The 72,089-nt window shown below is 37.6% G+C and overlaps 3 long non-coding RNA genes and 1 other non-coding gene across 6 annotated transcripts; 2 read left to right on the top strand and 2 right to left on the bottom strand.

Moving 5' to 3' along the window:
• Positions 1-15,090: 15,090 nt before the first annotated feature.
• On the bottom strand, positions 15,091-15,176 carry LOC148209179 (small nucleolar RNA snoR114). Its single transcript, XR_015787505.1, has one exon. It is a non-coding gene; the product is annotated as a small nucleolar RNA snoR114 (small nucleolar RNA).
• Positions 15,177-15,871: 695 nt separating this feature from the next.
• Positions 15,872-18,104, top strand: LOC148209178 (uncharacterized). Its single transcript, XR_015787359.1, has 2 exons — positions 15,872-16,659; positions 17,873-18,104. It is a non-coding gene; the product is annotated as an uncharacterized LOC148209178 (long non-coding RNA).
• Positions 18,105-25,804: 7,700 nt separating this feature from the next.
• Positions 25,805-29,874, bottom strand: LOC111023040 (uncharacterized). 2 transcript variants are annotated; one of them, XR_015793390.1, is made up of 4 exons: positions 29,596-29,874; positions 27,496-27,868; positions 26,473-26,775; positions 25,805-26,380 (listed from the first exon to the last, which is right to left on the bottom strand). It is a non-coding gene; the product is annotated as an uncharacterized LOC111023040 (long non-coding RNA). The 2 variants fall into 2 exon arrangements; XR_002603062.2 differs by having other exon boundaries at positions 27,804-27,868.
• Positions 29,875-50,540: 20,666 nt separating this feature from the next.
• On the top strand, positions 50,541-55,081 carry LOC111023030 (uncharacterized). 2 transcript variants are annotated; one of them, XR_002603059.2, is made up of 5 exons: positions 50,541-50,746; positions 51,203-51,614; positions 51,702-51,742; positions 54,598-54,687; positions 54,796-55,081. It is a non-coding gene; the product is annotated as an uncharacterized LOC111023030 (long non-coding RNA). The 2 variants fall into 2 exon arrangements; XR_002603058.2 differs by having other exon boundaries at positions 51,203-51,626.
• The last annotated feature ends 17,008 nt before the right edge of the window (positions 55,082-72,089 follow it).

Below are 72,089 nucleotides of genomic sequence, written 5' to 3'. Positions count from 1 at the left end.
TGACCATTTTTACCCAAGGCCCCGATGACTTCACCATCTATCGGCCCTTGACCATTTTTACCCAAGGCCCCAATAGTATTCCTTCCAACAGACTCCTCGTATCGACCCTTGACCATTTTTACCCGAGGCCTCGATACTCAATTAGTGACGTATCAGCCCCCGACCATTTATACCCGAGGCCCTGACACTCACCCATTCACTTTCTCCAAGAATCCAACTCTCACCAGAATCTTACTATATACTTTCTTAAGCCATGACCCATGCGTCTTTCAGCTCACAAACACAATTCAGCATGCTTCCACAACATAAACAACATTCTAATGATGAAATGATAAACCAATCATGCTTTCACAATATAATCTTTCTTAACAACAGCTCCACAATGAGTTTTGTCACAACAAAGCATAACCAAACAAATTTTAAACAATTAGAGCCCAGCCCAGTTCACCCAAAACACTTAATATCCAACATCAATATTCAATAAGCGTTGCTAGATATAATAAACACACGAAACACGCCGAACAATTCATGCATATTCAGACAACAAACATCCCCACAGCAATTCTCAACAGTTTAGCAAAGCAGAATTTTACACCATTATCACTGGCAAATATTCAACAACACTCCAAGTATACAGATTACCACAACCGAGAGCTACCTAACACATCAGCGTATCAAAAATAATATCGAACATCACAAAAACAGCACATTAGAGGCCATCTGACACACATTAACGCACGCACACGCCCCTTGTCTACTTACTTTGTTATGTCTCAAAACTCTCACAAGAGTCTTACTTGCTACTATGCCATGCCTCATGCATCAATAATCTCATAACAGTCTAATATGCGATACACCAAAATGATCATATGTAACAACTAATCAATTTAAAATAGTCCAACATGATCCAACAGCTCCAACAGGCATCGTTCACAGAAGAGGCATAACCAACAACTTAACCAAAACATAACCGATAGATACCCAGCATACATCAAACGCAACTGATTTCTCATAAATCTTCAATATGCTTTCGAAACAACAGATTATAGTACCAGTATACAATTTTCATCATGAAAACCAATTAAAACATAACAACAATTGAAACATAGTCATCCAAGATTACTTGGTTACAACTTATTCACACAACTACATAATTTTCCCGAGATATATCAACAGTTTTATCAACAATGACGTTTACTAAATTATAACAACGATAAGCAATCATGCAAATATCGCACATGGGCACACGAGCAAACAACCATATCATATCAGCACACAATAACCAATCCCTCCAGTAAGAAACTACTTACTCAAGTGCCCTGACACGTTATTAAGCTTGCCGAAGGATTTCCTACACCATAGGCAACCAGAATTAAGTTAGAAACTAACTAAAAATCACTTTAATTAAATCAAAATCCAATAAAAGTGAGTTGTTACCTACAAACTCACACTACAACAACTTGGGTTAGGAGTGGGTTAACGCCGAGGAAGTTCGAGCTCCCAAATCCGAGTTCAAAAGGCCTTATGCTGGCTGGTTCGATGCCGATAAGTGATGGATAACTATGATTTGGGTCCGAATAGGAGTGGGTAACGTCGAATCAATGCCGGAAGGGGTGGGTAACACTAACCAAGCTCCGTTTGGGTATGGGTCAACATCGAACGTCACTGGAAGGCCGGAAAACGTCACCAAATTCGCTGGGCTTCGTGAATTCGGACTGTTCGGGGCTGTCGAGGCCAGAGAACGAACCAAAACTCCTCTGTCTGTCGTGCACCGCCGTGGATAGTCGCTGGAACACCGTACCAATGTCGGATCTGAGCTCGGGCCACCGAAATTCACGAGGCACACCACTGAACCGCCACTACTGCTAAAGGATCGCTGCACCGCCGCCGTACGTCGTGCCCTCGTCGGCGTTGGTCTGGGTTCTCGCCGGAGGAGGTGGTGGCCGACGAGGATGAAACCATAGGGGGCGGCTGGGGTTGAAGAAGAAGGAGAAATCGGGGGGGGGGGGGGGGGGGGGGGGCTGGCGGCTGCAACAAGGAAGGGGAGGGAGGAAGAAGAAGAGGAAGAAGAACAAGATGGGGCTAGAGTTATTTTGTTTTAATTCCCTTTCTTTAACTTGTTTTAAAACCTAAAAGCCCAAACCCTTATTCTTGAAAGTGGCCCAACTAAATAAAACAATGACCCAAAACAATAAGCCCAATAATTATAGTTTAAAAATCAAATAAAACCGACAACTCAAAATAAAATAGTTAACTTTAAACTCTAAAACCCAAGAATAATAATTCAAAGAAAAGTAGAATTTAGGAAGGGAAATCCTAAAACCCCTGAATTTAAGATTTAACTAAAAATCTCCTACACAGGTCGAGAATTTAAATTATCTTAATCCAGTGAAATTAAACTTAATTCTAATTTAGCCAAAAATTAGAATTTCAAAGTTAGAAAATCTAAGAATTAAAGTTATCAACTTAGGGAAAAATCCAAAGACACTATTTATCTCTTAAAATAAACGTGTCAGAGAACGCGGGGCGTTACATGACCCCTCAGAGCATGCTTGTTTGATTGGTCATCAACTCGTGGAGTGTTTCTGACCTCGAGCATAGTGATTATTCTGTCTGCTCAAGGTAACGACTGCAAAGGTAATTGCTCTAACTCTTACCCTTTTTTGTTGAACCATATCTATGATTGGATTCAAGTGGCTTGTGGCTCGAGTAGCTCAATACGCTTGGGTTGTTGCGTATCAGATGCTGCAAGCTTGTACCAGACGAAGATTGCTTATTTTTTGTTCCCCGATGGCTCGTGGCGCTGGCCTTGAGGGTTAGCTGAACTTCGGGAGCTGGTCTCTGAGGTTGCATATGTTCCAAGATCGAGACGCTTGTTTTAATCCATAAATGGATCGTTTAAGCTTGCAAACCTCTTGCTCTTGACCTTGAAGTCCATTTGCCAAATTTCATAGTCATAAAACGTGGCAATGGACAAGAGTATTCTTATAGACTTTAGCATGACAACTGAGGAGAAAGTTTCCTCATAGTCCACCCCTTCCCTTTGGGTGTAACCCTTTGCCACAAGTCTAGCCTTAAAGGTTTGTACCTTTCTTCGGCATCTCGTCTTCTCTTATAGATCAATTTACAACCTATAGGTTTTACCTGGTCGGGTTGATCTACAAGGTCCCAGACGGAATTGAGGTACATAGATTCCATTTCCAGGTCCATGGCTATTTGTCCTTATCAACATCTTCCATTGCCTTTTTGTAGGTTAATGGATCTTCAATGTCATCATTAGGTATGACGACCTGGATTTCTGTTAAACCTACGTAACAGAACCTAAGATCATCTATCACAAGTATGGTGTTAAGGTTCGTTTTCCATTGTGTGTAATTTTTGCCGTTAAGTTTTTCGGCTACAAGCAGAGCAATGATAGAAGTAGACATGCTGAAATACAAAAAATCTATATTATATTATTACACTACCCATTAAAACCAATCAATTTTAGCAAAAAGTAATAATGCACCTATTAATCAAGATTATTTTTGCAATGATGCTTCAGTTATTTAGAGCAATAGCTACCGTGGGATAGTCATCTACTCCTTCACTAAATTGAGACAGTCTCAACTAAATATTACACCAAATTAACTCTTATTCCTATAACAGTCAGTCATCGTTTGTTTGGTCAAGAAGTTATTAACTAACTTAACAACTTCCCGTAAGTGTGACCTGCCATTTTCAGACCCAGAGGTCCGCCCCAATAAGCCCACCATAAGGAAGAACAATATTGGTGCAAAGCCTAAGAGACCTTATCCATTTCTGGAGTTTGCCTTTATTTTGATTTCATACAACAGACCCTTTGTAGGGGTGGTCGCTCCAGGGTGACACACAGGCCGTGTATAAAATCTCATATTGCAAACCAATGGAGGAGACTGTAGAATGTGTGGTCACACGTCCTTCTCCCACTTACTATAAATACTTTCTTCATTCACCTTTATATTGAACCATGCAAACACCTTCCATAGGAAGGCTGCACCTAAGGCGACACGATACCGAGCATGGAACTCACGGTGTGAACTTATACAGAGAACGTGAAGCAAAGGATATACATTTATATACCTCATATATTTTATATACTTGGTATATTTTATATATACCTCATCCTCCCACTTAGTATTTTAAAACTATGGTTTATTACTTAGGTAAAATCTGACTAAATGAAATTATCTAAGTTTATTAATTTGCTAAATATAACTTTTATATTGGAGTTATTTAACACTAATATTTTACTTCATTAAACACTTTAACGAACTAACTACATTATTGCATGCTATAAAATATTGACTAATTCAACTCCCAGGTCAATTCCCAAGTAGAAGTGTTCCCTTATGGTCAGCTTAAGTACCTCACCCTTAAACAGAACCTTCCTTAGACAAAGTTCCCTAATTGTCAATATTTTACATTAGTCTTTTCTTTTGTCATTTTAAACCTATTTAAAACCAAAACAAAAGACTAATTCTAATCAAATTAGAAACTTATCATAAGGTCTAATCAATTTTAAACCCATTTAAAACCAATTACATAAGAACCCTGTGTTTGCATGCAAATATTTATTATAGGTTTTAATTTCTATTAACCAATCTTATAACCCTTATAAAATAAAGAAATTAACCTATAATCATGCCTCTATGACATTCATAAATATAACACTTATATTTACTAAAGTAATCTTATGCTCAATGCATTTCAATTTTCATTTAATTAACATAATATACTTATATTAATTATCCATGAAAATTCAAATCATGTTATCATACATTACAGCAATTATACATATATGATGCATAATAATGCTTAACCTACGGTGGGATTTTAAATTATATGACATACTCTTATGCAACATATATTTAATTAAACATACATTCATAATGCATAATAATTAAATACCAAAATAGACCGGCTTTTGGCATCTTATAACAAATGAAACAAAAAAACATTATTTTTCTCGCCACCTAGGCGCCCAAACCCAATGCTTAGGCACCCATACCCACTTCCTAACCGCTGCCCCTCTGCAGCAGACTCTTCCTCGGATTTTTGTAGCAAATGGGAGGCGTGACAGGCGCCTAGGCGCTACACGTGTTCTTTGCTCTTTGGTTTTCTGCAACTTCGACAATGCCTTGACGCTGCTGTCTCGAGCCTAGGCGCTATCCTCTCAGGTTGCACAGGATGCTCGGTTTTGCTTTAATTTTCTGGTACTCTTTCACAGCAACTTCTTGCCACGAACGACTCGAAATTACATACTCGATTTACAGAATTAAATGCCAAAAACTGAAAACATCTATCTCGCAAACCAGAGAAAAATACCCACCATACTTTCCCTTGTAATTCAAAACAAGATCGAAAGCAGAACCTAGCTCTGATATCAATTGAAGGGGTCAAACTCGCAGCAGAAGCGTGTGAACGCTTATGCTTCGATTTTGTTTTTGAAATACGACAAAGAAAAGACATAAGCATTATGAAAGTGAAGTAGAGAAACATACCTTTGAAGACACTTCTTCAAAAAACGACGATGTCAAAACCGTACTCTACCAAAAGGTCTTCCCCATTATTCTCTTGGTAAGGATCAGTTTGTGGGAATCGACTTTTGAAAATGAGGGAAGTTTGGATTTGAGAGAGAGAGCTAACTTTAGAGTGAGTTGTGGTTTTTCAACAAAAAAACACAAAAAACCATCAACCATCCCAAAATGCAATTCAATGCATTTGTAGAGATGGGGAGGAGTGAGGAAGAAGTAACGTCCCCACTCACACACTTCCCACTCTCTTGCAAGATGCAATTGCAAGGAAGTAGGTTATTTAATTAAGTTAAATCAAAATATAATTTGATTAACTTAATTAAATAATAATGAATTAATTAATCAAATTAATTAATTAACTTTAATTGAATATCACATCGTTAATTAATACTTTATTTTATTTAGTTTTAGATGAAATAAGCTTTATTAATGAAAAAAGATACCATTATGGCTTACATGGAAAGAAACACCCTTGTTAAAGGTATTTAAAAGCCAACTAGGAAAATTATCTTTCCAGACACCATTCACATCATTGTAACAAGCCTTTTTTGCTAAGATGTCAGCCAGACAGTTCTGCTTTCTACTTATATGATCAAAAAACACCTCGTCAAACTTACCCTTCAAAACCAGAATGTCCTCTAACCAAGAAGCAACCTCAGATCTCACTGAAATATCTCCTTGGACCAGATGAACTGCCACCAAACAATCAGAAAAAATTGCAAGATTTTGCAAACCCCCAACTTCTACCATCAATAATGCTTCACGGATAGCCTCGATTTCAGCGATGACTGGAAAGAACCCCTTTCGATAGGCTTAGCCACCGCACAACACAGAGTTCCCAAACCCATCGATACTGTAATCCTAAAGCTCATCCTCTACATGGCCGGATCACAAGCCGCATCTACATGGCAAAGAAGCCAAACTGAAGGAATCGAGACAGATCTATCCATCACCAAGTCCTTGAATCTCTTAGCATAGTCCACACGCCGGGAAGAAAACTTTTGATATGATTCGACGTAAGTGAGAATCCAGCCGCACCTTTCTGAAGTCTCACAAACAGTATTTCCTCCAATGCCTCTATTCCTATCATTCCAAAGAGCCCAGCACACCATCACTGCCAAGGCCACTGTAGACGGGCTAAGATCTGCCATCAAACGCTCCCAGATAGATGGTAGAAGGATCGAGGATGTTTCGAATGAAAGAATCTCCAGAATGCATAGCGCCCAAAGATCCCGAGCACAACTGCAGTCAAACAAGGCATGCTCCACTGTCTCCTTCTCCTCGTAGCACCTAGGACACTGATTCTCAATCTCCATTCCCCTGGAAACCAAATTTGATATGCTGGGGAGGGTATTATGGAGGGCTTTCCAAATAAACAGCTTGACTTTAGGAGGCACCTCAAGCTGCCACAAACCTTCCACATCCTCTTCGTATTCTCTTGGTTAGAGGAAGATGCGCACAATTTAAGCTAAATAAAAGCTTATAGCCACTTTTAACATTATAGATTCCCCTTTTATCGTAATGCCACATCTAATAGTCCATTGAACCCAGAACACCTAATAGAATTTGCCGAATTAGACCCACATCTTCCGGGCATAAAGAAGCTCCCAATTTCTGGATATCCCAGCTTCTATCTGGCTTAATAAATTTGGCCACCAGACAGCCATCCCCATGAGGGAACCCCACCAAAGTTTTGATAGTCGACTCATGGGGCAGTCAATAGTCCTCAGACAATCCATTTCTGACCCTTCAGCGCAAACCTTTTAACAACAACTCTCTGCACCAAAGGAAGCTTTTCCAGAAATAGGATGGTGATTTCCCCATCTCGGCATCCAGACAGCTCGAACCCATACAATATTTAACCTTTAGAACCTTTGAAACACACAAGTGAGGCATTGTAATGCAACGCCAAACTTGTTTAAAGTTGCCATCCAAATTGATTTGTCAATGAAAGAATGATTCGAACTATTAGTTTATTAACAACCGGACTGAACGTTTCGTCATAATAAATCCCTTTGGCTTTGTAACGAGCAACACTATCATCCGGGTGTCGTTTAATTTGGTACACCCATATACGACCAATTGCATTTTTTCCTTGAGGTAAAGTAGTTAAGCACTATATATGTTGATTTAAAAGTGTATAAAATTCCTCACTCATTGCCTGTTTCCAAACTGAAAGTTTGGAAGCTTGTGTAAAGGAGGTTGGTTCATCTTGGCAAGAGGTAACATTTGCTAAGTACAATTTCTTCTTGAATATGTCAGATTTACTTATTATTTGCATAGGATGAAGATTATATGAAGGAGGGGCAGTATTACGATTGTTCATATTAAGATTATGGGACATAGGAACTTGGGGAGGAATATCACCAGGAATAGAAATATAATCATGAGTAGCAGTGGAGTTAGCAGTAGAGATAGGGACGCAAGGATCAGTAGATGCATGACTAGGAATGGCAGTAGTATTAGATTGAGTTGCTAGAGTATCAGTAGAAGAAGAAGGCATAAGGTATGCAATGTCATTAGAATAGTGTGAATGAAGTGTTGTGTTAGCTGGTGAAAGATCAAATTGTGAGGATGCCTAAGAATGAGAAATAATTGAAACAAGAGGCATAGAAACAAAAGATGGAAAATGGGAAGAAGGTGCAGATGAAACTGTGGATTGTTGAATAGCAAACGGAAATAGTGTTTCATCAAAAAGGACATAACGAGAAGTATATGATAGCACACTTTGTGAGCTACATTTCATGAGATTTATATTGAAATTATTTGTTATTTTTCGTTTCTTCATGACAAATTTAAGCACATAAGATATATTTTGCAGGAATAAAGTATCGGGAGGAAATGAGACTTATTTGGGTCAAAATGAGAGAAAAATCGAAATCAAACTGACCAAGATGAAATAACAACAATATTTGAAGCCAAAAACCCCAAAAGATAGCGCCACGGTGCTAGCCTAGAGCACTGCGGCGCTCTGAAATTTAAATTTCGTGTTTTGTGAATAGTGTAGCGCCATAGCCCTATGTGTAGCACGATTGACACGCGGAACATAGTTTCTTCTCCTTTCCTTTGGTTTTTCTAGTTTTTTTATGGACTTCTCATTGTGATTTTATTGTATTCCATTGAATATGAGAAGCTAAACATCTTATCTTAAGGATTGATGTAGCCATTGAACTTTATGCATTGATTGTTTAGTTTTCTTGATTGAATGTTTATGAATGTTCTACTTATGCTTCTCTATGCTTAATGCCTTGAATCTACTGGCCATAGATTGATTGATTTTAGACTTGAAATCTTACGCTCGAGAGAGGTGGTTTAGAGTTAGAACTAGGATGCATAACTAAAGGGGTTTTAAGATCGGGAGATTTATAAGTTCTTTAGAGATCGTTAAAGGACTTGTTCAATAAAGCCTTTACTTGTTATAGAAACTAGATAGGGATATTAGTTTCATAATTGGTAAGGAGAATTAGCTTGCGCTCGGGAGAGGTAGTTGAGATTTGAGAGTTCTTGGCCTATAGAACTAATAATTCGTTCAATCTTGATTAATTAAGTAATTGGTTCATAGATTCAATAGGTGAAATCAATTCCCTAGGACCTTTCTCCCCATTGTTTTTATCTTTGTTATTGCATGTTTATTTCCTTTGATTATATTCTCCAATTTGATTTTGATTCTCTAAATAAAATTGAGCGATTGTATCTGTGGTACTTGAGTGATCTAAAGACCCAATCCAGATGACGATATCGGTATTTGACTTACCACTTTATTAAAGTTTGATCCGTACACTTACGGTAAGCAATTTCTACTACAGTATAGAGACGTCAATTGCTCATGTTGTAACAAAAGTAACCCTTATAATCTATATGATAACTAAGAAAAACACATTGTGTATATTTGGGTTCAAGCTTGTGAGAGTTATAAAGCTTTAACTAAGGATCGCAAGAGCACCCAAAAGTTTTGAGGAAAGTATAGTTAGGGGGCTTATGGAATAGAGATTCAAAAGGAGATTTGTTTTTAAGATTGGGAGAAGGAAGATGATTGATAATGTAAACAATAGTAGCAAATGCGAAGGGCCAAAATTTTGTTGTAAGAGATGCATGAGACATAAGGGTTAAGGCCATTTCAACAAGATGTATGTGTTGTTCAACAATGCCATTCTGTTGAAGGGTGTAGGCACATGATTTCTATTGAAATATACCACTAGACTGAAGAAAAGATCCAAGGGAGTGATTAATGAACTCGCCATCACCATCAGTTCGAAGAACTTTTTGATACGGGTGCTAAGTAAATTGTCAACAAGACATTTGAAAGGCTTAAAAACAGAGAATGCAACAGATTTAAGAGTCATATGATATAACCATGTATATTTAGAATAGTCATCGACAAATGAAACATAGTAATTAAAGCCATTAATCGAAGTTTTAGGGGCAGAACTGCAAACATCAGCATAAATCAATTCTAAAGGATACATTGAACAAGAAAAAGAAACAAGGCAAGGTAATGTGTTCATCTTGCAACATATGCAATGTTTACAAAGACATGAATTTGGTTTACAAGCAGTCAAATGTAAAGAGCAAATAATAGAATTTAGAATGGAGTTGTTAGGATAACCAAACCGATTATGACAGATTATGTGAGACACTTTTATTCCAACATGAGCAACAGTAGATAGAGGACCCGAGGAAAAAGAACTTGAGCTGGAAGATGGAATGTGATATAGACGATTGATGTTAGGACCTTGGAAAAGTATTGTGCTCGACGATTTATCCTGAATTACATCATAATTGAACACAACAATACAATTGTTATCATGACATAGCTGGTTGACAGGAATAGGTAATGCCTGAGGCAAGTGACTCAAAGTATGCCATCGCTCTTCTCTCTTGACCTGAGACTGGGACCTGAGACTCGGTTGGGGGAGTTCCGTGAGCGAGGAGAAGAGTCGGTAGCTGTTAAAAAGAAGAAATGAGGAACAGACGGTAGTGTTTTGCTAACGCCTCGAATCAAGCTTTTGTTGCGACATGCTATGTTTTCTCCCCCATTGCTAGTAGGTTGATGGGTCGCACGCTGCAAGCTACCTTTCTTTTCTACGCTACGATCTTTCTTCTCTTATGAAATTCAGAGTTTGATCGAGGGTGCTTCTCCCTAATATGAGATAAATTGGCTCCTCCTAAGGGGAGTACTTGGCAGTAGGTGGTGGGTTTTGGGGATGGTCTGACTCGGCTCCCTAGACCGTAGCAACCAAGACTTCCCCGTGCCTCTCCTCCTTCCCCCCTAAATTGATTAGAAAAGAAAAAAGCGATGCTTCCATTGGGGATAGCATTACTATACTTTTTCTATTCATTGCAGGTTGGTTATTCGTCAACACGGGTTTAGCTTACGATGTATTTTGAAGCCCTTTCGTCCGACAAAGAAATGATCTCCGCACTTCATCATGGGATGAGGGGCAACTAGAATCCCTACGCTCCTTCTTCTCCTCCCGAGTCACTTCCTCTTGGCCCATAGCAGTACCTTGACCAACCCCAGGTCCAATAGAAACAAGCCCGACAGCCGCCATCTAGGGTGCAGCACTCCACCGCTTTGCCTAGCAACACGACGCTTGTATTGCTCTCCCACAATCCCGTTTTCACGGTTTAGGCTGCTCCACTTCCAACACCAACATTTTCATCGCCAGAATACTCAGAAGGAGTAGCTATTTGATTTAAATCAGCGGTGACATGGGCATTGCAACTGAATCCACAAGCCAAGGAGAGTTTGGAGTAGCAAAATTTGTGTAATTGTGTGTGGCAACCATAACAGCTAACTGTGCTGGTGGATGACGACCTTGGAAGCTATAATTCATGTGGTTATAGCAGTCAATGGCAGTATGTCCAACTTTAAGACAAAATTACAAACCACACGCTAGAAAAAAAGCCATTTGAAAACGTCTTTCCACCACTAAATCCAAGAGGCAGAGGCAATAATCCACGACCACGACCACGACCAAGGTTAGCATAATAGGAGTTGAAGGGAGAAGATCTACCTCGATGAAAAGATTTGTTCTTGCCAAAATAGCTACAACCTCGTCCCTGTTCGATTTGGTGCTCTTAGCTCGTGTATTTGTAATTTATGAACAAATTATTTATTCAATAAAGAGTTATCTTATTATTTCTCTGCATTACTCGTATTCCAATAAACTAAGATCCAAGCTTATTTAATGTAACTGGAACAGTATATATTTGATATACAGTAGATACTTAATATACAATATATATATTTGATATACATTATAAATTTAATATACAATGTACATATTTGATATACAGTATATATTCGATATACAAGTGGATAATGTTCCAGTAATAACCTAAATGGTTTATAGTACACGGATAAGGTCGGGTACCTTATCCTAGTAACACTAGAGATACAGCTCGCTTTGTAACAGTTACAAACGACTTTATCCCGGTCGTTCATGTAGTGACATGCGAGCGGGGGTATCCTATACAATAAGTTTGTATAAGACCAGACTGCGAAATCATTAATTAATAGTTGTAACACCGTTAACTATTTAGGTTAATATTTCAGATGATGATCATGACTCGATCCTAATCCTGAGTGAGTTACGAACTCCTGTCTACGAGGGTTCGTTCTTTGATTTGTATGGGTGAGAGTGGCCCGAGTTGCTGGCTAAACATTCCTACCATTTTGGGGACGGAACTAAGTAGGGAGCTGGGAACATAACTACACGAGATGAAATTCACTCCTTCCGAACTTTAGAGAAGTAAATGAGTGTTCCCTTACATGCTGACTCTAGGACTTGAACAAGAGGCCCCACCCTTTTACTAGCCCGAGATGGATTTCGGTTATTGGTCGGACCTTAGGTCGTTCATTTGAGGAGCAGTGGTATTTAAGGAGCAAGATATAACTTAGGGGTAAAATCCCTTAGTTTATGCCTAATTAGACTTTCCAAAAATAAAAATTACCAAATCCCCAAAATCCTCCATTATTGCAAATTTTCGAAAAAATCATCCTCATTTCGTCGTTTCTTCTTCCTTTCTCGTTTGCTCTCCTTCCACAAACACCATTATTTTCGTTCGTTCGAGCTTCTTCTTCGTCGTCGGAGCAAACCATTATAGCTTATTCTTCGTTTCCGGTCGCTTGTCGACTGTTCGAGCACTCCGTTTATCCCGAGGTTTGTTTAGTCGTTGATCGAAAGGCCATAGCAAATTTATTGTAAATCAGTGTGTCATCGAATTTGTTCGTTTGTCGCTGGTTGTCAACAGATCTTTGTAAAGAATGCTGCCATCTACAAAGGGAACCACACTGCCACTAGGTCGCCAGATTTGAGTGGTGCGAAATTTAGGTGTGAATTCTTCTATATATGCGGATATAATATATATCTACAACTAAGTACATTTTTGGTAGTTATAGGAACTCAATAGTCAGATATATTTTATATTTATCATATAGGTTTATCTTGTAATTGTATTGGATCGCATTTGCTAGGTTAATGTTAATAAGAGCCATTTATAATAATGAAGTTAATGCTAGGGTGTCTAAATTGATAAAATAGGTTAATGTTATATGCGGATATAATATATATCTACTTATATAAGTTTATATGAGATTGAGACTTCAATAGTTAAAGATTATATCCGGATATATTTTATATATATTATTAAATATCAAATTGCAAGATACAATAATCCAGTTTTGTTGCTTTTTATTGGTGTTGAAAACTTTTGATGTTATACTTCCTAATATCATTAAATTTTGGATAAATCATTGGTATATTTTTCAACTATTTTGAATTTGTAATCATGGATAGATTACACAATTAATTAATTTAGAAATTGAAATCTCTTTTTGTAATTAATATAGACTCTAATCTTATTAATATATGAATGAGTGAATTAAGGGATTAAGGAAAAAATTGGCATGGGACTCACAATAATTAAAAGATTATGTTTACAATTTAGGGATTTAAATCTTTTAGATTTCAACCAAAAAAAAATTAACAATAATAAATATAAATGCAATAAATAAGGGTAAAATTGGTATTATAAAAAAATCCTACATGCAGAAATCTAAAAGTGTAAAATTGAAAAACTTTAAACATTTGTGAAAATAAGTTTTTAAAACAGCCCTCTGAATACATGCATTAACTCTAGTATTTTCCCCCCTATAAATATAATAGTAAGCTGAACCTTAAAGGTAGGCTTAAAAAAACTCTCAACTCTCTTACTCTCTCAATCCCTTGTAATTGGATTTCAAAATCCGGATTCTCGACCGAGAGACTTAGTAAGGAAGATCAAGTGATGTTGTCTTATTGGAATTACACGAAGAAGAGTCTTCAAAGGTAAAATTCAACATTCTTCCATGTTTTATATTTTTATGTGTTTTAAATTTCAAAAGAAATTCAAGAACGCGTTCTACTGCTTCAGCTCTGCGATTCACATCCCCTTAAGTCCCATAGTTGGATTCGAAGGCAGATTTGGATTGGAATTTTGATACCGAGTCAAATTTTGTGTATTCCGAAGAAGTGCAGTAGGTGATGAGAAAAGTTCATCGTGTTTAACTTGTTTTTCAAGAGTAGACTCCTCAGAAATCAAGAGAACATGAAGCTCTTTGAATGAGACAGGTTGAGCACGAGTACACATTAAGGTCGAAAAAATGTTATAATTGGTAGAGAGTCCATGCAATGTGTAAATGATCAAATCTTCATCTTCTATGATCACCGATACATTTGCTAATTTATCTTTGAGTTCTTGACACGTATGGACTGATTAATCGATTCAGAGGATTTCTTGACAATCGATTGCGGTTCAAACTTAAGATTCACCACATTAGTGCATGAACTGGTGCATCTTGTATTGTTTTATTTCCATGTGCACTAGTTGCCCAAAACTTGTATGGATAGAGATGACAACAAGCTAAGATGAGGTGGGTTATTGAGATGTACCCACAGGAAATGGCAAATTCGTTTAGAACCAACAAAGAAGACGACTCGGAGAAACTTACTTTGTATGAATTGCCAATGAAAAATTTATAGATCTATAGCTCTATCTTGCAGAACCCACAATAATAAATTCAACATCTACCTCTCATCTATCATTTTTAATACTAATAACTACTACTTTTTTTGGTACAATTTATAGGAGTAGGGATCAAACTTGTCAATTACAGGTGCTCCCTTTGACAATAATAATAACCACTTTAGTTTTTAATTTTTTAGGTCTCAATTTAATCACTTTAAACTTTCAAAAAAAATGAAATTTTTTTCTCTCTTTTTTTAGTAACAATGTGCATTCATTTCCGATTAAATAAATATGTTAAACTTTGACAAGGACAAATAAGAACGCTCTTCATCATAAATTTTCGTTTGTACCCTTTAAAATGTCTCACCACGGACAAATAAGAACGCTCTTCATCATAAATTTTCGTTTGTACCCTTTAAAATGTCTCACCACTATACTACAACGACTTTTTGTTTGTTGAATGACTTTATATATTAAACAAATAGTAAAAGTTTCCAAGAAAATTAAAACGAAATTGAAATTTCAGCATAGATGCGCCAAATCTTTCGTCTGGGATCAGACGGTTGTGATCGACCAATGTCACGGACAGCACAGATTTCTTCATGGCTAGATATCAAATTTTTGAACAAAAGCAGAGAGTCGAACCCGATTCTGTACAGTGCAACATACAATTCTACCACTAGACCACTGGTGCTTTGCTTCTCTTGTTATCATTTTATGAAATAAATAATGAATTTTTGTTGTTTTCCATATTTGAACTTTGTTTTTTTTTTTTTTTTTTTTTAAATTTTCTTTCAATCTTGAGCATTATCTCCATTCTTAAGATTCTCAAATTTCATCCGCATGACTTATTTCATGCACACATAGCCACATATATAATTTGCAGTTTTAATTACTCCCATTTAAGAATTTATCTAATGAATTTCAACAGGGATTTATAAGACTAGGTGTAAATTTTGTTATAGATATTTTTTACTCTATAAAATAACGTTGGACACAAATTTAGTAGTATCATAAAAGTCCATGAAAAACAATGCACACGAACAAGTGTGTTCGAAAAACCAATGACCTGAACAACCCTAACAATCCAACCCAAATCGTAAAGGTTGGGTTGGGTTAAAAAAAAATCGATTTGGGTTGGGTTAATTTTTTGAAGAACCAAAAATTCGGTTCGATTTGCGGGTTGGTTAGTTTTTTGGCTAGTTCAACCCGAACTGAACTCTAACATTAAATTAAAAAAAAACATATATATACTAGTAATTAGGGTAAGCCGCCCCCACCTTTATTTCTCTTCTGCCCCCATTTCTCCCTCACGTCCCTCCCATTTCTCCCTCACGTCCCTCCTCCTCCCTTGTCTCCCTTCCTCCTTTCTCTCACCTCTCTCCCCACGATGTCCCTCCCCCGTATCTCATCTCCCCTTCTCTCACCTTTCAATATTCCATCTCTCTCCCTCTATTTTCCTTCCCCTCTATATCTCTAACCTCCCAAGTCGTTCAGAGGAGTTCAGACCGTCATGAAAGTTGTGAATCAACTTCGATAGGGTAGCTACATGAGGTAGGCGGTTAGGCATTTTACAGTGATGATTTCTCCGATGATTGATATTTATTTTCAACGATGGTTTAATTTTTTACTCACTTCCAAATCTTGCGGAAAAGTTCTTAGGAAACCCTCCAATTTCTCGTCTCCTCTGGAAAAAAAATTCATTTATTAGCAATCCAACAACCCGACCTGACTCGACTCGACCCGAAAATATAAGGGTTGGGTTGGGTTAGGTTGCAAATGTACTTCGGTTCCATCAGGTCCCAAAAATTCTTGGTCCAAAAAACACCCCTAACCCAACCCAGCCCAACCGGTGAACACTCCTACACATGAATACGAAAAGAACGTAACAGTTGTGAAGAAATCCATGAAGAAAAGAATAAAGAACTCTTCACATTTTTCTCTCTCTTTCCTTAGACCTTATATCGTGTTCTTACACCTATTTGGTTCTCAATTTCGCAATACCAAGTGTATTTTGTTCGTGATCAATTTTACAACATGTTATTAGCAAGAGCTTCTACTATTTTTTATCGACTAAAGATAGATTCTAAAGGTATGTTATTTATTTTTCTATTTATTATGATCAATAAGTTAAATCTTGTTTTGCATGTTTCATATATATTAAATTTCTTATATAGATACATTTCGTTGTGAAAGTTTTACCATGTGACAAAGATAGTTATAACTCTTAATATTAATTGTCAAAATAATTATCGTGAATGTCATGAATAATCCTGAAGATTCATATTGGCTATATATGTTTGAATTATTTTTTGACAAAGTTTGAAAAATATAAGAGTTTAATTAATATGCACCTGAAGTCGCATAATTTCAAATCTATTTGAATGTACCTAAAGTTGCATAACTTTAAATCAAAAAGTGACTTTAAATTAACGAGCATATGGCAGTCACCAAAGGGCAACCCAGTTGGCAAGGGTTTGGGATCTCTTGATCATAAAAAACAAATTTTAGCAATTAATTTCATGTAATTTATGATAAAGAATATTAATTGCAAGAATGAAATAGTAGAAGCCAAAGCGAGTATAGCTCAGCGGTGATTGACATATACCTCTAACTCTACTTAAAAAACCTAATTTTTGACTCCACCTCTACTTAATTTCGAACCCACCTCTAGTGAAAAGACGAATTTACCCATATGGTTAATAAATAGCATTTATGATACATTAACTTCCACCGAACCATTTCACTAAACTTTAAAACTCATATTTTACTTATGTTTTGAATTTGAAACAGTCCAAAATCTTCACACCATCCAAAAACCTCACAGATCACGTTTTTTAAAATCCTCTAAAGAAACATTACCACGTGTTTGATCATTGTCCCCACACTATCCAAAATCGTTGTCCCACATTTTCACATTTGAAGAGTTAGAGGTACGTTACACTGTACATTAAAATTTCTGAAATGATTTGAAATATTTCTCATTCATACATTTTCGTGGCTTCTTCAAAAAAGAAAAAAAAAATTCAGTCGGTATCCCGGACCAAGTATTGATCCGTGATTGAAGCTTCGAGATTCGGGATTGAACATTCAATCCCGAACAAATCCGGGTTTAATCCCAGTTCATTTTGGTTTGGGAATGAACCAAGATACATTCTGGACCAATCCCGAACCACTGTGGTCCGGGATATGTTTCGGACCAAGACTAGTTCGAGACGGTCCGGGATGACATGTGTTTTTTGTTATTTTTTTATTACTTTTTTTTCGACAATATTCTTATCTCACTTGATTTTATCTATTTGCAGGATGCCTCATGTTTTCATAAAATTTGGTGGAGAATGGAACGATAGTGAAAAAGATTATGTTGGTGGTCGCACGAGAGGATTGATAGTGGTTAGTACAATCACGTATAGAGAATTTCTAGGTCACGTGTATAGATTGAGTAATATAAACCCCGTTCAGTTCGATATTATAATTAGACGTGTATATCATTTTAAAACTAAAGTTTGTGTAATGGAGATAACTGATGACAATGACCTGATTTTTTTTTAACTAGTGAGGATGTATCTAAATTGCCTATATACATATCTACTATGCCAAAGCAGATACATGGGAATGAAACGTATATGCCTTCTTTCCATATCATGTAGGCCAAAACGTGTCCTTGATTTGTATCCCCACAGCTTGTATTCCCCCATTCCAGAGACCCACATATCTGATTCTCTCATTTCCTTCCTCATCATCGAACCCATATTCTTCCCAACAACCACACCCCTACTACGGGCATTTAGGTCATGATATAGCGGGTTTAACACCATTGGAATCAGGTGTTGTTCCATGTAACCTAGTTGATGACAGGGTATGTTATTGGAATGTGCCGAGATTATGGAATGATAATGAAGATGAAAGTGATGAATCATATGACCCATTGGGCGAGTCAGAAGGAGATTATGAAGCAGAATTTGTCAATAATGACTATGACGATGCACTTGATGAAGAGTCTAAGCCCGATGTAGAACAGGTACACGCTGAGATTCGTAGTGATGAAGCAGCGGTCCGACAAATGGGGTGTGATGGTCTCATTGGACAGCCTAATGATGAGAAGTTGCAACTCATAGTACAGTCTTCTGTAACAAATGATGTTAAGGAGGGTGAAGCATTTGATACAAAGAAGGAGTTGAGTTTGAGAATGCATTTAGTTGCAATGCAGATGAATTTTCAGTTTAAAGTAAAAAAGTCGACACCGGAACTATATATACTGCGCTGCGTTGATACTAGTTGCACCTGGAGACTTCGAGCTACAAAGCTGAGACACAGCAATCTATTCAAGATAAAAAAATATTATACCATCCATACGTGTAATGGTGGAGTTTTGAAACAGGATCATATAGGCAAGCCAAGAGTTGGGTGGTCGGACATCTTGTCCAAGCGAAGTTTATAGATCTTTCCCAGACATCATACAAGACATGAGGAAGGAGTATGGTGTCAATTTAAGTTATGACAAAGCTTGGCGGTCCAGTGAAGAAGCACTTCAACTTATTAGAGGGGATCCACCATCGTCATACGGTCTACTACCAGCTTATGGTGAAGCATTAAAAATCATGAACCTAGGTACCATTTTCGAATTGGAACTGAAAGATGGCAAATATTTCAAATATGTCTTTATGGCTTTGGGTCAATGGATTAGAAGGTTTCTGGCTTGTATTCGACCAGTGTTGGTTGTCGACGGGGCCCACCTAAAGGGGAAGTTCAGAGGAGTATTGTTAACAGCTTCTGGTGCGGATGCGAATAACCAGATTTACCTGGTTGCATTTGCTATTGTCGACGGTGAGACCGTAGCATCATGGGTATGGTTTATGACTCAATTAAAAGGTGCGCTCGGCGTAGTGAACAATTTGGTTTTCGTTTCCGATAGACATCAAACCATTTGTAAAGCAATTGACAAGGTATTTCTCATTGCATTTCATTGTTTTTGTATACAACATATTAAGATGAACTTGTTAGCAAAATTTAAAGTCGATGCAAAGGCACTCGATGAACTATTTCTAAAGGCTGCGAAGGCATATTGAGAGTCTTATTTCAACTCAATCTGGGCTCAACTTGGTGCGTACCCTGGTGTGAGGAGTATTTGGATGACAATGGGAAGGAGCGTTGGGCTCGTTGTTTCCAAACAGAATTGAGGTACACACAGATGACCAGTAATAATGCGGAGTCCATAAATACCCTCTTTAGACACGCGCATAGGTTGCCAGTAACTGCTTTATTGGACCATATCAAAGGTCTGTTACAGACTTGGTTCTACGATCGACGGACGTTTGCCTCTTCCCGATCAACCACATTGTCCGACTACGCAGAAAATAAGTTTGCTGAATACTCGGACAGTGCCAGGAGACACGTTGTAGTGAACATCGACCAATTTCATGTCCAGGTACGCGATGGCAACCTTGACGGGATTGTTGATTTCAACTTTAGGACATGTAGTTGTCCGCAGTTTGATTATTTTAAAATTCCATGCTTTCATGCTATTGTTGGGCGGTAATCCGAAACATAAATCCATACACTCTGTGTGATGAGGCATACACGACGAACTCCTGGGTAATGGCTTATACAGAACCAATATTTCCAATCGGTCAAGTCTCTGAAGGGATGTGAATCCCGGAGCGGAAGCGGACCGTTGTTCGTGATATTTGGGAAACAAAATCAAAATGGTTAAGAAGAAAATACAGAGGAAAACTTTACCTTTGAAGAACGTTTCTTCAACGGTTTCCACCCGAACACCACCACTGTGTCTTCCTCGCTATCCTCTTGGGTCTCGGACCGTGCTTATGGGAGCACCTCGTTTGGAATGAGAGAGAGTATTGAGAGAGAGCTTAAAAGAGATTGGGAAGTTCCCTATTTTTTTTTTTTTGTTTTGTTCTTCTATATTTTTGGAGAACTGCAAAAAGAAGAAAACAAAAACAGTCACTTAACTTCCTACTCCCTGCAATTTTGCAGGGGAGTTAATTATTAATTTATATATTAATATTATTAATTAATATATATACCATTTATTAATTAATCATATTAATTAATAAATATAATTAATATTAATCCAATTAATAATTAATTAATAAATATATATAAATCAAATAAATAATTAACACTTAATTATTTATTATAAAATTAGAATCATATTCTAAAACATTTCTCTCGCATAACCTATAGTTGTAATGTACATCTTATGCACATTATTTTTAATCTTATGCACATTATTTTTAACCTATAGTTTTAATATGAATCATATATTAATTTTATTTGAATCACATTCATATAATTTCTCTCATAATATATAGTTTTAATTTAAAATTAACTATATATTATAATGTATCAATATACATAAAATCCCTTATGAAATTTGAACAGTTCAAATTCTTCCAAAAACTTGATCCTCGTTTTACCCATTATGAGCTAGCAAGGGGACGTAATGGACCTACATATCAGAAGCTCCAACGATGCAAGATTAATCGGTCAAACTCATTGACCGAGTTAATCAAGATTCGTTAACTACAGGTCATTCCACTAAAGACTCGCAGTTGCACTCTTCTCACTGCAGAATGTTTTCGTGTCCATGGATATACGACCATTAATGATGAGTCAATCCTTCACGAGTGCTCGTAACTCAAGTTGGGTCAAATTACCATTTTACCCCTGAGTTACATCTTACTCCTTAAATACCACTACTCCTCTAATGAACAACCCGATTATGGTCCGACCAATAACCGGAAGTCCTTCTCGGGCCAATGAGAGGGTGGGGCCCCTTGTTCAAGTCCCAGAGTCAGCATTTAAGGGAACACTCATCTACTCCCCTAAAGTCGGAGAGGAGTGAAGTTCATCTTGTGAAGTTATGTTCCCAACTCCCTACTCGATCTCGTCCCTAAAATGGTAGGAATGTTGATTCGGCAACTTGGGCCACTCTCACCCATACAGATCAAAGGACGAGCTCTCACAGGTAGGAGTCCATAACTTACTCAGGATTGAGAATGAGTTGCCTGGTCATCCTAAGAAACAACAATCTATTAGTTAACAGTGTTACGTCTAAATATTGGCTATTTCGTGGTAGTGTTGCCAGGATAAGGTACCCAGCCTTATCCATATACTATAGACCCTTTAGATTATTCACGGGACATTATCTACTTGTATATCAAGGGTATATCAAACATATACCTCATATATCAAGGGTATATCAATTATATACCCAGTATATCAAATATATACCCAGTACATATACTGTCCCGGTTACACTAAAATAACTTCGGATGTTTAGTTTATTGGATTTTGGACAATGCAATGCTATGAATTCAACAACAAATTTATTGAATAAAACTTTATTGAATATACATTTGTTTTTACATAACATACAAACTACGAGTTTAAGGCAACACACCCAACAAACTCCCACTTGAACTAAACTCGAATGGGGTGTACATTATCATAAAGCAAATGGAAAATACAATAAACTAGGGCATACACTATACCCATTACATTTCTCCCACTTTCCCTAGACTAATTGTACAATGCTCGTAGACCTAGACTTTCTAGATGGTCCTCAAACACTTTAGCCGTGAGTGCCTTCGTAAAAGGATCAGCAATGTTGTGCTCCGAAGCTATCTTTGTGACGATTACATCTCCTCGTTGCACTATCTCCCGTATAAGGTGGTACTTCCTTTCGATGTGTTTGCCTCTCTTATGGCTTCGAGGTTCTTTAGAATTTGCCACAGCACCACTGTTATCACAATAAAGTGTGATAGGCAAGTTCATGTTTGGAACAACTTCCAAATCTGTCAAGAACTTTCTAAGCCAAACCGCCTCTTTTGCTGCTTCACAAGCTGCAACATACTAAGCCTCCATGGTAGAATCTGCGATGCATCCTTGTTTGATGCTTCGCCAAACTACCGCTCCTCCGTTAGAGTGAATACTGACCCCGACGTGGATTTCCTTGAATCCTTGTCTGTTTGGAAGTCAGAGTCAATGTATCCTGTAAGGATCAAATCCTTAGCACCATACACGAGCTTGTAGTCCCTCGTTCTCCTAAGATACTTGAGGATTCCTTTAACAGCAGTCCAGTGATCATATCTTGGGTTGGATTGGTACCTACTGACCATCCCTACTGCATAGCAAATGTCAAGCCTCGTGCACAGCATAGCATACATCAGGCTGCCCACTGCTGAAGCGTAGGGTATACGTCTCATATTCTCAACTTCTTGAGGTATCTTAGGACATTGTTCCTTAGACAGATGAATTCCATACCTGAAGGGTAATAAACCTTTCTTGGAATTCTGCATCGAATATCGAACAAGCATCTTGTCGATATAAGTTGCTTGAGACAAGGCTAACGTTCTGTTCTTACAATCCCTTAGAATTTGGATGCGAATAACATACTGAGCTTCTCCCAAATCCTTCATTTGGAACTCAGTCGCTAGCCACTTCTTTATGTCAGTGAGGTATCCTACATCATTCCCAATAAGTAGGATATCATCCACGTACAATACTAAGAAGGCTACAATGTTGTTGACGACCTTCTTGTATACACAAAGCCCATCAACGTTTTGGTCAAAACCATAAGATTTGATCGCAGTATCGAACCTTTTGTTCCAAGATCGAGATGCTTGTCTCAATCCATATATGGACCATTTAAGCTTGCAAACCTTTTGCTCTTGACCTTGAGTTATGAACCCTTCGGGTTGAGACATATAAATACTTTCTTCAAGATTGCCATTCAGAAAAGCAGTCTTGACGTCCATTTGCCATATCTCATAGTCATAATATGTGGCAATGGATAAAAGTATTCTAATGGACTTAAGAATAGATACAGGGGAGAAGGTTTCTTCATAGTCCACCCCTTCCCTTTGTGTGTAGCCTTTTGCCACAAGTCTCGCCTTATAGGTCTGTACCTTTCCTTCGGCGTCTCGTTTTCACTTATAGATCCATTTGCACCCTATGGGTTTTACCCCGTCAGGTTGATCTACAAGTTCCCAAACGGAATTGAAGTACATCGACTCCATTTCCAAGTTCATTGCTTTGACCCATTTGTCCTTGTCAGTATCTTCCATTGCCTTTTTGTAGGTCAATGGATCCTCGACGCTGTCATCAGGTATGACAACTTGGGTTTCAGTTAAACCCACGTAGCGGTCAGGTTGCGACACAATCATCCCACTATGTCGAGGCACCCTCAATACTTGAGGTGGATGTGACTGACGTGATGTACTGGCTTCATCAACAACTCTTGTTGTAGTGCCAGTTTGATCAACAACTGTTGTTGACGTGTTTATAGCCTATTCGAAAATCTCGTTAATCACTACCTATCTCCGTGGTTTATGATCTCGAACGTGGTTTTCTTCCAAGAAAGTGGTATTTGTCGAAACCATCACTCTGTTTTATTGAGGATCGAAGAAGAGACCACCTCTCATCTCTTTAGGGTAACCTACGAATAGGCATACTTTTGAACGAGGTTCCAGTTCCTTTGGGTTAGTCATGAGCACGTGTGTCGAGCATCCCCAAATGCGGAAATGACGTAAACTAGCCTTACGACCCTTCCATAGCTCAAAGGGTGTTTCAGAAACACTCTTTGATGGAACTACGTTCAAAATATAAACTGCAGTCTCCACTGCGTAACCCTAAAACGAGTTAGGCAACTGAGCATAGCTCATCATTGATCGAACCATGTCCAACAGGGTTCTGTTTCTCCTTTCTGATACACCGTTTTGTTGAGGTGTACCAGGGGCTGAGAGTTGGGACGTGATCCCATGTTTTATCATATAGTCCTGGAATATGAAGTCCATATACTCTCCACCTCGATCTCAAGTCCATGTTCTATCAGAAGCTCCAACGATGCAAGATTAATCAGTCAAACTCATTGATCGAGTTAATCAAGATTCGTTAACTACAGGTCATTCCACTAAAGACTCGCAGTTGCACTCTTCTCACTGCATGTTTTCGTGTCAATGTTACGACCATTAATGAAGAGTCAATCCTTCACGAGTGCTCGTAACTCAAGTTGGGTCAAATTACCGTTTTACCCCTGAGTTACATCTTACTCCTTAAATACCACTGCTCCTCTAATGAATAACTCGTTTATGGTCTGACCAATAACCGGAAGTCCCTCTCGGGCCAATGAGAGGGTGGGGCCCCTTGTTCAAGTCCCGGAGTCAGCATTTAAGGGAACACTCATCTACTCCCCTAAAGTCGGAGATGAGTGAATTTCATCTTGTGAAGTTATGTTCTCAGCTCCCCACTCGGTCTCGTCCCCAAAATGGTAGGAATGTTGAGTCGGCAACTTGGGCCACTCTCACCCATACAGATCAAAGGACGAGCCCTCACGGGCAGGAGTCCATAACTCACTCAGGATTGAGAATGAGTTGCCTGGTCATCCTAAGAAACAGCAATCTATTAGTTAACGGTGTCACATCAAAAGATTGGCTATTTCGTGGTCTGGTCTTATACAAACTAATTGTATAGGATACCCCCACTCGCATGTCTCCACACGAACGACTTGGATCGAGTCGTCTGTAACCTTTACAGGATAAGGTACACAGCCTTATCCATATACTATAGACCTTTTAGGTTATTCACGGGACATTATCCACTTGTATATCAAGGGTATATCAAACATATACCTCGTATATCAGGGTATATCAATTATATATCCAGTAAATCAAATATATACCCAGTACATATACTGTCCCGGTTACACTAAAAGAACCTCAGATGTTTAGTTTATTGGATTTTGGACAATGCAATGCTATGAATTCTACAACTAATTTATTGAATAAAACTTTATTGAATATACATTTGTTTTTACACAACATACAAACTACGAGTTTAGGGCAACACACCCAACAGTCTCAACATGGAACAGTTCGCCAGATTTTGTTGACACACCAGTGGAAGCACCAGATATGGTTACTAGAGTTGGTAGGAGGCGGACAGTTAGGATTCCTTCCACAGGCGAGGTACGCCAAACACGTAAGTGCAGTAGGTGTGGTACGTCGGGACACAATCGCAAAACATGCAGTGAACCCCTTAACATAGTGTGAATATATGATGTTGTTGATTTTACAAAAATTTGTAAGGTAACTTGTACCTTAAGCAAACAACTATGCATACATGCATTGGTAACCCTACGTGTTATATTATTATTATTATTATTAATGCAGAGATTGTATTTTAATGTGTTTCATGTATTATGCTACAAGAATGAATTATGACATAGAAACAGTATCGAAAATGTATACAATATTAAAAAAAAGGGACGACGCGCCAGATCTGTACAGCGTACTAATGCCTAAAATATACAATATTATCTTGAGTCAAAGTGTCCATATTTGACCCGGCTCGAAAAATCGGACACAGAAAATACTACAATCAGTTGTGCTACTCTACTGTGGTATGCGAACCCGACGCACCCTCCACGACACCAATTGCAAGTTGGATCGAACTGAAAATATCTCGCCATGATGCAGCACCGCGGGTAGGATCGTACACATGGGCTTCAGATCCTTCTCAAGTGCATCCAGTGGAGTGGCCGTTTGGAGTGAATCCCATACGGTTATGTCGCCTTCTACAAGATCGATGCCGAGCATCACCCAGTAGTTCCCGCCTACATTGATGGGGGTGTACACCATGTCTACATCACTCCAGGGCACGTTGTGGTCCGATTGCCAACCGTAGACATATCGAAAGATGGTATTCTCTTCGCTCCAAGGGTAGTTGATCCTAGTGGACAAGACACCCGACTTCATGGCCGTATATGGACCATCTGTTCGATTCAGCAGAGTCTGTATAGCAGTTGAAAAAGTATTTCATTAGTTAAACAATTGATTAAAAAAGCGTTTATTAGTTCGAACCAAAAGCAGTAAAAAGTAATTACCGAAAGAAGTACATCGCCTATCGCAAACTTCTTACGACATAGATGGAGACACTTCTCCAACTTTTTCGCCGTAAACAGGACGAGACCATCAAGTACCTGTTACATTTAACCAATCCACATTGATGTACTAGGAAGTGAGTAACATGTACTACTTCGTCCTTCAATTCAACACTAGGATCCAATAGATCGCGATATCATTCCTTCTTTTGCAAACCAGTTGCAGTGGACCGCAATATCTCATCCGTCTTCGGGTCATCCATCCATCTCTGGAACTTATCGTCCAATTGCGGAGGAATGGGACCACTACAAGAAAATTAAGTATTTTCAAAGGTTACAACCTTTGAAAAAGTATAAAATAAACCTTCGATAAATCTTTTTTCGAAGGTTTACTCAACCTTCAAAAAGTGTCGAACTAGGTCCCGTCGAAAAAAACTTTTTCGAAAGTTTTGTTAACCTTCAGAAATTCGTATTTTTCAAAGGTTCAATTAGCCTTCAAAAATTTATATTTTCCAAAAATTATAAACCTTCGATAATCCTGAAATTAGTTGTCAATAATTAGTTAGTTTCAATTACTTTTTTCGAAAGTTTTCATTATTTTCCAAGGATCATAATCTTATCTTCAACTATTTTTAAACCTTAAGAAAAAGTTCTTTATTGACATTGGTAAATCCTTCGAAAAAAATCAAATAGAATAATAGCGTTTGAAATTAAAATTAATTTAATATTATTTATTTGGAAAAATTAAATTACTTTTCATAGTTAAAATTTATAATTTCAAAACTATATTCAACACAAGCAAAATATTATTTACTATAACCAACAGTTACTGCAAAAACAATCAAGAAGTAGTTACGGTATTTCTAAAACTAATTCGAATAATACAATTACTTCAAATACCTAAAACAAAAAAAATTTCTGACCCGTACTTTAGGAATTTTTTTGCATCATCTCAGCCATCATTAGTTGAAATTGATGCTCAAAACGATTTTCTAATTCAATAATTTGATCTTTGAGTCTTTGTACCTCAACTTTTCTTTGTCGTTCAGATTCTTGAAGACGTTGTTTTGACTCGTTAAGGCGTCGCTCAAGATCACAAACTTTGGAAGATTTTTCTTGAAGATTTTGAATAATAAAACAAACAATAGTCATTCATACACATCAATCTAACATATGCCTAAATAAGGCAAATGTGGATATTTACAAACGAGCAGCAAGAACTGGATCACTATACTCATTTAAGGATCCCCCTTCAAGGAAAATAAGTAGACAAACATTTATTAACTAATATCAATGCTGTCGCAATTTTCTACCAATAAAACAAATCAAGGTACCTTTTCTTGAGGGCCTCTAAATCACTTAAGCACTGGAAGGTTCTCTTAGAGTAGAAGCAGATATCCTGAAGGAAAAACATCAAGGCAGTAAAATGAGTTAAGAATAATAATTAGTAACTAATGATAAAAACAGTTCAAAATCAAAATTTATGAGATAAGAAACTCAAAATCCACATAAAATCCACAAATGCTTTTAGGAGTTTATCTTGATTGAAAAATATTCAAGGGAGCAGGAATGGGAATGATTGAGAATAAATCTTCTAATACTAAAGAGTCGAAGACACTTGCTAGTGCACTATGCAAAAAATAAAAGCCCGACTATGAGCAGTGAATGAATCCCATACTACTTAGACAATCCCACAAGGTTTGAGATTTTATTTCCTTTTTTAAAGTATCAGCATCATTATAGGCAGTTGATACAAGACTCATACACCACTCTTGATCAACTTGCCATATTCCTATATATTTCTACATGCTACATTCAAAAAGGATAATTTACAACTAATAAGGAAAATGATATCCAAGATTTGCACATCTTCCTTAATAGATTTAGTCATATCACTAACAATAAATGGTACAACATATTTATCCTAGAAGGTTTATACACATGAAAATCTGGAGGTAGTGGAGCTGAGGAAGTAGCCAGTTTTATCAAATGGTAGAAAAAGATTTAATATCACTGAAATGTTGCATTTCTAGTCCAGAACAAACCTGCCTCTGAAATCCATAACTCAAACATCAATCACAATAAAATTTTAAAATGAGGATTAGTTAATGACTGGTCCAACAATTCCCATATCGTTCTGATTCATAGTCACTCACACCATTAAATAAAAACAAGTCATAGTAGTCATATAACTAATAATGATTAGGAAGGAAGAATTAGAATCCTGAATTCTTTCACCTAATGAGAAACTAGAAAAAGGATGCTATATTCGCTGACTAATAAAAGCAAACATTTAAAAGCCCTGGTGGGGATCAAAATATGATCGAAACAATGCAATGTCTAGTGTGTGGTGATCCCACGCCAAACAAATAAATCTGCACTCTCCTTCTCCTCGTGATTACCAGAAGGACAAAGGACAACTACAATGTTGTATCCTCCACTAACAAAACCAATTCACACGATCCCATATTTCTTCCCATTTCTAAAAGTTTCATCTAATCATCACCAGTTCAATATTTTTTTCCTTAGTTATTGTGCAATTAATTGCAATAATCGCACATCATATCAAAGAGAGCGCAAAAAAAATGTGACGAACACCAAATAAAGATTTCTTAAATCCATAAATTGCATCTCAATAAAATTGTATCAATTATGTACCAGAAACAGAGTAGAAAACACTTATGTTTACTAAATCATATATTTTCGGAAGCCCTAGGCAAGAACTACTGAATCAGACATAAACAAGAGGAATAAACAAAGGTAAATGGGAAATAAGAATAGACAAGAAAGGGGGAGGCATCGGACCTTGACGAAGTTGGGAATTACTTCTGGAACCAGACTCCATTCTTTGACGATGAGCAGCGGTCAACTTAAGTAGTCGGGTTATTATTAAGAAAATGATTGGAATTTGGATTCGAAATCAGTAATAAGGGATCTATGGATTTATTGTCCAAATTAAACAAAGGAGTCAATTGACTAGGCCTAATCTCCATCGAGTAATGCAATTCACTATTCTCCAACTCTAAAGAATTCCAATACAGGACACAAGCAGATCGAAGAAAACTACAATAATGAGAAGAATAATGTTGCTTACTAGAGGAGGAGAGAATTAAGTATTCAACGAACCTGTTAAAATCAAATTCTGCCAAGCAAGCTTGTCGAATCCAAGAACGAGTGAGCAAATAGGCGGAGAGCTCAAACCTCATTATTCACTATTCACTATTCTCGACGCGAGATGGAAAGAACGGAGAAGAAACCAGAAAATAGGTGGAGAGCGATCAAAGAAAACTATAGTAGGTGGAGAGCTTAAACCTCATTATTCACTCTTCTCGTCGCCAGAAGGAAAGAACGAAGAAGAACCTAGCCGCAACTAGGGTAACGTTCTTTTTTAGAAAGGTAAAGGTTTCTAGCAACTTCGTAGAAAAAGTTAATAATTTTATAGCTTTTTCGGAGATTTTCTTAGAACCTTCGATAAAATATTATGTATTTTTGAAAGACTTCAAATATTTGTTAGTAAATGTATCGTTTCAAAGGTCTTAGAATATCTTCGATAAAAGATTATCATTTTCGAAGCTTTTTAGTAACCTTTGATAAAAAATGTATAATTTTCTAAGGTTTTCTAAAAACCTTCGATAAAATATCATATATTTTTCAAATGTTTAAAATATTTGTTGGTAAATATGTATTGTTTTTCAAAGCTTTTCAATTACCTTAATTAAATAATTTTCGAAGGTTTCTCAAAATATCTTTAATAAAGGTTGACCTTTTTCGAAGGTTTTTAATAACCTTTGAAAAAAATGCATAATTTTCGAAAGTTTTCTATAAACTTTCGATAAAATATCATATATTTTTTAAAGACTACACATATTTGTTGATAAATATACTCTTGTTCAAATGTTTTCAATAACCTTCGATAAAAGGTGGTCGAAACAGTCTCATTTTCTTGTAGTGGACATACTGGGTCGTAGCTATCCACGGTGATCCCACGCTGACTGGTTGGTGTGTGTATATTCTTCAGCTTCCACGAGTAATGCTGCTTGCGTAGCCCATGCCCAGTTGGGCCCTGCTGAAGGTCATATTCATCCTGGTCAAGGTAAGGTTCAACCTAAAACACAATAAACACATGAGTTCGCATAATGACAATTGTCAATATGTATGACATTAAGTTTACCTTAACGACTGCGTCTGGTGCCCAGTCCTTATAGGGACGCCTAACGCGTCGACTGACGGGTCGCGTATCTGATGCAATATTTGGCTCTTGCCTACCAACAGTGACATCCTAATATACAACAAATATTAATAATATTACAATATGGAAGCATAAACGTATACTAGCGTTATAGAAATAGGAGTTACTTGAAATAAACCGACAGGACGATCGGGGTAAGCATCTAATGCATTGTCCCCATCCGTTATCGTACCTTAGTCTTCGTCCATAATTATCGCATCCTCGTCCATAATCATCGAATCCTCGTCCATATTCTTCGGATTCTCGTCTATATTCTTCAGACCATGCTCCATAGTCCGATCATCGTTAGTCTTTGGGGCATCATCAGGCTTCCGGTCCTCGTCCTTACTCTTCGAACCTTCATCTAGCTTCGAGGCCTCATCAGGCCTTTGATCCTATGGATCATCATCATCGCCCCCACCCCCACCTCCAAAATATTTGCTCGGATCCGAGAATTTACCTTGCACGAAAAGTATGAACCAATAAGGACCAAACTGATCATAATTAATAACTAAGCATAATTAATGTTATATACATATAAAATGCGTACCTTCGACAGTTTCTTCAGGTATCTCTAGATACCTTTCAGGGCGACCCCAAAGCCACTCAGTGTGGCCTCGATAGCACCAACACAGTCTTTGAGCCTCTTCAACCGTTTACTAATCCTATTCTTGAATTTATTCTGTTTCAACCTCTTCTGTGGTGCTTGACCGCCATTTTCACTGGGTCCAACATCGTATAATGCAGGATCATCTAATGCAGCATCGTCCAATGCCTGGGCCTCTTCTATCGGATCCTCTACGATATTCTTCCCTTTCTCCTTCACTCTTCTTTTCTGAGTACCCCTTTCCACATCTGCAGGCAGCTCAGGTACAGCCGGCGGCTCAGGTACATCAGGCAGATCAGGTATAGCGCGGGCTTTTGGAGGACGCATGATACGGACCATGTGTTGTGCATCAGCATTCGTCGCAACCAAGTATTCCTTAACCTTGGACTGCAAAAAACTTATGATTAGACTCAAATGAAAAAACAAATTTGAAGCGCACGACCACAAGATAATTACTTACCATCGTGTTATCGAACACCTCACTCCCCAGAGTACGAAACCCGCAAGAATAAGTGCACAACCACCTAAGAAGTCAAAGGAATGGCGTCGTCGCTTAGCCTTGTGGCTACGCGTAGACTCAACGTCAAGATCGTCTCGTACACCCATACCTGGAATCCAGTGAAGTCAAATAAATAATGCATTTAAATAATATATTAAATTATATAGTTGACTTAAAGCTCGCTGACCTGAAACGCATACGGAAACCCGTAGAGACTATAAGTCTCAACGTGTGTGGATTCGTCTCTTGCCTTCTGTTGGTACGCCGGCAGTTTATCCTTGAGGGCGTTCTCCGGTCCTCGTCGTCTTCAAAAACTGCCTCCATAAAAATCTTCTCTAAATCCCTACACTTAACCCTGACACTGTCCTTAAAGTAACGTGCTCTAAGTCGTCGGCCAGGAATATCGTTATCTACCCTAATCATCCTATGACTGAGTCTGGTGATTAGGTCAAACTCCCGCTTACCAAAGGACACCCTTTTCCCAAACAGGTCGAAACTAATGATGTCCTGCCTAGGCTCTTCAACTTCTCTCAACAACAGATGATGTATTAATGGACCGTTAAAAACTATGTCCATGTCCAAAATGAGATCGAGACACGTTTCCCTAAACATGTCTAACTGGGTTGGGGTTAACCTAGCCTTCAGCCTAGAAGTGGTTTTATCTACATGGGCAAGGTTGTTCAACGTGGTTGGAAACCAATCATCACGGTTTAGAATTAGTCTCAAATCCATTATATGTCCTATACAAAGTTAAAATAAAAAAATTGGATAAAGACTAGTGCAGGGAACTTAAAAAAAGCGTTCAGTGCAGAAAAATTACAAAATAAAAAATAAAAGAGCTTAGCCCAACCATTATTTTCTGCCTTTCATCCCAAACCAAAGTGGACCAGAACAGCCTCCGAGATGAAAGGCAGGCCACCTCATCTGAGATGATATCGATCCTAGACAAACATCCGAGATGGAAGGCAGAACATCATCTCGATCCCGGAACTACGACTTCAAACCCGGATTCTATCCCGAGCCAGATTCCTCCAGCATTGAATCCTAGATTGAATTCGAGATTGAATTTTTCATTCAATTTCTCAATCCTGTAAGCACAACATGAAATTGACTCTAGATTTACATGGCTGCTTCAGATACCGCCGATAATGATACTCAGAACAACAAATAATTAAAATTTTCGTTATATTTGACCCGACCAAACTAACCTTGCGATGGATGACTTCGTAGTGCGAAACAGTGGAAGAGAAAGTCTTGGAAGCGATTGTATGATGTTGTGGATGACTCGTCCAACGTCCGAGATAGCGTTCAATCCGGGATGGGGTTTAGGGTTTTAGGAACCGAGATGGGTGCAAATTTCTGTTGGGACTCAAGAAACGTCCGAGATGGGGTGGAAATTTTCGTTGGGGGCCAGGAAACGTCCGAGATGGGGTGGAAATTAGGGTTAAAAGAGATGAATTTCGCTGGTTTTACTCTAAGGGAGTTGATTTTTTAAACATGAGGGTACTATGGTAATTTCGCTTGGAGAGAGGTTAAAATTAAGGGAAGTTGGAGTTAGATACAATGTTTTTTAAAAAAGAGGGCAGATATCCAATTTGGACTATTGGTGGGATCAAAAACCCCAATTTCCCGTTTTATAATAGTTCGACAAAACCACCTACACCACTCTCCTAGCTCCTCTCGGGTAATCAATTGAAGAACCAACTATTTCCATGGCTTAGAGTCCAACCAGTATAACGTTCTTTTTTCGGGAGCGAAAGCAAACACGATTCTTTCCACAGTTCAGGTTCAAACCGTTACAACGCTCTTTTTATGGGCTCAAGAGCAACCCTTACAAAGATTTAAAATTTGAACACAATATCACGGACTCTCTTGAAGAGTAAATATATAAATTTTTGCTCACAAATTTGTAATAAAATTCTTACAAAATAAAGCCCTCAAATGACTAAGAAAAATAAAATTGGAAACACAATATCTCTCAAAATAAAATCTCTCTCAGGAAATTAGAACAAATATTGAAGCTTTGAAGAGACATGATCTTGAAAATTTGAGAGAAAATGGGGAAAAAATTGTTCAATTTTTTCGAGAGAAAAATTGTTTTAAATAGAAGGAAAATAATTGGAGAGAAATTTGAAATCAAGTTTAAATTTGGGTCATTGTATCTTTTGTAAAAAGAGATGAATGGTAGAGATTTAATTAAAAAAAATTAATATAATATAATAATGATATATAATATATATATTGTTTTGGGCCAACTTGAGATATGGCAAAAAAAGTTAGGAAAATAAGCAAAATAGCAACAAAGTTTGGATTTTTCAAATATAACATTTTTTTTTTTTTGCAAAAAAATGGAGGCTCACGTTCTAAATTATAAGTATACCCTGCAGGCCCGAACCAACAATAAATTACTTCTAATTGACTTCTGATATACTAATGATTGACAGATATACTCTTGATATATATGTGATATATGTTTAATATACATATGGTATGAAATTGATTTACTTCTAATGATATCTATTACAATAGGTGACATAGAATTGATTGACTTCTAATATACTATTGATTTACTTATGATATAACTATGATTGATAGACATACTCCTTTTTTTAAAAAAAAAAATAGACATACTCCTGATATATATGTGATATATGTTTGATATAAATATGATATGAAATTGATTTACTTCTGATATAACTATGATATCTACTACTATAGGTGATATAGAACTTATTAACTTCTGATATACTATTGATTACTTCTGATATAACTATGATTGACAGATATACTCTATATATATATGATATATGTTTGATATAAATATGATATGAAATTGATTTACTTCTGATTTAACTACGATATCTACCAACTATTTTGACCATATTACCTCTAATATATGTTTTCTGATATACTACTAATAAATGAAATAATTTTTTTTCAGATAAAAGCAATGGGACAAACACGATAAATGAAATAAAAAACATCGTCAAAAATATTGATGTCGTTTGTCCCAAAAGACAACATAAACCAACGCCAAAAGTGTTGTCTATGGAAAAACGGAAAGTTTCAAAGATATTATTTCCGAAGACGCAACAATCACCAAGAACGAAGATTGATGTCTCAAGCTTTTACCTAAAGATTATACAAGAATGAAACTTACGCTTTTATACACTGTTGAAACTTATGCTTTTGGAATTTATGCTTCTTCTTTTATAGAATTTTAAGAATGACATTATTAGTCTACTTTTGGTTTATGCTACTGGTTCATTTTGATGTTGAAACCTTTAAGTTTTTGGTTGAAGGACTTTGCTGCTGATTTGATGTTGATGTTGATACCCAAGAATGATGTTTAAACCTTTTAAGAATGACATTGTTGCTGATTTCGTTTTGATCTTTAAAACTTTAAATAAAACTTAATTGTACTATTGACATATGTACGATGTATACTTGATATATCATTGATATATTATTGATATATAGAAAAACCCTAAGTTTCTATTTACCTCTAATTTCTAATTGATTTCTCATTCACACTAATTTCGAAAATCACCATTGACGTTCACATTTACGTTCCTTTCAAGTTTTCTTTCTCATTTTCAATAAGTATCAAATATTTTTCTCATTTTTCATGCATGCCAATACCTACTGAATTCTAATTGATCAAAAAAATACAAGACAAAGGGTTAAAGCAAGTAAAATAGTGATTTACTATTATACAACTGATAGAACTTATTGACTTCTGATATACTAATGTTGTTTGATATACTCCTGATATATATGTGATATATATTTGATATATAATAACGAAGCGATAACTGAAAAGTGTAATTTGAGAATACTGAAAATTTTAAAATCAAGATTTTCAAAAAAATGATATATCTGAAAATATCAAAAAGGCATGCTATTTTGTTAAATATAGAAAACTTATATGCTACCCATTACAAATCCCCTATTGTTTTTTTCATTCTCTCTAACGGCTGTTCAACGTTAGTTTCTTTTTTTTTTTTTACATATTTGCTTTCACTACCGCTTGATATATTTCTTTTTTAATTAAAGGTACGCAATGGTAATTTTGTTTTTTTTTTCATTTTTTTCTTTCTTTTTTCAATAAATACATCTCGCCACGTGTCAGCATATGATTTACCCACGATCCTCTCGGGTATTTTTCTTTTGAGCCTGTTTCAATCTAACTTCTTTGTTTGAGCCCCGATTTGGGTAATTCAAAAGTCGTTAGAATCGTTGTATCGAGCTTTACATTGTGGATACTTCAAAACACTAAAATTGTCAATAAGCAAAAGTAATTTTGTTACCATCAAAAATTAATTAATTAATTAAATAAAATTAATTAATTTGAGATTAAGGACCAAAAAAACAACACTGATATGTGCTTAATACCAAAAACTCTTGATGTCTCTTGGGTCTGGGCCTTGGGTCAAGCACAAATGTCTCTGGATATAGGGGAGCAAAGCTCCGACTCTCGATTATAAAAAAAAAAAGTAATTAGCACATGACAGAGAAGATCAATATATGGTACATGATTCTACAGTAGTAATAGCAATATCAAGAAATATGATATGAAATGTATATTATGAGTTAAGTATCATATTTTCTTGAGATTGAACACATCAATGAGTTTTTTTTACGAAAAGTCATGATTCTCACCAAACTACCATTCCATAAAGTGAATATGGTAATAATTGATAATTGTGGTAAATGTTGAGATTATGAAAGTATCGAAGAATCATTTCTTGAAGTAAATGATATACGAGACATTAGTCTTGTAACTATTGTACATTCAAGTTTTTAGTTGAACTTTTCAAAGCCTCATGAAGGGACAGAGGAAGAATGCTTTGAAGCAAACTTTGCAGTACATATACCAAGATATAATAAGTCTTTTGACCCCTATAATTATTTGTATGTTGCAAATGTCTTTGAATCTCCTAAAAGACGAACATTATTGAAGTGGTTTTTAAATATCGTGAAGAGATTAACTCTCATGAAGAGAGAATGAGCAATGGAGATTTATGTCTGATAGATAGTTCAACTACACACAAAACTTAAAACTAGAACATATTTTTCTAAATTGACAATTTTTTACAGCAAAAGTCAACTACAATTTTAGCTTCTGCAAGTTTGATTGAGGTTTTGGAAAAGCAAGTGTTATTTTACCTAGAGGAACAAAATTTACAATTGATAATGCATTGTTCCCTAATACATTGGTCTTGATAATATTGGCGAATTTACATCCTAAGCATTTAATAATTATTGTATGGCAATTAGATAGGTATTGAACATGTTGTAGCTCATGTGTTCATACAAAATAGTTTAGTATAATCATTTATAAAATATGTGCAGTTAATTGCTAAACCATTGCTTATGACAGCTAAGTGTCCTGCATCTGTATGAGGTCATGCTTTTTTGTATGCAGAGTTACTTGCTTGCATTAGACCAGCAACCTATCATAAGTACTCCAAATTACAATTAGCTTATGGTTAGGAGTCAAATATTTCTCACCTGCAAATTTTTGATGTGCAGTATATGTTCCAATCGCTCCACCATAACGTACACTTAGATGGATCCTCAAAAAGGCTAGGAATATATGTTGGATTTCATTCTCTATCAAAAGATATCTTGAACCCCTAACGGGTGATGTATTTACTACACGATTCATTGATTGTCATTTTAATGAGATAAATTTTCCAACATTAGGGGGAGGAATCATGAATTTGGAAAAATAAATTACATGGAATGCATCATTATTATCTCATTTTAGATCCCTGTATAGAGCAATGTGAACTTGAAACTTAGAAGATAATTCATATGAAAAATATATCAAATGATCAATTACCAGATACATTTATAGATACTAGAAAAGTGACCAAATGATATATACCAACTGCAAATGCTACATTGAAAACTGATATCCCAATACAACAAGTTGTCATTATTGAGTCTGCGACACAATAGAAGCGTGGTAGTCACAACATATTTATATGGATCTCTTGATAATGATATTTATATGAATTTAAGGTACCCAAAACATATAATCCAAGTCTCGGATTCAATGAAGTTATAAATATCATTATATAGATTAAAACAATCAGGACGAATGTGATACAATCGCTTGAGTGGATATTTGTTGGAAAAAAGATATCAAAATAATCCAATTCGTTCGTGCGTTTTTATAAAGCAATCACAATCAAGATTCGTTATTATAACTCTATATGTTGACGACTTAAACATAATTAGAACTCCTGAAGAGTTTTCAAAGACAATATAATATCTTAAGAAAGAAATTGAAATAAAAGATCTCAGGAAAAATTTGTTTGCCTTGATTTACAAATTGAACATTTAGCAAATAAGATATTTGTTCATTAATTAATTTATACAGAGAATGTGAAGAGTAGCCTATTCTTGCAGTATGAAGGTGAGCTAACTAAGAACAAATCAATAAAGCAAAGAGGAGGAAGAAACACAAGAGATTATAGTTGTTTAGATACCGATTTGGTATCCTATATCCACTGTCCAATAACAATCAATCACCAAGATTACAAAGTTGATTCAAGAGCATACAAAATCAATGTCATTTCCTGAAAATCAGTCTTCTCTCTCAAATCTATTATTTCCTCTAACTAACTCACATGACCTTTTGCCGAGCTAGATTATAGTGAGTAATTAGACTATTACACATGTCCCTAATAGAAGAGTTAGAACTTCTTAGTTGTTGGAATTCCTATCGGACTACTTCTTCATTGAAATTGGATAAAAAATGTGACTTTGATCTTGGTTAACTGTTACTTCAATTTTGATGCAGTCATAATGTTGGTTGTAATATCTGTTGTGTGAATCTTTATGTCAATATGTTTTGTTCTCTCGTGATACATCCTATTCTTTGTCATTCGATTATCACAAAATACATTGATTTCATCTTGATTCACCCACCATTAGAATTTTTGGTTTTTGTGACGCTCATGAACAGTAAAATACTGTTTAAGATTTTTAAAAAACGTCACGAAAGGTAAAAAAACGCATTTTTAGATGGGAAAAAAAGAGATTTCTAGATTTTTGACATTTCGTGACGTTTTTTAACCATCACGGAATGGTCGTCAAAAAGTTGATTTTTCGTTACGTTTAAAAAACGTCACGAAAGGTTGAGGCGTGTTTTTGGCAAGAAATGACAGAGTGTTCCAAATTTTTGACCTATGTTCCTGAAAGATGTAGAAGAAGTGTAGGCATGTTGGTTATTTTTTTTACAAGAAGCAAAAGCATATATAAAAGATCTTGATTATAAACTTATTCACTTATCCTAAAGAAATTTTGTTATTTTGTAATGTTTGAAACAAAAGCTTGAATCTATATGATGAAGGTAAATAGCAGATTGTGTACGTATTGGTGTGGTATAAATTGAGTAAGGATTTGATTCACTTGATACACTAAATTTCCACTTTGTTTGAAATTCAATGAAATGTTATTTTCTTTTACTTTTTAGATTTACATCTTTACTGCTTGTTGGGTTATTTTTGAGTACATAGTCACCATGTGTAGTTGGGTTTTAGAAGATTCACAACTTTTTGTTTTTGTTTTTGTTTTTGTTTTTTGTTTTTTTTTTGTTGATTCTGTCACTTTATTGTGTTTACTTACTACGAATTTTGAGTTATTTTCTTAGATCCAGCAAATAAGTGTCGGAGAGAAGTTAAGATGAAAGCATTGAGTTTTTAACATACAAGAAATTCTTGGTTGGGTTCGTATCTCAACGCATATGTGGTATTGCATTATTTAGAATTTTGTTTGAATGTTATTGTTTATGTCAATTTTTTTGAGAAAGCCTATTTTCCTAACTTGCTTATTATTGGATTATATGACAGGAGCAAGCTTCGCACTGGAACACGAAGTTGTAAGAGTTTTTTATTTTGTCAGACCACGTCCAGTTGAGCTTAAGCATGTTGTGGCCATTTCCATCAAAGTTCTATTATAACAAAGGTAAGCTAATTTGCTTTTCGTCATCATTCATACTATAACATTTGAATCTTAAATCTTTATGAATCGGCCTTGTTATATGTTGTAACTATAGCTAATTTAACACCTTTATCAGATTATTGAGTAAGTTCACAAGGAAGACTGAATATTGATTATAGATACTGTCGTTAGACGATGAATGTACGTTTACAATCCTTCTGATATACTAGCTAGTTTCTACTATATTGTTTAAGTATATTTTGTGTTGTGCTCCTGAAGGATATAGAAGAAGTGTTGGGTTCTTTTGTTATTGTAACCTCTTTTGTTTTGTTTGGAACTTTGTTTGGTCATTTTGTTGGTTATCGTATCATATTATTGTGTAAGTACGTAAGAGTTTTATAAATACTTATTATTGATACTTTCGTTACGAATGATTGTACGTTTACAAACCTTATGATCGTACTGATATTTTGTGCTATGTAATTTAAGGATGTAGAAAAAGTGTAGGCATGTCGTTTATTTTAATCGCGTTTCTTTTGTTGGGATCTTTGTTTGGTCGTTATGTTGGTTTTTTTATCAGATTATTGAGTAAGTTGATAAGGAAAACTATGAGTTTTGTTCTTTTGGAATCTGTATTTGAAAAGATTACTATTGTGATAGGCTCCTATTGTGTTTATTTAAGAATGTTATTTGCAAAGATCATGATCCTTTGCAATTTTTAATAGATAGACACGTTCTTTTATAAGTGACTTTCTTCCCTTACCTATCTTTTGTTATTCATTTATCTAACTTGTGTATTGTTTTTTCATTAGGTCTTTCACGACCCCAAGAAGTCGACAATTAGGAATGCAACTAATTGATGGATGAGCTTCCTTGTTGGGGTTGGTGTGTGAGACTTGTTTTCTGTAATCTGTGTTCGTAGGAATTTGAACATGTTTAATATAATGTACTAGTAAGTCCGAGAATACTTTGAGAATACTAATATATTCTAAATTAATATATTAGCTTCCTTGTTCATGTTTCATATATTTCAACTTTGTTATCTAAATTAATATATTTGTGTGTTTGATCGACAATTTAATTATATAATATTTCTATTAGCGACATCTGAAAGCAAAATCAAATACATTTTCTGTGATTTTTTTTATCGTCACAAAATAAAATCATTCGTGACGTTTTTAAAACATCACAAAAATGTTTCTAAGACAATTATTGAACGTCATGAAATATTTTTTACGTGACGTTTAAAAAACGTCCCAAAAGGATGTCATGTGACCTTTCCTTGGTACTCAAGGTCTTTTCGTGACGTTGTATAACCGTCACGAAATCAAATGTCGTCACGGTTACTCATTACAGTGACTTTTTTTTAAACGTCATGAAAAGTCTTAATCGTAACGTTCTTAAAACGACAAGAAATCATTTTTAATGACATTTAACGAACGTCGCGGAAGCCTATATTTTGCATGATGGTTTTTAACTGTCACGTGTGCTAATTTTTGTGACGTTTTTTAAACGTCACGTATACCTTTCGTGATGGGCGTATACGTGACGGCGTCAAAAACGTCACGAAAGATTTTTGTGACGTTAAAAAAAGGTCACGATAAACCGAATTTCTACTAGTGACCCCCTAGTTCTTTTACCATTCCTTGTATCAACACTTATTCTTTTACCGCCTCTCTGTGATAGCTATACACTCTACTTCTGTCAATGATAGAGCCAAAACTAGTTGTAAAATCGATTTCAAGCTAACCATGTTTCCAAACAATATAAAGAGATATCCTATCAAAGATCTCCTCTTGTCCAAATCACCTCCAAAATCATAGCAACATATCCAGTAAATGGTTCTTGCTCTTTTTTTTTTTAATTTATTGTTGAAAGAACAATCCAAATTTCTGGTATTTTTTTTTTTTAGGTTCTCATTACACATTTTGATGCATTCCAATGCTCCATTGTTTTCTTTCCTTTCGAAACCTTCCATTTACTTTTAAGATTTTCCTTAAAAAAATATTTTTCCCTTAAAAAAAAAAATCTCAACTTTTGACATTTATTTTAAAAACCAAAACAAGTTTTTCTTTTTCTAAAAGAATTTTATTTATTTATTTTACATTAAAAAACCATTGTTTAAAACAAAATCTTTTCTTTAAAAATTAACTTTTACTTACCAAAAAAAAACTCTTTTATTTAAAAAAAAATGTTTATCAAGTTCTTTTATTTTCCTTTCAAAAGTTTATTATTAAAACAATTTATTTGAAATCCTCTAGTTTCACTCTTTAAAACCAACTCTTTTATTTTAAAACCATTTTACTTATTTTGTAATTAAAAACAAACTCATTTTATATTTTAAACAAAATTTATTAGGTAAGTAGAAAATACTTTGGGTTTCCAAAAAATAAAAATTTCTTTTACTAAAAAAAAAGTTTAGAAATTTTCCTTTTCTTCGAAAACTCGCCTATTGCGCTTTAATGCTAGGAAGGAGGGAGCTCGCCGGAATTAGTGTTACCGCCGCCGGCTTACTATCCGTTGGAGTGGCGATCGCCGGAGATGCCGTGGAGGTCAATATCGCCAAATCTGCACTGTTTGTTGGAGTGGTGGTTGCCGGAGCTCGTGGGTAATCCCGGATCTGAGTCTTTGCTGCTGTCGGAGTTGGAGCTACAATACCACTGCCGGCATACTGCCCGTTGGAGTGGTAGTCGTCGAAAATGGTGCGCCGCCGCCGGAGTTCGAGGTTGGAAGGTGTCGTATGAGAGTTTGGTTGAGGAGGAGGAAGAGGAAGAAGAAGATGTGGTCGAAGGGAGAGAAAGAGTAGAAATGAAAAAAGAAAAAAAAAAGAAGAAAAAAAAAGAAATTAAAAGTAGTTATGGGAGGATGTGATTTTTAGAGAGAGAATGGAGGAAGAAGGTGGAGTTTTAGAGAGAGAGAATGGAGGAAAAGAGGAGGAAAAAGGGGGGAGTTTTAGAGAGAGAATGGAGGAAAAGTGGGGTTTTGGAGAGGAAGGAAGAAAAGATGAGGGAAGAAGATGAAAAAAAAGTGGGTTTCTTAAAGAGAGAAGGAATTAAACAAAAATGGCTTTTCTAGGAGAGAATGGATTTTTCCAAAGAGGATCAAAACTCAAATCCTTTCCTTCACCACCCTATTTCTATTTCCTTATGCTCTCAATTCCAATCTCTCCCTATCTTGTGTGTGTAATATCCCTGCTAAGTACATAAAATTGATAACGGTAACATGGAAGAGTTAAACGAGATCTAGAGAAAACCAAGGAAATAAAGCCTCGTTGGTACAAGAAAAAATCAAACAGCTATATTTAAAAAAATATTTTTATTTATGAAAATAAATCATTTTTTTATTTAAAAACCAATAATAATAAAAACAAATCCAACCAAATCTTAACCTTTTTTAACAAGATTAGTTTCAACTTTATCTTAAAATTAATTTTTAACCAGATTAATTTCAACTTTATCTTAAAATTAATAATAAAGTAAAATGATGTTAATTTTAACCCAAAACAATTACAATAAAACTTAATAAAATAAATTAATAATAATAATTAATAAATAAACAAAAACTAAAATTAAGCAGAACCAAATACGTGCCTAGGTCCTAGATTCATATTCTTCTCCATCTTCTGTCATGGTTAATGCATAAGAAATTAAGTCAGCGTAGCCATGCCTTATTGGTGGTTTGATGTTTCTTCTTCCCCATCTTTTGTAATTAAGTTGGTACGAACTTGACTCATCTGTTGAGATAATTTTGCTCTTTTGATTCTAAGTCTGTTCGAGGAAGTTCTATACTTTCTCCCATTTCCAAATATCTTTGACCAGTATGCTTCATCTTTAAATCAACATCACTGTTTTGTTTTTGATTCCTCCATGACTTGTTTCACCTAAATCATGAGATGTAGCTTTCCTATACATTTAATTTTATCTAAAAGTTATATCTCTACTTACAACGCATTTGGAAGAGTTCTTCTCCTCTATTAAAATTTTGTACCCTTTTATGCATGCCTCGAAACATTCCTTTTACTACCCTTGGATCAAGCTTTCTAATTTCTTTAATATGTGCATATACAACACATACAAAAACTCTAAAACGATCTAGGTTTGGTGGATGTTTTGTCCATGCATCTTTGATGTTTGAAGGTCAACGACCTTTAAAAGATGATGAGATTGGTTTGTTCTACTAAAAAAGAAAGTTAAAATATCATTTTGGTTCTTGTACTTTGAGCTTTGATTCATTTTTGTCCCTATACTTTTAAAATGTTTACTGTACAAAATGGAGATGCAAGGTATCGATCCCATACTTCTCGCATGCTAAGCGAGCGCTTTACCATCTGAGTTACATCCCCACATGTTTGGTTGAATTTATAACACATGTATTTATTCAGAAATGGTCTAATTGTACATCAACACTATGACAATTGGATTTGTTAATCCTTCCACCAAGGATCTTCCCAAGATGGTTCTAGCCTCCATCAAAATTTTCAATAAACATTAAAATTTTGTCTAGTTACACGATTATTATTTTTCAATAAACATTAAAGTCATACGTTCATGTCACATAAGAAATTAAATCAACATAGGCATACCTTATGAGTGGTTTGATGTTTCTTCTTCAACGTGTGCATATACAACACATCCAAAAACTCTAAAATAAACTCTAAAATGATCTAGGTTTGGTAGATTTTTTGTCCATACATCTTTCGATATTTGAAGGTCAATGGCAGTTGATGGAGATATATTGATCAGTACGCTGCTGTTGTTACAGCTTTAGCCTAGATTTCCTCTGCAAGTTTGCACTAAGTAACATACACCTTACCATTTCCAAGAGAATTCTATTCATACTCTTAGCAAGTCCATTCTACTGTAGGGTTCTAGCTACTGTTTTATGCCTCACTATATAAGGAATCTCCCCTCAAAATAAATTGATAAGCAGCAGATAATGAGCCCGTAGGCAATAAAAAATAGTTCCAACACTCGGAGAGAATAAAATTACTCCCTGCCCAATAACAAAACTAAAGCATAAAGAACAACATACGCAAGTTCCTAAGATATAAATAGGCTGACTTAATTGCTAGAGGAGGGTGAATTCCCATATTTACCCTTCCTTACATAGGTATTAACTATTGGAGGCCTTAGAATACCCCGGGGTACTCAAGCACCTTGTCGTCAACGTGGAATGTAGGGAATTGTTGTTGAAACAGCTCACGTGATTCCTAGGTTGACTCGAAGTCCGACAGTCCCTTCCAACGAACCAGCAGCTCAACTTCCTTGGTTCCCGAATGACAAGATCATCCATAATTTCTTCTAGTATATGGTCACCCATTCAACCTCATCAGAAAGTGCAGGGGGGTGGGTTTGGATGACGATCGAATCACCTACAGCTTGCTTCAATTGTGACATGTGAAACACGCGGTGAATCGAAGATTCCATCTGTAAATCCAGCCTATTGGCCATAGAGCCCAAGCGTTCCACAATCTGATATGGACCAAAAAATTTGGGAGATAACTTATCATGGGGTCATTTGGCCATGGACGATTTGCGGTATGGGCGAAGTTTCAGAAAACCCAATCTCCCACCGGAAACTCAACATCCCTCCGTCGACGGTCTGCAAATTTTTTCATACGTTCTTGGGCGGTTACCTGATGACTCTTCAGAAGGGATATGGCCTGGTCTTGAGCGGTTAACTACTGGTCAACAGTAGAATTAGTCGTGCGCTGTTCTTCGTAAAATAACAGTGGAGGGGTTGGCGGCCATTAACAACGTTGAAAGGAGTAGTGTTGATAGAGATGTGAAACATCATGTTGTACCAATATTCGGCCCATGGCAGCTACAGTACCCACTGTTTTGGACGTTCACTGCAAAAACACCTTAAATAAGTCTCAACGCACCTATTTACGATCTCGGTCTGTCCATCGGATTGGGGATGGTAGGCGGTACTGCGTCAGAGTTGAGTCCTTTGGACACGAAAAAGTTCAGTCCAAAAATGACCGATAAAGATTTTATCACGATAGGACACGATTGAACGGGGATATCCGTGGAGGCGGACAACTTCCCGAATGAATACTCCAGCCACTGTTTTTGTCGTGGTAATGGGAGAAAATGAGCGTACTTACTGAGTCTATCAACTACCACCAGAATGGTATCGTGTCCCTCGAATCGCGGTAATCTCTCGATAAAATACATCGAAATATCTTCTCATATGTGGTCGGGAATCGGCAATGGCTGTAACAGACCCATCGGGGAGGCAGCGATGTGTTTATTCCACTGGTAAATAATGCACTGATCCACATATCATTTGACATCCACCTTCATTCCCTTCCAAAACAACTCCCCCACGAGGCGTTTATAAGTCCGAAGAAATCTTGAGTGCCCCCCCCCCCCCCCCCCCCCCCCCCCCCCCCCATTACGGAGTCTTGATACATATGTAACGTTACTGGATGCAGAAAAGAGGTACGTGAGAGAACCAAACGATTCTTATATAAAAGCGTACCTCGGTGGAAATTGAATTTTGGGACACTATCCGGATCGTCATTCAACTTCTGAATCAGTTGGGCCAGATCCGGATCCTGGAGCACTTCAAATTTTACTACTTCCACGTCCAATACTGTGGGGACAGATAAGGTGGCGAGATTTACTGTGTGAGGCATGCGTGATAAAGCATTTGCTGCCTTGTTCTCCAACTTCGTTATCCATTTTTTCTATTCTGGTTGAATGACCCGTTGCTCCAACAAGAATTTCAGCGCTTGTTGGTCCATTTGTACAATAAATTTATGGCCTAATAAATACGGTCTCCACCTTTGGATTGCTCAAACAATGGCCATGAGTTTGCTCTTGTATACTAATTTGGACTGGGCCCATGCTGATAAAGTTTGACTAAAGAAATCAATGGGTCGTTGATTTTGGGAAAGTACAACACTAATCCCTGTACCTGAAGCGTCTGTCTCGACTATGAACAAGATACTTTAGTTTGGCAGCGCCAATACTGGAAGGATGATCATAGCGTGTTTCAATCGCTCGAACACCGTAGTTGACAGTTCTGTCCAGTAGAATGCATCACGTTTCAGCAACTGAGTAAGGGGGGCGGCGATGGCATCGTAGTTGGTGACAAACCGCCGATAATATCTTGTCAAGCTCAAAAATCCTCTCAACTCGCGTAGATTGGTCGGAATTGGCCATTCCACCATGGCTCGAATCTTTTCCCCGTCTGCCTCTACACCTTCAGCCGAAACCCAATTGCCCAAATAAACTGAAGCATAAAGAACAACATATAGGAGTTCCTAAGATATAAATAGGCTGGCTTAATTGCTAGAGTAGGGTGAATTCCCATCTTTACCTTTCCTTACATAGGTATTAACTATTGGAGGCCTTACCTACTATTCCTCCCTTGCGCAAAAACTATTGAATTTGTCATTTAAGATATAAATAGGCCTATTACTTTTATAAAAAAAAGAAAAAAAAATTAAAAAAAGTTTTGTCCTAATTTCGATCTTCTTCACTTGCGATACTCCATGGAGCCTCTCTCACAGTCTCACCGTACACTCGCACCAAGTGGCGCCGACCCAAATCCGCGGTTTTCTAGTCCCCATTTCCTTCGGTACTATATCTTTTCTTTATCTTTCAATTTTAATTTCTTTGTTTTGTGATTTATTATTTGGGAAATTGTTCGATTCTTCTATCTTGTTAAGAATTTTCGAATTGGAAAATTGACGGTACTTTCTTGAAACCTTGTTCATTTGTTTCAATTTCCAGTTTCAATATTTATAACTTCTTTTAATCGGTGATTTTTTTGTTTTGTTTTAATAGTATCGATAATTTTGTTCAATGTTTGAAGGGGAATTTTGTTGATTTCGCGTGAATTTAAGATTTTTGTCATTCAATTTTCTTAATTTTGAAGATATTTGGAGGAATTTAATCTATGAGGACAAGGAGTTTTTATGTTAGAAAATTAAGTTAGTTTTTCATCTTAAAGTTTCCATATTTGTATTAGAGTGAAACGCCCCTGAGAGAACTAAAGATCCATGATTTGATAACATTTTCATTTTCTATTTTTGAGGAATAGATATGTTTAATAATCCATCCTGTTTCTAACCTTTTGAAAAGGGATCCGTTTTTCCTATTGTCCTTGTGTGGTCGTTAATTAAAAATAACATCCGTAATTAAAGTTTTGAAAAAAGAATCTCATTAATAGCACTTTTTAATTATTTTTATATTTTCTATTTTTTTAATTAAAATATGTTTGGGGATGAAATATCCAATCGCCACGTGGAGGACGGCGACTTGTCGCTGAAAGAAGATCCGAAAGAGGCAAACTTGTGGAGCTCCATCTCAGAAGACTAGACATTTCCAATCAATTTATAACTTGTTATTCTCAGGAAAGTGTCTGAGTTCGATCTGCTCGAACCCGACACGTCCGACCTCAAGTCCAACCAAGGTAACCGCATGTCGTAACCCCTGTCCGAACCTGAACCTATAAATAGAGGACCTCATTTCATCATCAGGTATCGAATTCACTAGTAGAAACATGGGCTTTCATGACAGTTGTGAATAGTAAAAAAGTTGGGAGGAAAAAAAAACTGTCATAAATGATTGGGGCGTGTTTTTGGCCGGAAAAAAGCGGAACTTTTCGGATTTTTCAAGTTTTATGACAGTTAAAAACTGTCACGAAAATCGAATTTTAGATGACAGTGGAAAAATGTCACGAGAAAGTAGAGACACATTTTTGGCGGGAAAAACGGTGATCTACGAAAATTTCCATGTTTTATGACATTTATAATTGTCACGAAAAATAAAAAAAAATTCAAGTATTCCGTGACAGTTACCTAGACCATCTTGAGAATTTATGACATACAAAATGTGTCACAAATGATTTTAAGTGCGTTTCATTTCAGTCAGAAAAACTGTAGTTTTATGGATGATATTAACTATTTCGGGATTCTCCGATCGTATCGAGTATAGATTTATGATTAATAGTTTCCCCAAATACTCCATGAAATGAGTAGAAAATTGTATTTGGGATAGTGGTCTGCTTACCCTACGTAATTGGGCCCTTCCTCTTCGGTCCCGAGTTTGAGCCCGGTGGATTTCAATTATTTTTTTAACCCTCTATTGCTTTTTCCTTGCATAAATTTAATTCATCATGAAAATTAAAATATGATGATGAACATAAAATAATGTAAGTTAATTCTAGTTTCACCAAGCATTTCGTAAATAAAATATTCATACTTTAAATTATATCCCGAATTTTTTTAATTGGAATGAAAGGTAACTACTTAGGAATTAATCTCGGTTTAAATTGGAACTAGTTAGGTTCATGAACCTTTAAATTTTTTATAACATAAAATTTTGAATTTTTGATAAATTTTTTTAATCAAATCTTAGTTTTGAAAATTTGTTTTTATTTTCATTAGATTCTTGCCCAAATTTTTAACATATTAATAGGAACTTTTTGAAAGAAAATAAAAACAAGTCATAATTTTTCTCAATATAATGAAAAATAAAAACTTAGTAGAATATCTTTTTATAAAAAAATTAAAATATATAAATGATAACATATTTAGTTAATTGTGTGAATTGAACTTAAAACCGTGAGACTTATAGACACACCCAACACCAACAAAATAAGCTAGATTTTATGAAATGTTCTAGTATAATATTAATATAGTAATCATTTTTTCATTCTAGGTAAATAAAATTAAAATAAATTAAATCAAACCACGCCTTTTTACGAACTGCTTTCTTCCTCATCTTTTTCGATGTTCTTTTCAAAAAACCTAAAGTTCATCACCTTCCTCATGCTATTATGAAAATTTGTTGAAGTGTTGAATGTGTTTCTAGATTATTGATAATTATATTATTTTATTGTTGGGTTCACAAAACCATACTGAGTTTTTGGTTTTATATAGAGTCTAAGAATTCTTTATTTGTGTTGGGAAAGCTATTTAAAATGTGGGTGCTCATGTGGCAAGATTTAATTGGAAAAAAAATATGTTATGTCCCTAACTTAGAGATTTACTAAAAGAAAAAACAATGAGAAAATGGGAAGCACAATTCACAACAAATTTATAGTATAATTCAAGATCAATCCTTTCATAAATTGTCTTAGGAATGAAAAGTTATTTCACATGACCTTGCTATAACTGTCAGCTACTGACTTAAATATAATTTCTTCTTGGTTGGCTCTATTTAGTAACTTACTTTTGGAGACCAATAACTTTTATGTGCTTCTACCATAAGTTATGTTGAAACTTTAATGAACAGAATTATTTAGGTAGGTTGATTAAGTTAGTTGTGGTGAAACTCAACGAATTAGAATTATTTAGATTGGTTATTTTGTTGAGTAATGTGTGGAAGATACAAATATATTAGGGATTTATGCTTATGTTGCGATAGAAAATGAATTCTATAGTACAAGTGCTTTCTCAAAGTATTAGTGAATCATTCTTAATTGACCTGAAGCCCAACAAAGTTCTTGAATGGTTTTGATAAAATCTCAAAGTGGAGTTGTGATGTTGAATTTTTTTTTATGAATTATCGGTGGAATTTATAAACTTTTTAATGATAAACTAGATTGACAGTTACTGTAGTGTGTTTTATTGAATTTTCGTTAAAACTTGCAAACTCTTTAATGAATTTTCATTCATGTGTTTTATTTGTAATTACTAAAGTGTTTTATTTGGGATTTTGTTTTAGAACTTTTAAAATTAAGAATTTCGAATTTATAGTTGGAACCAAAAAAGGAAGATAAAATAAAAGAAAATAAAATAAAAGGAAATGTTTTAAAATAAAACAAACCCTAGAAAATATCCCACCTCTTCCACCCTCTTCTTCACGAACTGAGATCTCTTTCGTCGTTCTCTCTAGTCTTGCCGCCGCTTGTTGCCACCGCCACCACCGCCGGTCGTTGCTGAATTACTCCCCCTCAGTCGCTTCACACCGCCGCCGCCACTGCCCTCGAATCTCCCGCAATCTTGCCTTCTCTGCCCTAAGATCGGGTAAGTCATAACTTTGTTCATTCTCCCCTTCGTCCCTACTTTCGTTGCTCTCGTCTCCGGATCTGCAATTAAATCACGAGGTTGACATTCATACTTGTTTTAGCCATTTATTCAGTACTGATGCTTGACGAGTGACTTTACAATTTTGAGTCGTTTGAATTTTAGAATTTAAAAATTGAAATTCTGGAAAATCAGTGAACTTGATTGTCCTTGCCCTGAGGGGTAAGTTATGTCAGCTTCCCTGTACTGTACCATTAAATTTGGTTATCCTTGCCCTGTTTCTCTCGATTTCAAAGAAAACACACTAGTAATGCTTTGGCCCTAATCTTCACTGTTTCTCCCCGTCTGCTATATATATATTTGGGTTTGGGTAATTATCTGTAATTTACTAAGAATTTAAATTTTTTCCCTATCAATGAATTAGTTAACTGATTCTCCATCATTTACTTACCCTAGAAAAATCGGCAGCACCCTGTCGATTTTCCGTCCAACCTCTCCCTCCCTCAAATGACTTCTCGCGGCAACGACGAGTCCTCCACGAACAAGCAGATCCGGCGGCGCTCCATCAGAACCCGACGGATTTCGGTGATTTCGGCAGCGTAAGAGATATGGGAGGTTCTACTGTGCTTCACGGCGGATCTGGCATTTCCCGGTGGACGGCAGCAACGTGCACTACTTCCTACGACGGCAGCAACGTCCCCGTCGCCTAGACCGTGCACAGTAGCGTTGGTAGCACATCTCCACTGCTGGATCTCGTGGACAGCGGCATTTCGATGGTTTTCAACACATACCTACACCCGTTCGAAGCCCGTTTTGCAATACTTGCCCCCTTCGGCATTGGCCCACTCTTAACCAAAGTAGTTTTAGTGTGAGTTATTAGGTAACGACTAATCTAAATTGGATTTAGAGTTAATTAAATTGAATTCTAACCCAAGTTTGGTTGTTCTTGGTTTAGGACCCCGGCGGCGAGCTTAGTAGCGCATTAGGGACGTGATAGTAAGTAGTTTCTTACTTCAGGAGATTGGATTTTGTGTGCTGATATAAATTGATTGTTTGCTTTGTTGCCTATATTTGTTATTCGCATGATTTCTTTTGGTTGATATTATCCTCTGAAAGTCATTGTCGATATGATTTTGGATTGTTGCTATGTCCGGTTGGACTGTGTTAAGGATACTGTGTTAATTGTTACGGTGTGGTGCTTGACCATGTCTTCAGTTAACTGGTCAAATAGATTATGCATGGGTACGATGAACTTGTTGTGGAGGTTCTTGTGTAGTTGTATTCGTAAAAGTATTTTGGGAACACTTATGAGGAGTTTGCTATGTTAAATCATACTGGACATATGTTGGGTATAATGTTTGATTACTTGGGAATTGTGGATGCGTTGAGCTTCTTGGACAACCTCTATGAAGCTCCATACCCAGAATTTTCTTGGCTTGACCCAAGTCCTTCATCTCAAATTCACTTCTAAGTTCATATTTTATCTTCTCAATCTCGCTTTTATCTTTAAAAGCTATCAAGATGTCATCGACATAGAGGAGTAGAACAAAGACATCACTAGTAATAACTTTCTTATATATATAACAATCATAATAATTTTTCTTGAATCCCTTTGCTATATACACAAGGAAAATGAGTGGGGAAGAAAAAAAACAAGTGCGTGTATTTGCTATATTTTAGGGAATATGAAATAGGAATAGGAATAAGAATAGGCAGGTTTCTATTTTTTCCATGTTAGTTTAGTTAAATTATACCTTATGAGAGTTGTCTAATTGTTAGACTAACCAAGTTAGATACTATATCTAGATATTTGCTAGCCTCCATATCTTTGCAAGTTTATTTGTTTCTAGGAAACTTCTCCTTTTAATGACCATTATTCTTGAGCTGAAACATATCGTATGATCTTGAGAACCATGTTGGTCATGGTATAATTATTCGTTGTGTCATTTACCACCCCATAAAATTAGTTAGACATTATGTTTTCATGTCTTTTGAAGGAATGGAGAATGTATATATATGGTTTTGTTTCATTTTGGTGTGGAGAAAGAAAATAAAATACATGGGTACGACATTGGAGGAGATCAGAATGATTGCCAAAGCAATAAATTGCATTGAATTGAATGAGAGCAAAGGATGTACATATATATAGTGCAAAAGGCAGAGGGTGATCATTCCCTTAATTTTATTATTGGGAGGGGAGGAAGAACTTAGTTTTCATTTGTTATGTCCCTCCCTCAGTTTTACTTTCTATTTTCTATCGTGCTTTGCAAGTTAGCATTTTGGCAGTAGTGGAGTGTGTTCAAACTTTTATGTCTTTCTTATTTTCTCCTTTCATTACTTTTACTAATTGTGAAAGCTTGTTCTTGCAGTGAGACATGTGCTAGATAATGTTTCCGTTTCCGTTTGTGTTTGTTAAAGCTATGTTGTTTAGATTGGTGTGTTCATATCTTGTTTCTGGTTGTCTTTCTCTCCCGTTCTAGCTACTTATGTGGTCTCTTTTGTGAATATCGTACATTGATTTTAGGCTTGACTTGCTTATGTAAGATTGTGCAAGTAGTCAATTAAGACTTAGTGTTTATATGTGTCATGCATATAGTATAATGTATCGTTGGATAATTGTGTGGTTTAAAGTTTAGTTGGATAATTGGGTGGCTATCCTGCACCAAAGATAGCCAATTAAGACTTATTGTTCATATTTGTGTCATGCATGAAGTTTAAAGTCTAGTTGGATAATTTTCTGGCTATGATGCAGCAAAGATAGCCAATTTTCATTTCCGTTTGTGTTTGTTAAAGTTATGTTGTTTAGATTGGTGTGTTTATATCTTGTTTCTGGTTGTCTTTCTCTCCTGTTCTGGCTACTTATGTCGTCTCTTTTGTGAATATTGTGCATTGATTTTAGGCTTGACTTGCTTATGTAAGATTGTGGAAGTACCAATTAAGACTTAGTGTTTATATATGTCATGCATATAGTATAATGTATCGTTGGATAATTGTGTGGTTTAAAGTTTAGTTGGATAATTGTTGGCTATCATGCAGCAAAGATAGCCAATTAAGACTTATTGTTCATATTTGTGTCATGCATATGGTTGAAAGTCTAGTTGGATAATTTTCTAGCTATCCTGCAGCAAAGATAGCCAATTTTCATTTCCGTTTGTGTTTGTTAAAGATATGTTGTTTAGATTGGTGTGTTTATATCTTGTTTCTGGTTGTCTTTCTCTCTCGTTCTGGCTACTTATGTAGTCTCTTTTGTGAATATCGTGCATTGATTTTAGGCTTGACTTGCTTATGTAAGATTGTGCAAGTAACCAATTAAGACTTAGTGTTTATATGTGTTATGCATATAGTATAATGTCTCGTTGGATAATTGTGTAGTTGAATGTTTAGTTGGATAATTGTGTGACTATCCTGCAGCAAAGATAGCTAATTACGATTTAGATAAGTAGATTGTTTTTGTTTGTTAGTGTTCAACATCTGTGTTGTTCCTAAATCGGTTTTATTTGGGTAAAGTCTTTAGTATTTTGAGAATTTCAAAAACCGTTTGATATTGCCTTTTTGCGCCTTTGTTTTTGTGAAAGAAGGGTTTTGTGTGAGTGATTTGAAGGAAAGAAAACTATCTTAGGTGCGTATTGTGATTGTTAGCTCTCTGGCACTGCATAAAGGCTATGAAAGTGTGTTGATTCCGAAGGTCTTAAATATAATTTTTTTTCTACTATGTTAACCTTTACAATGAGTAGAAAGAGGAAGTAAACTCAGTGTAAGAGATTTGAAAGTTTAGGTTCTCCACTTTTGTGTATGTTTGCCGAAGTTAGATTCGTGTTTTCTTAATTGTTTGTTTTGAATATGTTGTTCAGCATGTGGGAGCGAGGGTTGAAGGAAGCAGGGTCGAGCGTTTCTGTAATATGTTAGCTACATTTTGTAGTTTGACCTTTCACGTTTACACGGTATGAACTCTAACAACATATAATAGTAATATGTTAGCTACATTTGTTGTAGTTTGACCTTTTGCATGTACTATTGTGAAATATTTGAGGTTTTTGTCCATTACTTAGGTCTTCCAAGAAGAGTCTGGAGAACCACGACGGGTAGCTGCTTGGAATATTTAAAAGATGATTGTTGGGCCATTTTTTGTTGGGTTAGTAGTTGCTTGGTATAATTTGTTTATGTACGGGGTTGATGAACATGAAAAACATTTGTTCATGTATATATAATTTACAATATGTATAGACTTTATATTTGTAGGTGGGTTGGTGTACTAATGGATATATATGTTGTTGAATGTAAAATACGTTACAATTGACAGGTACAGGTACAATTATGGAAAACGATTTTTAGAAACATTTCAAAACGTTTATATGAAAAGTTACATTTATAAATGTCAACAAAATAGGTTTCGTGACAAAAAAAGAAAAAATTAAAACTGTTTCTTGACAATTAAATGTTGAAATTATCAAGTATATCATGATAATTCTAAATTGTCGTTGTAAACCTTTCGGTGACATTTATCGAATGTCATTATTTAATGTTGCATGACATTTTTAAGTTGTCATTATACAATTTTTCGTGATTGTTAAAACTGACAATATTGACTATTAAAACTATCACTACAAAAGTTTTCATGACAGTTATAAATAATCGTTAAAAAAAATTCATGTCAATCTTTAACTGTCGTCTTTAGGTATTTATTGACAGAATGACAAAAATATTTGATTGTTTTAGTGACACTTATAAATTGTAATTAAATGACTTTCCGTGACATTTATTAATTGTAATGGAAAATCTATTCATGACAAAGTATAACTGTAGTTGAAAATGTATTGATGAAAATTGTCATCTTCTCCTCTTTCTTGATGCCTTAATAGATGACAATTACATAATTGTCATTAATGATGTTAATGACAGAATTTAACTGTCATTGAAGACCGACTTTCTACTAGTGATTTCTCCTCGAACTTAATATTGAGTCCGAGCTGCTTATTGACTTGAGCGTCTGAGATTTTGCCCTCTTGTGTAGGTCTTCCTCAGACGATTCAGGTCGGAGCAAGGACCGAGTTTGAGCTTGATTAAAACGTTGTGCAAATTCACGCATAGAGAGAAGAAAAAAAAGGCAGAGAGAAGAAACCCACGAAGCAGGGGCATTAGATCTGAAACTCAAAGAGAAGAAACCCACGAAGTAGAGGCATCAGATCTAAAATTTATCCTCTTAAAAAACGGGCAGCGGTGCAGCGGTGGTGTAGCGGCGGCAAGGCGGCGGGACGGTGACGGATGTAGCGGAGAGCTTGAGTGGACAATAATGGAGGAGAGAGCTTGGGTGAACAACAATGGAGAAGAGATTAGAGAAAAGAGATTCAAAATCAAAATGGGGAAGAAGAGGAAGATGAGAAAAGAAAAGCAAAATCCTAAATGTTAAATGAATGGTTGAGATTAAAACTTAATAGATGGCTGAGATTGAAGATAGAAAAAAATAAAGGTAGTATATATTTATTATGTATATATATATATTAAAAAAAACAAAAAGTAATCGGGTCAGGTCGGATCAACCCGACATTTTTAACGGCTAACCCGAGACCCGACCCAACTCGATCGGGTTGGAAATTTTCCAACCCAACCCAACCCGAAGTTTAATTGAAACCTGGATTTGGTTGGTGTTGGGATTTCTTTACCTTTAAAAAGATTAGAGACTCGTGCAAGCGCACACGGTCACAAGTAATACTCGGAAGTAATCCAAGGTCGAATCCCAAGGGACTTGTTGCTTTTCAAAATCAAGTAATGCAGTGAAATGGTTCAAATATGCAATTGTGATTTAGGAAAAAAATAATGGTGAAATGTTGTTGTTTGGGGTTTTAACTATCAAGCAATTTAATGAAACTCAACATCCTTGTCTCATACCTTAGTTTTGATGCAAAACATGGAAAACACACTATGTTGGGAAAATGCACTAGGTGCAATTCCTGACTTTTCTTGGGATTTGAGTTCTACTCTTTCACTACCGCTTTTGGTTGCTGCAGAGGCTAGGGTAACCTACAATCATATCCCTATATGTGATTACAATCCTAGAGAATATCTACCAACTCATTTGCATTATGGGTCAGAGGGCCTATTCCTAGGACCATATTTTATGCGCTTATTCCTAAGTCACATCCCATATTGGTTTCCTATTATTTTACTTAACTCACCTTTCCCAAGGTTGGGCTTTAGTGTATAAATCAAGTTCCCACTGGCCGAATGGAAAAAAAGACGTAAAGAGAAGTTTTTAGAAACCAACCCAAAAAAGTGCCAGGCGCAATCTGGCCAAAATCCCGAGCGTGTTGAAAATCAAATCATTTGACTAAGGCTTTCCACAAGGAGGTTGATAACTAATTTAGAACATGATTAAATGAAAGTAAATGCACGAAAACATAAAGAAAGTATTTTTCATTGAATTTAAATGAATAAATAAGCCGTACAAGGAGTTCTAGCTTGACCCTCTTCTTTCTCGAGCGTGAGGGGAGTTGAAACTCGCTAAAGAACTTTAAAAGAACAGAATGAACAAAGAACAGAAGTAAGAACTCGAATTAAAAGCACTACAAAAGGTAAAAGTGTGAAAAAGGAAGAAATGAACAACTAGAACATGAACATAAACCCTAAAAACGTGTTCTTCAACTAGAGAGCATCTAAAAGAAGATGAAATGAAGCTTGGAAGAGATAATTTGCTGAGGGATGGATGACTTCCTTTTATAGCACCATAGGTTGGTTGAAACTCCCCTCCATTTTAGGTGGAAAAGGGTTGAGATTCACCTAACCACCTCATTTGGACTTGGACTCACGATTTTGAACATGTGGGAAATGTCCTCCTTGCCCTTCATTAATCAAAACGTGCGTTTTGACAAATTGCCCTAAAAAAATGCGCCAGGCGCAATTCTGCAAAAGACAGAATTCTGTTATTTTCTTTCAACTTTGACCGCATTTATCTCATATTTTTCCTAAAGTACCATAGTTTGACTTTTATGCATAAATAATCTATGTATGTTCTACTTTAAGAATATATGGTCCTTTTTGGCAAATAATAATGGGAAATGGGTCAAAAACGTGGTCAAACAGAACTACCGACATATGTTTCTGCAGCAAAAAGTCAACCCTAACAGTTGGGTTCGTCGGGTTGTCAGATTTTTTGAACACCCCTAAACCCAACCAACAATAAGAGTAGATTGTGAACTTAGATAAATGACATTAGCATATTTTGTCAAAGTAGAAGAAATCCCTATTTTCAAAATAGTGAGTGGGAGAATGATGTGTGACAACACATCTTACGGTCTCCATCATTAGTTCACAACTTGAGATCCAAGTAAGGCATCGCGGCGGTTTTTGGACCATCTCCTAAGGAAGGTGTTTACATGGATCAATATTAGGGTGAATCTCCAGAAAAGGATAGGATTGTAGCTTTTATTCCAATATTTGACCTACCCTATGACGACACTGGTTCTAGCACACTGAAGCACCATAGCTTTAGAAGTTATTTATATGGTTATTTTATCAAATTGTTTCATTTCTATGCTAAAAATTGACTGGATATTGTTTGCATTTTTTTAATTCTATTATTTAATGTTTCAGTAAAAATGTCTTCCTCTCTTATATCTATATTGGCGGCTGAGAAATTGACCAGTGAAATTTTGACCACTGTAAAATTGCCTTATGAGTGGTCATGCCGTGATTTAGGTACCCTAGTCCTCCCTCAATGTCCCATGTTTGATGATCCAACCTACCTTCAACTTTGTTTTAACTTCTTTTTTTTTTAACTGTTCTTTTACTTTAAAAAAAATATTTTGAATTGCTTTCTTTTATATATAACTAAAAAGAGTAAATGTTGTTTATTTAAGGAAACAAATTTTATTTAAAGAAAAATATTGCAATGATATATTATCAATGTTTTAGTTTGTTTTTTTAAATTTGATATTTTTGTTTGATGTTAAATATAAATATAAATTAATTAAAATTTATTTCTCATTCCAATAAATTATTTTGTAACTATTTGATTGCATAAAAATTATATAATTCTTATAAAATTGAAAAAAAATTGATTTATTAATTCACATTTCATCATATTTCTTCTATATAAGTAAAATTAATTTAATTGTCTAAATTATAAGTTTGATTTATAAATATTGAGAGTTGTGTTTACCTAGTTAGTGAACTTTAAAAATGTGTTTAATAGGTCTTTAAACTTTCAGTTTTGCATCTAACAGGTCTTTTAATTTTTAATTTTATTTTAACAAATCCTTAACCTATTAAACCTTTCTTTTAAGTTTAATAATTTATTAGTTCAAACAACCCTTTTTATTTGTTTGAGAAGAGGTTCTGACGACCTTATCAATTCTAGCATATACTATACTTTGTTTAATTTATGAGTTCAACAATCTATTAGTTTAAAAACTAATTGATATATAATTTTTTTAAAGTTCAGATACCTATTAATTAAACACAATATGAAATTTGATGGAAAAAACTTGTAACTTAACCAATTTAGTATCATAATATATAAACTAAATATATATCAATGCGTTCGAATTATTTTTATACAATCCCCTAACATAAAATTTTGGGTCAACAATTTATAGTTGTAATATTCAACAGCAAATTCGTAGAGCTTATTTACTGAAATTTATATAAAGCTCCCTTGAAAAAAAATTCTGGATCCGCCACGGGTGGAGAGGCAAATATTGCCCGCTCAAGCAAGTTCAAACATAGAGAGGTTGACCTTAGGAGCTAAGTCTGGAGCTTCAACCTCTGGGACTAAGAACTGGGAGAGGAAAAATAGTGAGATGCAGAATAAAACTAAAGCTGCTCCAAAAGAAAAGAGAGTTAATGTAGAAAAAGCTGCAAAAGGAAAATGTTTTCATTTCAACGAGGAAGGGCATTGGAAGAAAAACTGCTCGAAATACCTAGAAGAAAAAAAGAAGTCAAAAGAAGGTAAATATGATTTACTCTAATTTTTTTTATAGTCGAAAGAAGGAAAATTCTAAATCCACCTAGATAATTGATTCAGAAGCTACTAATCATGTATGTTCTTCTTTTCAGGAAAATGACTCATGGGGGCAACTTAGCTAGACAGATGACCATGTGAGTTGGCACTGGAGAAATGGTGTCTGCATTAGCAAGTAAGGAGCGTCAAGTTAATTTTTGATAAGTTTTATTTAATGTTGAACAATGTTTATTTAGTTTCTAAATTTAAAAGGAACCTGATTTCTGTTTCTTATTTAGTTGAACAATTTTACTCCTTGAATTTTATTAGTAATAAAGTTGTTATTTCGAAAAACAATTTTAAGATTTGTTCAGCATTAAATGAAAATAACTTGTATTTGCTAAGACTGTTAGCATGTAAGATGCTTCTAGACACTGAATTATTTAAAACTGCTAAAGCCAGAACGAAAAGACAAAAGGTTTCTCCAAGAGATGATACATATCTTTGGCATCTAAGATTGAGTCATATCAATCTAGAGAGAATAGAAAGGCTAGTAAAGAGTGGTACTCTAAACAAGTTAGAGTTAAACACTTTACCCGTATGTGAATCTTTCTTGAAAGGCAAGATGACTAAAAAACCTTTTACTGGAAAAGGGCTATAGAATCAAAGAACCCTTAGAGCTTATACATATAGACCTATGTGATCTGATGAATGTTAAAGCTAGAAGGGGTTATGAATACTTCATCTTGTTTGTAGATGATTATTCCAGATATGAGTATTTTACCTATTGCAACACAAGTCTGAAGCTTTTCAAAAGTTCAAAAAATATAAGGCTGAAGTTGAAAACCAATTAGGTAAGTTTATCAAGACACTACGATCAGATCGTGGTGGAGAGTACATGGACCTAGCGTTTCAAGACTACTTGATAGAAAATAGAATTGTATCCCCCCTCAGCACCTAGAACGCCTCAACAAAATGGTGTTGCAGAAAGGAGAAACAGAACCTTGTTAGTCATGGTCATTTCTATGATGAGCTATGCTCCACTGCCAGACTCTTTTTGGGGATATGCAGTAGAGACTGCATTACATTTTGAACATTGTTTTTGATCAAAAGGTGTTCCAAAGACACCTTTTGAGTTATGGAAGGGTAGTAAAGCACATTTACAACGCTTCATAATTTGGGGATGTCCAACAAATGTGCTTAAATCAAATCCAAAGAAATTGGAACCTCTTTCTGAACTATGCCTATTTTTAGGTTATCCCAAAGAAACTGGAGGTAGTTATTTCTATCGTCCTAGAGAAAATAAAGTGTTTATATCGACAAATGCTACTTTCTTAGAGGAAAAACACATGAAAGATCATAAACCTCATAGTAAGATAATGTTAAATGAAATGATTCCAAGTGAAGCTACAAACTCATCAACAAGAGTTGTTGATAAATGCCATTGTATCTGAAAATCAGATATATCCATGTCAAGAATTAGTAAGCTCTCGTCATAGTGGGAGGGTTGTGAGACAACCTAATTGTTACATGGGCTTAGTTAAAGCTCAAATTGTCATAGCAGATAATGACATCGATGACTCATTGACTTTTAAGGAAGCAACGAATGACGTTCAGAAGGATGAATGGAACAAAGCCATGAACCTCGAGATGAAGTCCTCTATCTCAGTCTGGGAACTTGTAAATCTATTATTAGTACACAAAGTCTATTATTAGATCTGCCAAAACTTATAAATTTAATCTAAAAAGCCAACTCTAATATCATTTTTTTTTCTAAATGATATTTTTATGAGCGCCAAATGATGCATCTTGAAGTTCAACTTCACATTCACCAAAAACATTCGGTTTGAGAGTACTCACCAAACTATCGATTTGAGTTTATTCAAAATATAGAAATAACCACAAAGTTCTTTTATTTTCCAAACCTTAGTGTTTATGCAAGAGTTTGCACAACGGTTCTTCACGAATCAAGCTCAAACCCGGTCTCCAGTTCCGACCTGAACTCTCTAGAGTGGACCTGAACACTAGAGTGGGCCTGCACAAGAGGGTAAGTACTCCGACGCTCAAGTCAGTATAGATCGGACTCTGTATTTAGTTCGAGATGAGATTCGATACCTGAGCATGAAATGAGTCCTTCTATTTATAGGTGGCGGATCCGACAGTACTCACGACCGGCGGTTATATGTTTTTTCTCATGTCGAACCTGTCGGGTTCCCAGCAGGTCGGGCCCCAGCCAGGTCGAACCTTGACGCCTATACTTAATCTTTAATAATGGGCGAACCCGGTCTCCTCGGCAGGGCCGAGGTGGACCTAGGCAATCCTTTCTATTCAATTTCTTCAAACACCAATAAGGGTCCTCCACGTGTCCTGGGTATGTTTACCCCCAAACATTGTCCCCCTCTCTATCAGGTTCGATCTCGACCTGGCAGAGAAGTTCATCCGATTCCATTCTGGACACGTGGCGACTTTTCATTTGTAGAGGGAATATGACCGTTGCGGAAGACGTTTCGATCAGCCAGGTTGTCGGAGCACTCAAGTATTCTGTTGTTACGGATCTCGAGATGATCCCAGCCGCTCGTTGATTACACGTGTACGGTGTAGAGGTTTTTCCGATTAGCTATAAATAGTCCTGAGACTTCAGGTCAAACCTTACGTTTCCTGAATTTTTGGAGTTCGATCTGAAACCAGCTCGAACCCTTTCTGTAGGTCAGTCACTTTTCCTTGTTCTTATTCTTCTTTCAAATATGGTAGTTTTCTTGTCTTCCCCCTCCAGTAGTGATAGCATAGGTAGTGCAGGTCAGACCATAAGTAGTTCGCCCCCCAAACCAAGCGATTCTGGGGGGAGCTTTAGCTCGAATACCAACATCAGCTCTCTTGCAGACCCTGCTTGAAAATCGAGAGAAAACGGATTAGTTAGAGCTAGCAGAGGCTAGAGCAGCATATGATCCATCAGTGATTAGCTCGTAGGTTGGAGTCCGAATTGGAAGAGATAGAGAACTTTAGGTTCTCAGACGACGGGGAGGAGAGTGACACTTCCACCTCGGGCCAGGGTTTGGAATACCCTTCTAGAGTGCCCGAACATTATCTCAGACCCCTCCGTAGGGGGTTTAAAATTCCGAATGATATCCTTCTTAGGATTCCGGAAGAAGGGGAAAGAACTGACAATCCTCCAGAGGGATGGGTCACTCTTTATTTAAAGATGTTTGAGTACGGCCTCAGACTTCCTCTCCACCCTTTTGCTCAAGAGTTCCTCAACCGAACTGGTTTGGCGTCGGCACAAGTGGCCCCCAATGGATGAGGTGTCATTTTTGCCTTAGCCATTCTTTTTTGGTTGCGAGCTCGGGATGAGGACGAGGCCGAGCTACTAAGTGTCGAGCAACTTTTTGGATGCTTCGAAGCCAAGAGGATAGCTAAGAAGCTTGGTCGGTACTACATGTTCGTAAGGAAAGGCGCGGGTGGTATAGTCAAGGGGCCGACCTCCATCAAAGGATGGGTAGGGAAGTGGTTCTTTGCCTCAGGGGAGTGGCTGGCAAAGGACGAGTCTGGTCGTGCCTTCTTTGATGTTCCCACTAGGTTTGGGAACTTAGGTATGGAGTCTTTCTTGTTTCCTTTCCTTTTAATTTCTTGCCTTTCACATCTAACTCAAACCTTTGTTTGTTTTGTGCAGTATCGATCAAGCCAGACACCCTCAAACACTACAAGGACCTCTTCCCAAGGGGCCGGAAGATCGGAACCTTCGTCACTGACAAGCTGCTCCTAGAGTCATGGCTGCTGGACTACAACCCTTTAGTTCGTCCAATTGAATCTTCGAGGCCAAACTCCGAGCTCGGTAAGCCGTGCTCGTTCTCAATCTTCAATTTTAACTTTTCCTTTGGTCTCTAACTTTTTGCTTGTTTGTTTTGCAGCAATGGTGTGCGGATTCACTGGCAGCGTGAAACGCAAGTTCAAGGGCCGTGCTCACGCCCTCAAGATCATGGTGGGTACGGAACCGGCGACACCTATCGTGCCGCGGACTGAGGCCCATGGTAACTCTGGGCCATCTTCTGAAGTCCCCACCCCCGTGATCGAGCTAGAATTATCTGGGGATCGATCTGGAGAGAAGCGCCCAAGGGAGGAGTCCGAAGCGCTTGACATATCTCCTCTGAACGAGAGGAGGGGAGAATCTCCTTTGAGGAGAAGAAGAAAGAAGAAGAAGACTTCCTCCTCCTCGGAAGCTAGAGCTCGTGGGACTCTGCCTACGAGCCATGCTGATTTGGTGGATGACCCCGAAGCTCGGATGGGGGGAACCTCCGACGTGAGAATGCGGTTCAAGATGAAACCGTTAAGCTCCGGGGTGAAGGACCAGGTGTCTAGCATCTCGGCCACGTGCTTGGACCGCTGTCTAAGGAGAGCATCCAAGTTCGTAAGTGATCCTGGGTCTGTACTGTAGAGGACAATCGACAACGCTGCCGAGGTAAGACCTGCTTTTGTATCTGTTCTTATTATTTATTTTCTCAATTTATAGCTCGATCAAACCATCGTGTTCTTTGACTTTCGCAGGCGTTTGTCGCTTCCATTCACTCAGCGATTATGATCAAAGCTGAGCTGGATGGGAGGGAGGCTTTGGTAGCAAAGGAGAAGGAGAACTCTTATGCTGCCTTAGAGGCTGCTACCACCATGAAGGGCGAGCTACTAAAGGCTCGTTCTGAGGTGGATATCTTGAAGGCCGAGGTGGACGCCAAGGCTGAGCTTCTAAAGAAAGAGGGTGAGAGGCACAAGGTCCATCTCAGAGCAGCCCATGCTATCACCAAAGGGCTAGAAAAGGAGAAATTCCAGCTCCTGAAGGAGAAGGACGACCTTGCTCAAGCTCTTGAGGAGAATGATGCCTCAATTGGATGCCTTACAACCGAGCTCAAAGATATGAAGGAACACCTCACCAATGGAGTTCTGTTGGAGGAAGCCTTTAAGCAACACCCAGACTTCGATGGGTTTGCCAAAGACTTCAGTGATGCCGGCTTCAAGTTCCTGATGAAGGGCATTGCTGCCGACATGCCTCATCTTCAGATCGATCTCGGCGATCTCAAGAAGAAGTATTCTGAGAAGTGGGCTTCTAGGCCTAATGGTACTCCTGGCTCCCAATCCCTAGTGGACAAGTACGTCAGGGAGCTGGACTCTGACTACTCCGACATGGAGGAAAAGGATGCCCCTAGCCAAGAGCCTAACGAGGTCGGCACTACGCAAGAGGAGGCTCCTTCACAGCAGGGTGGATCCCAGGAAGTCAACCTTTCTGGGCTCCCAGGGCGAGCTATCCTCCCACCTCGGAAGTAGCTGAGGCTCTCTTTTCTTCTCTCCCCCTTTTTTTTTTTTTTTTTATAAGCTTCAGGGCAGAGCTGCAAGGTATACAAGCCTTGGCTCTGTCCTTTTAATCAATGAAATTTCCATTTTTCCAATTCTGTTTGTTCTTTTACTACTTTTTCCTTAAGCTTTTTAAACTTGCTTTTGTAAGTCGGAACTCATGTATGAATAACTTCATCTAGCACCTCTAACTCGTAAGTTTAAAGGATTGAGTGTGGGATAACTCTTTTCACATCGCACCTCGTATCCAAGGTTTGAATTTGAGAGTTCTTTTATTGATCTTTAATATTTCTCCTCGAACTCGGAAGTCCAAAACATAATATTAAGCAATCTTGAACTTTCTACATCTCACATTTAACTTAAGCTTTTAAAGGTTTGAATTTTGAGTTCAAGTTTAACATTCACATCGCACCTCGAACTCATGGGTTTAGAGGATTGAATTTCTTGAACCTTCAACATCGCACCTTTAACTTAAGCGTTCAAAGGATTGAATTTTTGTTCGTGATTGATTTTGACATCGCACCTCGAACCCATGGGTTTTGAGGATTGAATTTGATCAAGTTTTGCCTTTACCTTGCCGATTTTAAGTCTTATGGGAGTCCGTGGCCCCCATTTAATTTCTGATCGAACTCGGAATCACGAAATTAAATAACTCCGTTTATTAAAAGTTTCGTCCCTTGAAAATTTTTACAAGTCCATTTTAGGACTATTTTGACATTTCAAGGGTAATAGCGCTTCAAGTGCTCCGCGTTCCATAGATGCGCAAGTACTCTTCCTTCCAGATCGGCCAGCATATACGTTCCGGGCCGGACTATGCCCTTAACTTCGAACGGTCTCTCCCAACTTGGGTCAAGGGTGCCCACATGACTCTGAATTTTCCTTAAGACCAAATGTCCAACGCGAACTCGGGCATTGTAATGTCTGGCAATTCTGTTCTGATACTCTGCTAAGCGCAGCTGAGCCATTTTCCTTTTTTCTTCCAGTAAGTCCAGGTTAAGGAGTAGCTCTTCTTCGTTCTTCGCTGGCTCGTACTGCTCTACCCTGTCTGTTGGTATGCCGATCTCTACTGGTACAACAGCTTCGGAGCCAAAGGCTAGCGATAACGGAGTTTCGCCAGTTGACTGTCTCAGGGTGGTTCGATATGACCATAACACTTCGGGTAGCTCCTCGGCTCATCTTCCCTTTCTGGAGTCCAGTCTCAGCTTGAGTTCTCATTTTATAATTTTGTTAATCGCTTCATCCTGCCCATTTGCTTTTGGATGCGCAGGGGACGAACTGAGATGACTTATTCCAAGGTTACAGCAAAAGTTCTTGAACTTTGCATTGTCAAACTGCTTTCCGTTTTCCATCACAATAGCATTTGGTATACCAAAACGGCATACAACGTTTGCCCGTATAAAAGATGTGACTCTAGACTCCGTGATGTGGGATAGTGCCTCGGCCTCAGCCCACTTGGTGAAGTAGTCCACAGCGACAACGACGAACTTGGTTTGTCTTTTGCCCAAGGGAAAATGACCTATAATATCTACCCCCCACTGCACGAATGGCCATGGGGCCGAGATGGGGGTAAGCAATTCGGGAGGCTGATGGATAATGTTTGCAAAGCGCTGGCAGTTGTCGCAGGTTTTCACAAATTGCCTTGCATCCTGTTCGACAGTGGGCCAATAGTACCCTTGTCGAACCACCTTGGCCGACAACGACCTAGCGCCAGAGTGGTTTCCACACACTCCCTCATGGATTTCCCTAAAGATGTAAAGACCTTCTTCTGGAGTTACACATTTAAGTAAAGGCAGGGAGAAGCCACGTCGGTACAAGGCTCCATCCCGAAGTACGAACCGAGCTGCTCTCCGCGCCATCCTCTTTTGCTCCTTTGAATCTTGCGGCGGATTCCCTTTGATAAACTCCACGATTGGATCCATCCATGAAGGCGATGGAGTGTCAATCTCCATCACGTCCGGATCCAGGATTGAAGGATTGTCCAAGATCTCAACTGGGACCGACCTGGCAAGGTCGGTCTCGTATGCCGACGCCAATTTGGCTAAGGCGTCTACATTGGAATTTTCTGATCTTGGCACTTGATTCACCTCGTAAGTGTTGAACTGGATGAGGTGCGATCTGACTTTGGTTAAATACTTTTCCATCCGGGAGTCTTTTGCTTGATACTCCTCCCTAATCTGGTTTACGACCAACTGGGAGTCACTAAAGACCTTGATGTGCACTGCCCCCAGTCCTCCGGCAACGCCCAGACTTGCTAGAAGTGCTTCATACTCGGCCTCATTATTTGAAGTCCGAAAGTTGAACCGCAGAGCATACTCAAATCGCTCACCACCTGGTGCAAGCAAGAGAATTCCTGCCCCGCACCCCCTCTCATTGGAAGATCCATCAGCGTAGATCATCCACGAGAGGTCGGACTCAGTCGACTGGGATGGTGGGGTAAGCTCCGCGATGAAGTCCGCTACTCCTTGCCCTTTTAACGCGGTTCTAGGCCCGAACTGGATGTTGTACTCGCTCAATTCCAATGCCCACTTCATCAGACGCCCTGATGTTTCAGGCTTATCGAAAATATTCTTCAGGGGCAAGTTTGTAAGTACTATGACAGTGTGCGCTTGGAAGTACGGCCTGAGTCTTCGGGTCGAGGTGACTAAAGCGAGGGCCAGCTTCTCCATTTAGGGATATCTGGTCTCGGCCTCAGTCATGGCCTTACTGGTGTAATAAACGGGACTTTGGCGCACGCCCTCCTGCTTGATTAGGGTCGAGCTAACGGCGCTATCAGACACTGCCAGGTACAAGTGAAGCTTCTCTCCTGGCAATGGTTTTGCGAGTAGAGGTCCCGAGCAGAGATAGTTTTTCAACTGCTCCAGTGCTTGCTCACACTCTACCGTCCATTCGAACAGTCATTTCTTCCTAAGAACCTTGAAGAAAGGGAGGCACTTGTCCGCTGATCTTGACACGAACCTATTCAAGGACGCAATCCTGCGATTGAGGCACTGAAGCTGCTTTAGAGTCTTGGGTGCCTCCATCTCGAGCACGGCCTTTATCTTCTCTGGGTTAGCTTCAATCCCACGGTTGTTTACCATAAAACCAAGGAACTTCCCCGAGGAGACTCCAAAGGCACACTTGGTCGGATTGAGCTTCATTTGGTACTCACGTGGTACTCCAAAGGCTTCGGTTAGATCGGACAGATGCGACTTTGACTGCTTGCTATTGACAAGCATGTCGTCCACATATACTTCCATATTCCGACCGATCTGCTTGGCGAACATTTTGTTCACCATCCTTTGGTAGGTCGCACCCGCATTCTTTAGGCCAAAAGGCATTACCTTGTAGCAGTACAGACTTTGGTCTGTTATAAACGTAGTATGATCTTGGTCTGGCAAGTGCATTTTAATTTGGTTGTATCCGGAGTAGGCATCCATGAAGGTGAGTAGCTCGTGCCCGGCTGTTGCGTCCACGAGCTGGTCGATCCTTGGCAGGGGGGAAGCAGTCTTTTGGGCATGCTTTATTTAAATTTGTGAAGTCCATGCACATCCTCCACTTCCCGTTGGATTTTTTAACTAATACTACATTAGAGAGCCACTTGGGATACATAATTTCTCGTATATATTCAGCTTTTAAAAGTTTGTTTACTTCCTCAACAATTACATCACTCCTCTCCTTATTTACAGGTCTTCTTTTTTGCTTTACAGGTCGGAATGATGGGTCTATGTTGAGGCGATGCACTATAATCTTTGGGTCGATGCCTGGCATGTCCTCGTGAAACCACGCGAAGACGTCCGAGTTGGACCTGAGGAAGTTGATCAGCTCTTCCCTATCAGTGGCCCCCAACTTGGTTCCTATGCTTACTTGTTTTTCAGGGCTAAGTAAGGGAACAAGCTCGAGCTCCTCTGTTGGTGGGGAGAACTGCCTTTTGCCTTCCCTCGGAAGGTCGTCTTGACTGGTTTGCTCTTCCAGGGCACATACTGATGCCCTTTAAGCGCGGATGCATAACACTCCCTTGAAGTCTTTTGCTCACCTCGGACCGTGCCCACTCCATTAGGGGTTGAGTACTTCAGGACTTGATGCAGTGTGGAGGGGACGGCCCGGAATGAGTGGATGATGGGTCTCCTGAAGATGGCGTTGTAGGCCGATCTGCCGTCGATCACTACGAACTCGGCCATCTGTGTTACTTGGGTAGCATCTTGCCCGATCGTGACTGGCAAGTCAATACACCCTTCTGGAGAGACCGATTCTCCAGAGAATCCAACCAATGACGTTGGACTCTTTTTCAACTGTGACCTGGTCCACCCCAAGGCAAGATATGTCGGGAGGGACAAGATGTTGGCAGACGTGTCTCCATCTACCAACACTCTTCTGACCAGGACATGATCGATAAGGGGGGAGATCACAAGTGCATCATTATGAGCCAAGTGGACTCCCTCCAGATCGGTATCGCTGAAGGTAATGGAGCAAGTAGGTTTCTGCTCCCTGATGATGCATACCTCGCGCCTGGCCTCGCGAGCTAGCTCTTTCCTTTTGTTTCCAGATTGGCCCCCACTAAGGCCCCCGAAAATAGTGTTGATGACCGCAAGTCGGTCATCTTGACGAGGTGGCGTCCTTGAACGTTTCCTCTCTTCTTCTTTTTCCTTCTTTTTTGCTGAGCTGGACCTCAGTTTTCCAAAAAATTTTTTGAAGTAGCCATCTTGAATAAGGTCTTCAATTTGGCGCTTCAATTCCCAGCAATTTGTAGTATTATGGCCGTGATCGCGATGAAAACGACAATACTTATCTTTGTTACGCTTTTTTGGGTCTCATCGGAGCTTCTCAGGTCACTTAAGGAGCTTTTCCATCCCGCTTTCCTCAATGTTCGTAAGTATCTCAGAGATGGGGATGGTGGTTGGAGTATAACGCTCGTAAGGTCGGCCTCGATTATGGTCGATCTCCGACCGACGATACTCGGTTCTGCTGCTAGAAGAGGACGATCCCTTGTCCTAAGGCTTAGAATCAGCCTTCCTCTTCTCATGGCTTAGCCTCTTTTGGTCGATCTGCTTCTCAGGTCGGCCAGTCTTGGTTCGGAGGAGTTCTTGTCCATCGATGACTTTCTTCGCCTTTTGCAGAACTTCGATGAAGGTTGCTGGAGCCTTCTCTCCGAGCTTAATGGTGAGAGTCTCATCGGCCAGGCCGGTGAGGAAATAGCACATGGCCGAATCATCAGAGCAGTGCACAACCTTCAGCTGCTCCTCTTGGAACCTTGTGACATATTCTCTCAGCGTCTCTCCTTCCTTCTGCCTGATGGTGGCGAGGTGAGTCGTTGTCTTTCTATCGTAATGCCGAGAAGAGAATTGGCTAATAAATTCTTTCCTTAGCTGGGAGTAGGTCGAGATCGACCTGGCCGGCAGTCTTCGATACCACAGGCGCGCGCTGCCGGTGAGCGCGATCTTGAAGGCGTGGCATTTGATCGCATCTGTTGCCGCCTGAAAGTCAATGAGGCCCTCGAAGACCTCAACATAGTCCTTTGGGTCCTTAGACCCATCATAAGGCTTCATGGTGAGAGTTTTGAACTTCGGAGGGATTGGAGCCTCCAAGATGTCCGAGGGGAATGGCGATTCTCCCTGGTCGCCATCGTCAAATGAGCACTCTTTCTTCTCACACCTGGTCTTGAGCGCCTCGACCTGCTCGTCGAACCTGTGCTTCATCAGGTCGAACTCTTCCCTGGTGATCACAACTTCTGGTGTTAGAGGCTTATACTTTGATTGAGCCTTGAGGTCTGAGTTGGAGAACTCTCAGGAGTAGGACGGAGAGTCTTCTGGCTCCCGCCATGCTCTCTTCTTCTTATCAGCAAGGTGCTTTCTAAGGTCGTCGTCCCGCAAGCTATAGTCCACCCCCTCATTGTTGGGAATGTGTTCGCGGTCACAAGGGTGGAGAGATGGAACTTGGTTTTCCTTCTCTCCAGGTACGCCTGAGACTCTAGAGGAGACGCTGTTCGGTTAGCCCGCGTCGCCTCGGCGTACATTTCTTCCATCGTACGCAATCGATCGCGCATATCATCCAACTCGCGTTGGAGAATAGCCAGAGCCTCGGGGTCTGTCGCAGGGTCAGCCCTTCTGGAGGCCTTTCTTGAGGTCTCACCTCGGCCTCGGTTGCCTTTCGACGGTTTCGGGTGAGCAGGGGGTAACTCCTGGTTTGCATGACGGGCAGATCTCCGTGGCAGATCTCCCTCTTGTCCTGCTCGGACCTGGTCCTCGACCATTCTCGCGTCGAGGTCTCGCTGAGTGCCGTTATCAGCGTTCAAACCCCTCCGTTCTGTCGTATTAGCAGAGTTTGTTGGCTGCATCATCTTTGCGTATATTTTCTAGATTTGGATGACTTAAAATGTATTTATTCTCCTCACAGACGGCGCCAAATGTTTATGCAAGAGTTTGCACAACGGTTCTTCACGAATCAAGCTCGAACCCGGTCTCCGGTTCCGACCTGAACACTAGAGTGGACCTGAACACTAGAGTGGACCTGAACACTAGAGTGGGCCTGCACAAGGCCTGCACAAGAGGGTAAGCACTCCGATGCTCAAGTCAGTATAGATCGGACTCTGTATTTAGTTCGAGGTGAGATTCGATACTTGAGCGTGAAATGAGTCCCTCTATTTATAGGTGGCGGATCCGACAGTACTCACGACCGGCGGTTATATGTCTTTTCTCATATCGAACCTGTCGGGTTCCCAGTAGATCGGGCCCCAGCCAGGTCGAACCTTGACGCCTATACTTAACCTTTAATAATGGGCGAACCCAGTCTCCTTGGCAGGGCCGAGGTGGACCTAGGCAATCCTTTCTATTCAATTTCTTCAAACACCAATAAGGGTCCTCCACGTGTCCTGGGTATGTTTACCCCCAAACACTCAGGCTCAATTTTATATATATATATATAAGAAAAACAAAGAATTAAATGTGAGAAGCTTAGGTATGAAAACTTTATATTTTTTCACCAAATAGATAGATACGGATTATTAAAAGAGTAAGTAAATTTTGTTGTAACAAATAATAGATAACTATTATTTAAAAATAAAGAATTACAGTTATAAAAAGACATTAACCATATATTAAT

Source organism: Momordica charantia (genome assembly GCF_013281855.1).
Source record: "Momordica charantia cultivar OHB3-1 chromosome 9 unlocalized genomic scaffold, Mcharantia_2.0 BLBB01000009.1, whole genome shotgun sequence".
NCBI classification, from domain to species: domain Eukaryota; kingdom Viridiplantae; phylum Streptophyta; class Magnoliopsida; order Cucurbitales; family Cucurbitaceae; genus Momordica; species Momordica charantia.
This window is presented reverse-complemented; position numbering and strand designations above follow the sequence as displayed.